Source organism: Ceratotherium simum, chromosome 12, assembly GCF_057802395.1.
Source record: "Ceratotherium simum simum isolate JZ-2026a chromosome 12, ASM5780239v1, whole genome shotgun sequence".
NCBI lineage: Eukaryota > Metazoa > Chordata > Mammalia > Perissodactyla > Rhinocerotidae > Ceratotherium > Ceratotherium simum.
The window spans coordinates 9678839-9750927 of NC_141911.1; the positions used below are offsets into that span (position 1 = coordinate 9678839).

At 45.0% G+C, this 72089-nt stretch overlaps 1 pseudogene; it reads right to left on the reverse strand.

The window, feature by feature from the left end:
- Window positions 1–22828: 22828 nt before the first annotated feature.
- LOC106802330 (uncharacterized) lies at window positions 22829–25210 on the reverse strand (annotated as a pseudogene).
- Between the last annotated feature and the right edge of the window lie 46879 nt (window positions 25211–72089).

The following is a 72089-nucleotide window of genomic DNA, read 5'->3' on the forward strand; positions in this document are numbered from 1 at the left end:
TGGGAGCTCTCAGCCAATAGCTGTGTGTGTAAGGATACTAGGACTTCTCTGACAGTTGACTTTGGCTCCAGCACTCCCTGATGGCCTTGCTGAAACTTCCTCAGACTTCATAACAGTGTAGGATGCTTCCATCCAACCTCCCTCCCTCCTTCCCTCTTGCCTTCACTTGGACTCAGACTTGCCTCATGGTCTTACATGGCTCTCCAGCCTTTTGGGCTCCCTCCCCATTTGCTCTCCCATGGGCATTTCTCCTAATAAAATCCTTGCATTCTTAATCTCTTCTTCGTGTTTGCTTCTCAAGGGACCTAGACTAACACACGTGGTATTGAGAGTGGTATGTGAAAACAGGAGAAAACAAGATGGGGATGTGGGACTGGATCGCCCACCACCCAATATATGAAGAGGAAGCCATCTTGGTTAGGAGGTGGGGCATGGATAGTCTCTGGCACAATGTGGTGGCTCAGTTGCTAGAGATTTCACTGATGGTGACCTGGAAAACGTCATGGTGGAGGGGAACACTGTGGCAGGTGTGATGATGCAGGAATTTGAAAAATATGGGGGGAACAATGCCTACCAAGACAATGGAGTTGACTGGTTACTGCAAAGTTGCACTGATGCCCTGCAAAAGGATAATGAGAAACCGAGGGCTATTAACAAGTAGATAATGGCTAAGTGCAAGAGCCAGAATGCCTTGGTAGTAGTTCACAAAGAGGCCCTTACCACCAAGAGTGGAAAGGCAGAGACACTTGAGCAGCAGGCTGACGACCTCATTGTGAGTCACAGAGCTCCAGAGATGTTTGAATGCTCAGCTAAGACAAGTCTGCTATGCAAAGTACAGGGCCATGGGAAAATTTGTGCTATGGACTGATTCGTGTTTCCCCCCAAATGCATATGTTGAAGACTTAATCCCCAGTATGGCTGCTTTTAGGAGGTAATTACGGTTAAATGAGATCATAAGGGTGGGACCCTCATCTGATAGGACTGGGAACTTATAAGAAGGGGAAGAGATCACTCTCTCCCTCTCTCTGCCATGTGAGGACACAGCAAGAAGGCAGCCATCTGCAAGCCAGGAAGAGAGCTCTTACCAGAAACCAAATTGGCTGGCACTTTGATCTTGGACTTCCCAGCCTCCAGAACTGTGAGAAAATAAATTTCTGTTGTTTAAGCCATGCAGTCTGGTACTTTTTTATGTCAGCCCAAGCAGACTAAGACAATCTGGGACCCTGAAACGTGGGACGGGGGCATCTGGATAAATGTTGAGGATGTTAACTCTATAACCACCCCTGGATGGTCTGGGCTTGCAGAGTTAGCCCACCCATCCCTGGCATGATCCAGCACTTTCATTGTGCTAGAATATGCTGCAGAAACCTCTCCCCTATAAGGCACCATGTGCTCCCCTAAGGAGCTGCCCTCATCTCCTCTCCTGGCTGCCAGGACCTTACTAGTTAAATCTCAGCATAGATTTAAATCTTGCTGGAGAAGTGCTTGGACAGATGAAGGAGAAAAGAGACTCTGCACCTAAAGAATTGTAAAAAATAGGCAGCATGTACTGGCAGGAGCAAGGTGGCCATGTCTGGGATTGGATTTTAGGGGTGTTTGATCAAAGGGGCTGAAATGTGAGGCTGGAGAAGCAAGAATGTATTGACTTGGGGGACTTGCATAGAACATGAGATTTAAAATCCTATTGAGAACCCCAGGGAATGGAAAAAACTGAGCTGCTTGCTGGGGTGACTCTTAGAAGCCTTGAAAAAACAATGGCCAACACCAAGCAAAGTGGAAAATGCCTAAGTTACTCTGGAAGATGGTAGCAGAAGGCATAAAGAGGAAGTTGGTATGCTAGAATGGATATATAACATAGGGCCAGAGGAAGATCCAGTAGAGGATTATGTTCCACAAGACAGCCAGAAGAAGATCCACTAGATTCTATGAGAGGGCCCAGAGGACACATCATTTACCAAGGGCATCAGGAATGAATGAAGAAGTCCAGTGGTGGCTCTGCTCTGCAGGCCAGGACAGGTAGGAGAGATGGTCACAGAGCTGAGCTCATTAACCTACATGAGGATGAAGGGCCCTGAGTCACAGAGGCCAGGTGGTGGCAGGTAACCCCCAGAAGCCAGGAGGCCACAACAGCTATAAAAACCAGCAAAATTGGAGAGACAACCAAGTGGGCTTGACCCTCAGGGCACTGTGGAAATGGTTAGTAGAGCAAGGCACCTCTAGAGGAAAAATAGACATGTATCAAAAAGGGTGCTGCTTAACATCTATAATTAAAAATAAGGCAAGAATGGAGATATAGTAGATGGAGGACAGCCACTCCCATAAAAATTCCAGATCCTTTTTTCAGTCTCAGACCAGGCCAACTTTTTTTTTTTTGCTGAGGAAGATTCGCCCTGAGCTAACATTTGTGCCAATCTTCCTCTATTTTGCATGTGGGTCGCCGCCACAGCATGGCTGCTGATGAGTGGTGTAGGTCCACACCTGGGAACTCAACCCAGGCCACTGAAGCAGAGTGCACCAAATTTAACCATTAGGCCATGGGACCGGCAGCCAGACCTGGGACAATTTTAAAATCAGAAACTCATTGACTGAAGAGGTGGTCCCCAAAAGGAGGGAACCTACAATATCAGGGCAAGTATCCGTTGTGATGATTCTTTATCCAAGTCCTTCTCCAAGAGACTTGATTTATTTGTGTGGTTGTACACTGGGGAAAGAGGAATAACCAGACATTTTGAGGACCGTTAGAGCCAGGATTGACATTGATACCTGTGACATTGATACCTAGAGATTCAAGTTGTCCTTACATATCCTGGGGCCGGCCTGGTGGCATAGTGGTTAAGTTTGCGTGTTCTGCTTTGGCGGCCCAGGGTCCGCTGGTTCAGATCCTGAGTGCAGACCTATTCACCACTCATCAAGCCATGCTAAAGCAGCATCCCACATAGAAGAGCTACAACTCTACAGCTGTGTACTGGGGCTTTGGGGGAGAAAAAAGAAAAAAGAGGAAGATTGGCAACAGATATTAGTGCAGGGCCAATCTTCCTCAAAAAAAAAAAAAGAAGAAGAAGACTTGCTCTCTGAAAGCACTAGTCTTTCAGTTACAAAAAAAAATAGAGTGAAAGCCTAGAAGGCCAGGTAATAAATGGAGCCCTGGCTAATGTCCAGCTCACGGTGGGTCCACTGGGTCTTCAGATTCACCCAGCGGTCATTTTTCCAGGACCAAAGCACACAACTGGAATTGATACGCTTGGCAGTTGGAATAGCCTCCACATCAGGTCCTGGTCTGTGTTGTACACAGCTGCCATAGTGGGGAAGGCCAAATGAAACCTCTGAAATGCTTGAGTTCCTCTGGACACGCCCCCTCCACCCCCAAACACACACACCCAGTCAAAGAGAGTAAATAAACAATATTCTATCCTGGTAGGAGGTGGGAGGAGGAGATGGTTAGTGTCACCATTAAAAATCTTAAGGATGTAGCATTTAATTTGCCACTCTAGTTCCTACAAAAGCTGGTGGGATCCTGGAGAATGACTGTAGACTACCACAGGCTTGTACCAACTAGCAACCTGGATCGCAGCTACCGTGGTGAATATGATATCATTGTTAGAGCAGGCTAACCAAGCTGTAGGTACACGGCACGTGGACGATGGTTTGGTGAATGCATTCTTTTTCATTCTAGTTAGAAACAAGGATCAGAAACAGTTGCATTCTTGTGGGGTGGACAAAAATATTCTTTTACAGTTTTGCCTCAGATCTAGATGAACTCTTCTGCCCTCTGTCATAATATAGTTCAAAGAGATTATACCACCTGGGTTACACCATTACATTGATGATATCCTGCTGTTTGGTCAGGATGAGCAAGAGGTGACTGGTATGCTGGAGGCCTGGGTAAGACACATGCATGACAGTGGCCGGTAAGAAAACCCTGTGAAGATTCAGGGATTGGCCACTTCAGTGAAGTTTTTAGGATCCAGTGGTCAGGGGCCTCCAAAATAAAAAACAAATTGCATATCTCGTATCCCCTACAACAATGAAGAAAGTCCAGCACCAGTGGGCCTCTTTGAGTTCCAGAAGCAACACATTCCACACCTAAGAATATTGCTCTGGCTCATATCCTGGGGGACACTGAAAGCATCCAGCTTCGAGTGGGACCAAGAGAAGGAAAAGGCGATTCAGCAAGTCCAGGTGGTGGCGTAATTGCCAGGCCACTTGGGCCATACAATGTGGCAGATTCATCCTACAGAGCTGGAGGTGTCAGTAGTGGGAAAAGACACACTATAGAGCTTACGGCATGCACCAGTGGGAGAGTCATAATGCAGGTCCTGGGGTTTTAGAGAAGGACCACGCCACCATACTGAGAGATTGATATGCCCTTTGAGAATCAGCTTTCAGCATATTACTGGGCCCTGGTGGAGATGGAACATTTGACCATGGGGGACCTAGTGACCCTACATTTGGAACTGTCTATTATGAGCTGGATCCTGTTAAACTTCAAAGCCATAAATAGAATAGCTGCAGTCCATCATAAAATAGAAACGGTACATTTCTAGATTGAGTCTGAACTGGACTAGAGAACGTGAGTAAGCTGCATGAGCAGGTAGCCCAAAACCTCATATCACCACCCATCACAGTTGCATGAGTGCCCCTCCTCTATGGCTGTACCTATGGTTGTAGACAGGATCCTATATGAGCAGCTGAAAGAATGGCAAAAACCTAAGCTTGGTTTACAAATGGGTTGGCTTGATTTGTGGGAGCAAACTAAAAATGGCCTGGAAACTCAGTGTAGAGAGAAAATCTTCCCAGTGGACAGAGCTGTACACGTGGCCATCTACTTGGTGTGGAAGGAAAAGTGGCTGCCGGTGAGAATATATGCAGATCCTGGGCAGTGGCTGAGGAGGTCAGAGGTAGAGGAATGCGGATGTACAAATGAAAGTGGCAAAAAATGTGACAAACTTTGTAGCACACCTTAATATCTACCCAGAAGCATCCACCATAGAAGAGGCTCTGAACAATCAATTAGACAAAACGACTTGGCCAGTGATTTCAGCTGTCATTGTTCACTCCAGAACTGGCACAACAGGCACACAAACAGAATGGCTGAGGTGGCAGAGATGGAGGCTATGTATGGGTGCAATAGCTTAGACTCTCACTTACCAAGGCCAGTCTAGCTACTGTTGCCTCTGAATGTCAGCAAAAGAGCCACCCTGGATATAGGACATCAGCCTGAAAGGGCCAGTGGTTCATCCTCACATGGGTAGATACTTATTCTGGTCTTGGATTTACCTTTCCTGCACACTGTGTCTCAGCCAGCACTACTATCTAGAGGCTTATGGAAGCCTGATCCATAGGCATGGATTCCCATACAACATAGCATCCAACTAAGGGACACCCCTGACAGCTAAGGAAGTTCAGAAGTGGGCCCATGACCATGGGATTCACTAATTGTATCATATACCATCCCATCCTGAGACACCTGGCCTTACAGAACCCTGGAGTGGCCTTCTACAGAAGCAACTGAAATACCCTGAAAGGATGAGGTACCATCCTTCAGTGTCCAAAGACCTATATATGCACCATGTCTCTAAAAGGAAGGATACATGAGTCTGGAAACTAAGAGGTAGAAGCAGAAGTGACTCCAGTCACTTACCATCAGTCTCAATGAACCACTGGGTGGATTTTGTGTCTCCTGTTCCTGCAACTCTGTTTGCAAGGTTGGAGGCCCTGGTCCCAAAAGAGGGCATACTCTTACCAGGAGACACAGGAAGGGTCCCATTGAAAGATAAGGCTGCCGCTACGACACTTTGGAGTCCTTGTGCACAGGGATCAGCAGATGAAAAGCAGAGGCACCATATGGACAGAAGTCATTGACCTTCATCAGCAAGAGGAGACAGGAGTGCTTTTACACAATGGGGACAGGGAGGAATACATGCAGAACCCAGGCAACCCACTGGGGTGCCTCCTGTCACTCCCTTGCCCCACTGTAACTATGAATAGACATGTGCAGCCACCTCAAACTGAGAAGGGTATGGTGATCAAGGATTTAGACCCTTCAGGAATGAAGGTCATACCATCAGCTAAGCCAACAACACCTGCCAAATTGAGAGCTAAGGGTGAGGGGGATTTAAATGAAGAGTGGAGGGGGGATGAGGATGCCCACTTATAGTTCCAAGATCAGCTGTAGTGCTGGGGGCTATGGCTTATCCCTCAGGAAAAAGGGCCTATGGAAACCTTGGAGGAGCTGCTTCCTGAACCTTCCTGTGTGGTGCAAGGGGCAGACTGTGGTGGAAATGAGAATATGTCTCATGGATCACCAGCAACAGGGAGCACAAATGACTCAGGGCCCCAGCTGCTGGGCTCTAGAAATCCATTGCTGCATTTGCCCTGAGGCCATACTTCCATACTTGCTGTGAGTCCATGCTGCTCTCTGTAAATGACCCAGGGCTGTAGGGATGCTAAGACAGGCCAGTTCCTAGGAGACCTCCACAATGGCCAACTTTGGCTCGAGGACTCCCCAACTGCCTTGCAGAACCTTCTTTCAAATGCCTATACAGTTTAGGATGCTCCACCAACCTCCCTTCCCTTTCTCCTTCCCTTGCTTAGGGTCAGACTTGCTTTGCTGTCTAACACAGCTCTCCCAGCCTTCTTCTTCTCCCCTCCCATTTTTTCCACAGACAGGTGCTTTCTTTAATAGAATCCTTACATGTTTAATCCCATCTTGGCATCTGCTCAGTGGTGTGCTGGTAAACTGGATCTCCAAAAACAAAAGCCTTCCTTTGTAGCACTGGCTGACTTCCACGGTGTGAATACTCCCACCATGGTGGACTTCTACCAATGGTTCTTGCAAAATTTCTAAATAGCTCTCATGAGCTGGTATAAGCCAGTCCAACACATTACTCCATCTGCCTCTGGGGGCTGAGGAGATCTGGACCAACAGAGGTGGAATGGACGTGGGGAGGATTGTGTTGTGCTTCAGGGGAGAACGACTCAAAATTTGGGGTGGGGGGATCTGCTGATTGTCAGCATTTGATTTCAGTAAGGAGGTATCTTCTCTGTGCTTGAAAACTCTCTGGTGTTTCTGATACTTTTTCAAACTGGAATCAATTATGAACTTATAGAAATCTGGCACGTGTCCCATCCCTAACGACACATCATCCACAATTCTAGTCATTTGTCTCTATTCCCTTTGATTCATTCATTCACTTGCTGTCTGCCGAGCCTTCCCAAAGCAAAACTATGACCATGTAAATATCTCTGCTCAAAAATCTCCAACAGCTTCCTTGTCCTAGAGAGGTTTCTCAATGTACGGAATGCCCTTTTGGTGTTAGGATGTTAATAGGTGTTGTGAGAATCCAAGGGTGGCATGAGCAAATGAGTTTGGGGAACAATAAGTTAAACAAAATGAATCAGGTTTCTTTTTGTCAGGACTAATCACTGATAAGCAAATGTACATTGGAAACTGTCCATAGGGCTATCAAGCCTCTCCCAAACTTATTCAACTATGGCTCCCTCCTCCCCCTTTTTCAGAGCATCTCACAGAGCTACCGTACTGTGGAACACACAATGAAAATGCTGGATATGCTGGCTTAGAGGATAAAATCCAAACTCCTTGGGCTAGCCTTTGAGGCCTTGCTGTCTAGGCTTCAACAGTTGTTTAACCTTGTTTCCTTCCTGAATCCTTTGCTTCAGGAAACTTAAACCACTCACTGTGCCTACCTATGGGTACTTCACTGCCTTTGGACATTTCATCTTCTTCCCTCTGTCTCTAATGTCCTTCTTCCTCTTCTTTACATATTGAAATTCATCTGTCCTTTCAGGCCCAGCTCAATGCCACCTCTTCAAGGAAGTCTCATCTGAAACTACATATTTTTTAAAAATTGTGGTAAAATACACATTATACAAAATTTACCATCATAGCCATTTTTAAGTGCACAGTTCAGTGGTATTAAGTACATTCGTATTATTGTGCAACCATCACCACCACCTATCCACAGAACTCCTCATCTTGCAAAACTAAAACTCTGTCCCCATTAAACAACTCCCCATTCATCCCTCCTCCCAGCCCCTGGCAACCATCATTCTATTTTCTGTCTCTATGAATTTGACTACTCTAAGTACCTCATGGGAGTGGAATCATCCAGGATTTGTCCTTCTGTGACTGGCTTATTTCACTTAGCATAACATCCTCAAGGTTTATGCGTGTTGTAGCATGTGTCAGAATTTTGTTCCTTTTTAAGGCTGAGTAATATTCCTCTGTATGTATATACTATATTTTGTTTATCCATCCATCTGTTGATGGACACTTGGGTTGCTTTTACCTTTTGGCTATTGCAAATAATGCTGCTATGAACATGAGTGTATAAATATCTGTTTGAGTCCTTGCTTTCAATTCTTTTGGATTTATACCCAGAAGTGGAATTGCTGGAGCATATGGCAATTCTATTTTTAATTTTTTGAGGAACTGCCATACTGTTTTCCACAGTGGCTACACCATTTTACATTCTTGAAACTACATGACCTTTTAACAGCCCTCTACGTTAGTTATCACTTTCCATTATGTTTTTAGCCATTTATGCAAGTCTTCTCTTTCCTGTATTATAAGTTCCTAAAAGATAAGATCCAAGTCCAATTTTTCTTTGTTTCCTCCTGGACGTCTAGATTAGCGCCTTAATGTGCCCACTGATGTTCTGCTCCTTAATGGTGTGCCTCACTGTTTGTTGAAGGACTGAATTTCTGTCCACACTGACATCCTACTAATGGTATTCACGAATAGTCACACGCACACACACTCACATCATAATCTTTCCACTCTTCATCATGGTGAATAAAGCCTCTATCAAAGAATATCCAGGAAAATCAAGATGTCTATTTGCACCAAGAATATTGTCCTGATGCACCAAAGTGCCCGAAAACGCTGAGTGGAGATGGTGCTTTTCCACAGTGTTGGCTACCTGTTGTATCAGAACAAATCCACCCTGCAGACAGATTCACAAGAATATGCTATGGACTGAATGTTTGCGTCCCCCTAAATCCATATGTTGAAACTCTAATCCCCACTGTGATGACATTTCGAGGTGGGGCCTTTGGGAGGTAATTGGGTTTGGATGAGGTCATGGGGGTGGAGCCCCCATGATGGGATTGGTGTTCTTATAAGGGGATGAAGAGACCAGAGCTTTCTCTCTGCCATATGAAGACACAGGGAGAAGGCAGCCACTGCAAACCAAGAAGAGGGCCTCACCAGGGGCCGACTTGACTGACACCTTGATCTTTGACTTACCAGCCTCCAGAACCGTGAGAAATAAACATCTGTTGTTCAAGCCACCTAATCTGTGGTATTTGTTATAGCAGCCCGAACTGACTAAGATAGGACACAAAACTGGAAAACTCCAGGTAGCTCCTGACCTGGTCCCTCCGAAGTTAGTTTGGTAGCTGCCTCCCCGCTTCCAGTCTCACCTGGAACATAGCTTCTCTGTTGAATGAAGATGTGGGAAATCGCCATCCTTCCTACCTGAGAAGGAAATAGGGTGAATGGGGAATTGTTCTTCAGCATTCTCAATTCCAACTACTTTGGGAAGAAGATATCCGCCCAGCAGGCCCGTCTTTCTGTTTTCTTCTTCATTTTCCTCTCCCATTGCTACTGTCCCTCCTTCCTCAGGTTAACATTTAACTTGGAAAAAAAAAAATCAGCTATTTAGAATTTTGAGCAAATGTTAATCACCAACAGCAGTCTTAGTAATCTGCTTTTAACATTTCTCCTGAGGTGGGCAAGGCTAATTTAGCTTGTCAGTGGAGGTTTGTCTGCTATTAACCTCTTCACCTCTTTGTCTTTACCGAGTCTAGTTGCTTTTGCAAGGTTTAATTGGATCAGGGTTAGGGTCTCAGAGACTTTCAGATCTGGAACCTTTATTAGATGAGACAATGGAAAACAAGAGGTATTGGGGGGACAGTAATTCAATGCCTGGCTCACAGGAGAGAATTAAATCCAGAATTAGCAAGACTTGGGGGCAAGGCCTCTCCATAGAGATTTCCCTCAGGTCCCAAATTGCTCTATATCTAGGAACCCCTGGGAGAGGAGAGCATAGGCACCTCTGGTGCTTTTTCCTCTTTTGTCTTCTTCAGGGAGGAGACAAGAAATATTGGTGGTTTGCTAGGGAGAGAGACAGCACAGTAAGACAGCAGCAGTGTGGCGTTGTGAAAGGCACCACATGTCATACAGCTGGTTAAAAAATGTAACAATTTGTGGTTTCCACAACCAGCTTCTGTCATAAACTAAACTTGGACCCTGAAACATGCTGGGACCTTGGCACCAGGGTTAGGAGAAATGGTCAGCATTTCAAACCACAGAACTCCAGAGGACATGATGGCTCTAGTGTCGAGGTCTTCTGAGGAGGGAGGATGTGGGAGGAAGGTGCCAATCTAGCGGGTCTGGAAATAAGATATTCTACCAGGACCTCCATCACACAGTGTGTGCACAGCACAACTCCAGGGGCACCATTCACAGGACATTGGTGGTCGTAGCAGATACCTGTGGTATTCCCTGGCTGGTTCCTTTTTTTTTTTTGTGAGGAAGATCGGCCCTGAGCCAACATCTGTCAATCCTCCTCTTTTTGCTGAGGAAGATTGGCCCTAGGCCAACATCCATGCCCATGTTCCTCTACTTTATATGGGACGCCGCCACAGCATGGCTCGACAAGCAGTGTGTGGGTGTGCGCCCAGGATCCGAACCAGCGAACCCCGGGCTGCCGCAGCGGAGCGCGTGCACCCAACCACTTGAGCCACCCGGCTGGCCCTGGTTCCTTTTTCTAGGCAGCTGGCCCTCCCTCCCAATACAGTTACCATGAGAGTTCCAAGCATACACCTAACTCACACTTGACCAATCAGGGTTTTCCATCCCTTTCATCAAGTTAATTGGCCCAAGGGTGCACACCTGACCTAAGCTGGGCTATAAAATGTAAAGCCTGGGAAACCCCAATGGTTACGTTTCTTGCTGTGTGGACCTGGGATGCCGAGGTCAGTTTACAGAAAGAGACAACTGAATATATGCAGAGAGGAGCAGAGATAGGAGACTCAGAGAAAGATAAATTTGAGTCCATATTTCCAGGTGTCTTTGAGTTATCACTAGATGCTTGTACAAGGTCCCATGAGACAATAAATTCCTCTTCATGTTTAAGTTGGTTTAGTCAGGTTTCTGTCACTTGAAATCATCAGAGTTCTGAATACTATGCTAGAGTGCGGAGTCAGGGATGTGAACGTACTGCTGTTTTAAGTCCTCCACGAGATTTGGAATAGGAGCCCTCCAGAGGTCAAGCCTAGCTCTCAGGAATTGGAGGCAGGCAGACATAAGAAGTGTTTCAGAGACCCAACCAAGGAGGAAGGTTTGAGGATTTAAGCACAAACAGCCAGGAGACACATGCTGGTTAGTGGGCATGCAGGTCACCAGGGCAACTAGTGGTACTGGACTTAGGATGGTAAGACTTTATTCAGTGGGTAAGGGACTGCTGACTCCACTTCATTTGTCAGAACTGCTTCAGATTTGCCAAAGTCACAATCATTACAACATCAACAACAATAAAAACTGAACAACCTGATTAAAAAATGGGCAAAGGACTTGAATAGACATTTCTCCAAAGAAGACATACAAATGGCCAATAAGTACAAGAAAAGATGATCAATATTGCTAATCTTTAGGGAAATGCAAATCAAAACCACAAGGAGATACCATCTCACATCCAATAGGATGGCTACTATTAAAAAAAAAAAAACAAAACCGAAAATAATAAGCATTGGTGAGGATGTGGAGAAACTGAAACCCTTGTGCACTGTTGGTGGGACTGTAAAATGGTGCAGCCACTATGGAAAACAGCATGGTGCTTCCTGAGAAAATTAAAAATAGAATTACTATATGCTATGGACTGAATTGTGTCTCCTCCTCCCCCCAACCTTATATGTTGAAGCCCTAACCCCCAAAGTGATGATATTTGGAGAAGGCAAATGGTATTTGGCAAATAGTATTTGAAGGTGCTTGCATTTAAATGAGGGTGGAGCCATCATGATTGCCTTTGTAAGAAAAGACCAGAGCCCTCTCTCTCTCTCTCTTTGCCATGTGAGGACACATCAAGAAGGCAGCCAGCCATCTGCAAGTCAGGAAAAGAGCTCTCACCAGATCCCAACCATGCTGGCACCCTGATCTTGGACTTCCAGCCTCCAGATCTGTGAGAAAATAAATTTCTGTTATTTAAGCCAGCCGGTCTGTGGTATTTTGTTATGGCAGCCTGAGCTGACTAAGACACTATATGATCCAGCAATTCCCACATGCAATCTGGCCCCAAACTTTCTTCCCGACATATTGTCATTATACCTATGCTTAGTCCTGCAAGCCTTCCTCACCCCTGGGACGGTGCTCATGCTATCTTACCATTTAGGATGCTCCCCACACCCCCAAATTCCACCTGCCTCTTGAAGTTCCCCTAACCCTCTCATGGGAAAAGGCATCTCTTTCGTTGGCACTCTCTTAGCATTCTCACCATCTCCCTTGTATGACAGTAATCATATTTGGCTTTGTCATAACTATTTATGTATTTGTTTTATTTTTTCTGCTGGACTGGAAGATTATTGAAGGCAGGGAGGGAGTGAGTCTTATGTATCCACAAACTCCTCCTAGCTGACATCAGTGTTTGACACACAGCAAGATTTCAATAAAAACTGCTTGAAAATGAATATGGGAAGGTGAGAAGATTTGTAATTAACAGTATGAGAAATTAGCACAGAATTAAATTTAGGAGCATGTCCCACACTCATGTCTAGTTTCTCCCATATGCAACTTGGTCTGTGAATAGGAACAAATGTCAGTCACTACTGTGACCATGTTAGTCCTGTCATTTCTGCTGCACAGATGTACCTTGGGCTCATCTCACAGGCTCTACAAGAGGAAATGACCAGCTTGGCCTCTGATTTGGAGTCTGAGGGAAGAGAACGAGCTGTTCCCTGTGTCTGGGGTGCAAGGAAGCCCTGAGAGTAATGGCTAGTGAGCATTTATTGAGCACTTACTATATGCCAGGTATTATGCTGAGATCTGCACTGCCTGAGGTGGTAGCCACGAGCCACATGTGGCTACTGAGCACTTGAAATGTGGCTACTGCAACTGAAGAACGGAATCTTTAATTTAATTTAAGCTTAAGAACACATACTGTATTCGGTTATTAGAAAATATTTGAGAACAGTTGGAACTAACCTGGTATATGAATTTACTTCTTCAACTATAAATTTTATGAACTCTAAACATTAAGCAAGTGTTTTTGATGAAAATTTAGCATCTGAATTGAGATGCATGGTAAGTGTAAGATATACATCAGATTTTGAAGATTTAGTATCAATAAAGAATGTTAAACATCTCAATAATTTTTATACTGATTACATGTTGAAGTTATATTTGGGGTTATATGTATTGGATTAAATAAAACATATGATTACGGGCTGGCCCCGTGGCTTAGTGGTTAAGTGCACGCGCTCCGCTACTGGCGGCCCAGGTTCAGATCCCGGGCGCGGCCCGACGCACCGCTTCTCCGGCCATGCTGAGGCCGCGTCCCACATACAGCAACTAGAAGGATGTGTAACTATGACATACAACTATCTACTGGGGCTTTGGGGAAAAAAATGAGGAGGATTGGCAATAGATGTTAGCTCAGAGCCAGTCTTCCTCAGCAAAAAGAGGAGGATTAGCATGGATGTTAGCTCAGGGCTGATCTTCCTCACAAAAAAACAAAAAACAAAAAACAATATGATTAAACTTAATGTTACATGTTTCTTTTTACTTTTTAAAATGTGGCTACTAGAGAATTTAAAATTTCATATGTGCTTGCATTATATTTCTATTGAACAGTGCTTTGTGCCATGCTAAACGTTTTAACATGCATTATCTAATTTAATCCTGACAACAGCTCTATGAAGTAGATACCATTATTATCATCACCTTTTTACAGAGGATGCTCAGAGAGGTTTAGCAACTTACCCAAAGTCACATAGCCTAGTGATAGAGTCAAGAATCAATGCCAGAGCTTGCAGTCATACACACTATGCTCTGCTTTCTCTGGGGGCTGGGGGCCAGGCCCGAGCATAGAGAGCCTTCAGCCTGGGTGCCAGAATCACAAAGGGCCTCATATATAGACTTTTTGGTAATATTTTTGGAGGATATTATACATACAGCATAATTATAGTAACAGAATTGAAAGCAGGTATTAATCATGCAATTTTTTTTATTTTTTTTATTTTCCCCCCAAAGCCCCAGTAGATAGTTGTATGTCATAGTTGCACATCCTTCTAGTTGCTGTATGTGGGACGCAGCCCCAGCATGGTTGGAGAAGCGGTGCGTCAGTGCGCGCCCGGGATCCGAACCCAGCCCGCCAGCAGCGGAGCGCGTGCACTTAACTGCTAAGCCACGGGGCCGGCCCTTAATCATGCAATTTTAAATTCTTAACTATAAGCATATAACATACGCCACAATTTGGGTAACACTGCTTTGGCATTTCTTAATTTTGTAATATCCTGGAAGCCTCAAAAAATGGAAGAGACCAAGTCCCTCTAGGCTTCTGAGAGGCCCTGGTATCACATTAAATAATTTTCCTAGCTGCCGCAAATGCTGTTGGATAGTTTTTAGTCAACAGTCTGATGAGTGATTCAGGAATTGGATAGGACAAGTTTAACACAATAGGGGTACAGTGCCGGCTGGCAGCAAGATCACACTCTTAACCTCTCATGCTGTGCTGTTGCTGTTGATTAATCGTCCACATGAAGGCGGCATGATGCTGAGGTAGAAGGGGAAGAGTGGGAAGAGCGGGGAGAGACTGTTGACATTTTCCAAGTCCAAGTTCTCCAAGAGGCTGGCAGCAAGCTGGGAAGGCAGTTCCTGTATGTGCCGGCCTCCTGCTCACTAAACAAGTCCCCACCCATTCTGGTCCTCACCCTGCAAGAACGTGCTCTGGGTCCCGGCTTTGCCATTGTTCACAGCATGGATGCACAGTGGGCATGGGACACAGTCAGGGTGTCAAGGAGATGAGGGAGCTTGGGTTAGACAAGGGAAGGGCTGACTAGGGAGAGGAGAGTGAACAAAACTGACGCCAGAACATGCCCACCTCAAGCTCTGCCCAATGCCCGGTTTTGCCTGGAACTTCTTTGGGTTGACTTTGGGTTACTGGAGTGAAGTGGGCTTACCATGTAATCCAACAATTAATTGTGATTCACAGAAAATCAGAATTCACAGTTATGCAAAATGACATGACAGGCCGGCTTTAAACATGGTGGCCTTAACCTAGACTGATATTCATTTATTACGCAAAAATCACAGGTGTCTCTGTTAAAGGCTCAGGGCACTCCTACCTGCCTTCAGTTGGGACTAGTAGATCGTCAGCACTCGAGGGCGGGACAAATGAGGATTCATTTGAGGTTCTTGAAATGTGTTTTCTTATTAACTATGTCATATCCGTGTGTTTGGAGGACTTGTGTATCTGGAATGAAGGAGTGATGATGCTATTCTCACACAAAAAGTGGGGAGGTTGATGCTATTCTGCCTTCCCACTTTTGGATGCCTTTACAAGAAACTCCTACAATGAGATTCCACTTGTTATGTGAGTGCCTCTTCTAAAATGTAAATATCCCTGGGAAAGTTAAGACACTAAGCAATTCACATATTAGTGTGAAATGGTTTAACTTCACTGCTTTTCCCCTAACACCGCCTGACCATTGAGAAGATGGATGTTTTCAAGAGGCTGGAGGGAGGAGAGTAGAAGGAAACAGAAATTGGTATTTATTTATTTATTATTTAGGGCATACCTCAGTAGGGAAGACCTTGGTGAGATGTGAATTGGGGGTGGTGAAGGAAGAGATTTGAGTATGAGGGTAATTAGAAAGCAAAAGAAGTGCTCTACAAGGAAGATAGAAAGGTTCTAAAGAAGAGTTTTTTATGTCTGCGACTGGGTCTGTATGTAGTCTGTCTACCACGCACGAACTATTTGAAAATCAGACTCCATGCATCTGGACGAGTTAAGCAGGGCTGAGGCTAGAGTACAAACCGGAAACATTTTTAAGCTCCTTCCTTCCCTGTGAGGCCACTCTATCCATCTTCTGCTCAAGAGGCCTTAATGCATAATTGTAGCTTTTCTGCAGGAAAAGCAGGACAGCTGCCGCTAATTTAATTACATCCAATTTGGGTGGTATTTATTGAACCTTATGTGTAAGCCACCTTCTTAACAATGTCCCAGCCCTACACAACACTCACCCCCACTTCCCCCCTTCGAGAAACCTGACCATAGGATTCCCAGGCTGATGAAAGCCTCCAGACTCCTCCGACTTCATCAGAAGGGGCCAGGCCTCCAGGTGGCCATGGGAGGCCTCAGCCAAGCCAGCTGCTCTGACATTTTGTTTTCTCTTCATTTGATTCTGATGCTGACACTGTGCAGGTTGCTATAGAACTGCTAGAGATAAATGTGAGAGCACGTTAGAGCAGTTAAAGCATTATTTCAAAATGGGGGAGGAAGGGAAAACAAAGAAGGATGTCCCTGCTGTCATTATGATTTTTACCTTTATTTTTCTGTTTTCAGAGCACCAGTAACGGGAAGTGCTTGCTTCCGTATATCAATGAACTCAGAGCACACAAATAAAGCGAGGCAGAAGAACACGTTTTTTAAAGGCGGTTGCCCCCAATTGCGTCAGCTCCACACGCTAAGGAAGTAAAGCAGGAGCGTTTCCAGGGCATCTGTGGGAGACGAGACAAAAGCGTCCCTCCTGGTCTCTGAAGACGGTGCCTTTCCCAAACTGCTCTCTCAAGTTTCCCTCCTGGAAATGTGAAATGACGTTGTCCGAGCACTCGCTTTGAATGGTGGCGTTATATATGTGGTAGCTTGCAGACTGGCCCTGGTCGGGTTCCTGGGGAGATGAACAGGAGAGTGAGAAGGGAGGGAAAGTTCAGAGGCTGAGGCATGGTGATTTCTTCTGATGGAAAAACGTACTCCAAAATGGCTCCAGAAGAAGAAAGCCCAGAAGCGGTGAAGAGAGAGTGGAAAAACTTAAATTTTCTTTTCTTTCTTTTTTTTTTTTTAAAAAGTGGGAATTATTTACTTACTTCCACTGCAGAGAAGAAATTTCCCTCAAAAGAGGAAAACAGCCTGAAAGTACCCCCCGCTCCACCAATTGCGCTGAGCGCTGGGACAAACAGACAAAATGATTGATGTGCCCAGTAAATCATCTTCGGGTGGGGGTAGGGTCGGAATAGAGGCGAAGAGCAGAGCAGAAGCCGAGCATAGTGTTAACCGATTCCAGCAGAGGCAGTAAGCAGCGAGGGGCCTGGGCTATGGGATACATAATTGGCTAACGAATAATAAAGCCAAAATTGGATATTAACAGCAATTAGTTTCTGTAGAGGCACTGGGGAAAAGAGCTGCAGAAAACCCCATTGGGCCTTAAGCCTAAGCAATCTGAAATTAAACCAGTGCCTCAATTAAATGGGAATAAACATTGCCGCATCAATCTGTGTAAGTGTGGGAGGGGGCTGAAGGGAAGCCCCCCGTGAAGTCCAGGTGCACCTTTCTGTGTGTCAGAAGCTGTCGGCGGCACGACCTTTGTCAGGTGCGTTCTGGTCCTGAACTGTGGCCTCTGGAGGCTTAACCGGCCCCCTTTCCTCGGGCACGTGACTTTGAGACCACAGCTCTGAAGGTTATTTCAGAGCACTGGCCTGTTAGTCCAAAGGAGCCTTACATCACTAACTCTGCACTCTGGTGGGCCCAGCAGATGTGGAAAAGGAAAGAATTTAGTTCTTTTTAAAGCAGAGACCGTGTCCAGTCGACGGGAACGGCCGTACCTCTTTCTGCCTGGGACAGGGGCTGGGGTTTGGAGGTGCAGGAAGACAGAAAGAGCAAGTCTGCTCCTCTCCTTCACACCGACTTCTACACGGCTCCATCCCCTCTGGCGTAGCAGCTGGGACCAGCGCTGACTAAGGCTGAAGGAGAAATGTGTCGTTTTCCTTCCGGGGTGCGGATTTTGGGTTCTTAAGATAGTGTTATAGGGGCGGAGAAGGAGGTGTTTGGGGGTGGCAAGGACGTGTCGCCGGGGGTGGTCGATTGCCGGATCTTGAGGGAAGGTGCCTGCACCCTGGCCGGATCACCGTGGGTATGGAGGATAGACGGCTGGGCGGGTGTAAAGGGGAGTCCGGGAGAATGCACCGAGGCGAGTAATACCGCCCCCCTCCCCCCCACAAAGTGCTTTCACCCTTGCACTCTGATGGTGGGAAGCCAAGGGAGTGGCTAAGAAGTGACTTTTGGGTCGAGGTCCTTTCCCAACCTCCTCTCTCGCCGTGCAGCTCCTGGGCCGCGTCCCCCGCTCCTCTTTCTCGCACATTCTAAGGCTTTCCCGGGTGCGAGATTAGGTCGTGGCGGCCGCAGGTCCTGGAGTGGACGAGAAGGAGGCCCAGAGGAGGAAGAGGGGAGAGGGACGGATGGCCGGGGCGTCTGGCCCCCACCCCACGCAAAGGCAGGCCGGGTGCGCATCGGGGAGGGCGCGGCGTCCGGGCGAGGCCTGCGGCTCGGGAAGCTCTGGGGCGCTGGGTGGGGAGGACTCTTGGTCCTGCCAAGGCCTTTGGTTTGGCACGGCCCATTCTTTGAAGCTAAGATGTGCCCCCTTCCGAAGGGAAGATGTACTTCCCCTGACCCGCCCTGCATTCCTGCCCCAGACTTGGCAGTCAACTCTAAGGTTGACGGTCGTGTGTCCCTCTGGCGCTAGACTGAAATTGGAGGAACGGAGGTGCACGGAAAAGGGGAAAAGGTGACTCTCCGGGGACTGTCCCAGCTGTTGGCGACCCCGTGCCGAGGGGGCCCTGCCCTTTCCGCATCTACCTGCACCTCGGATCAGTCCGAAGCTTTGGGAAATGCAGGATGACCAGGGTTTTGGGGCCCCAACTTTCTTCATTCGCGTAAGAAAAAAAATCAAAGTCGGGAAAACAGGAGCAAAAAAGAAAAGAAAAAGGAAACCAGCGCTTGTTCATTTCCATCTCGCTCAATTTAGATGTCTCAGGGGCATAAAGAGAAAAAGAGAAAAGAGAAAACCTCGTGCACCTGGTCACTGGGAGGGCCTGGGCGTGGGGCCGCGGGTGGCGAGGACGAGCCCCGGGTACCCGTCTCCGGGGCAGGACCCGCACACTCGCCGCTCTCCGCGAAGAATCACCTTAAAAACCTTACCCCAAGTAGCAAACCGAACTTCAGCGAAAATATTGCCTCCTAGGTCCTAGGACTCAATATATGTATATGTTTAAGAAATAAATAGATTGGATTTTGATGTAAAATGAACCTCCCCCCACTTTCATTTTGAGAGGGAAAGCCGCTAGTGATCCTGGAGATTTATTTTTTGGACTTATGCAGCCATGACCCAGGTCTTCATTTTTTGGGTAACATTTCCATTTTAAGACAACAGGGAGAAGGATAAGAAAATGAAAAGGTGAACCTATTGAGAGTTGCTACACTTCATTTCTGACCTGGAACATTCCTTGCTCTCAATAAGGCCTGCTTTTTTTCCAGGCCATCTAAATTCGGTGCTGATCTCTCCAGGCCACCGCACACCTGCACAGGGTGGCACAGAGTGGGACACACAGACTCCAATGAAGCCCATTTGAAGTCCTTTCTCTTGTACTATGTCTGTATTGGAGATGCAATTAAGTATTAAATATTTTTTTTAAGAACTGAAGTCCAATTGAATAAGACTTGGCAAAAACACCCAAATGAAAGAACTGTAGGTGGGACTTGGAAGAAAACAAGATCTTTATTAGGTATCATAATTCTCATAATTGTTATTATTGACATACTCATCACCATGAATCAGCCAGGCAAGCCTCAAACACACATACCACCAGCACAACCCTCAGCCCATGTTGACTCATGGAGCTCTAAAACCACCCACAGAGGAGATGTGGAAGGGAGGCTCCATCTGTCCTAGGGAGAATGCTTTGCAGCTGCCCCCAGAGGACTCCATTCTAAGGTTGGAACAAGGGGTGGGGGTATTATGTAAGTTCAGAAGAGGGAAAGAGAAAATTATTTCCCTGTGGCGACAGTAGAGATGGATGGATGTTTTTCATGTGTGTGGTTGAATGCTTTCCTATAAATATTAGCCATGGATGTGGTTATGTGAGAAAATGTCTGTATATGTGTGTGTAAATGGGCATACACCTGCTGAGAAACTACCCCTCCCCCTACATATTTATTTCTCTGGCTCAGGGTCCTCATGTGTCTACAAAACTGTCCCTCCTCCCCACCCCTTTGGTGACAGAAGTGATAGAGAATTTACCTTTGTCTTTGTTAAAGAATCAATTTCTTTTCCACTTAAACAGAGATCTGGGCCTGGGCTGTCTCTGGCAGGGGAAAAAAGAATATTACCAATTTTTCCTTTGATACATTTCTAAATCCATCTTCAAGTATCTGGTACAGTACCGTAACCTTGAGAAAACACATTAGCTCCCATCACCATGAGGACCTTAATGATGGTGGTGTGTGTGAATCGAAGGGGGCCTGACTATATTCAGTCAGCCAACTGCCTTGAACGCGTCCTACACATTTAAAATCATATATTTTCCCTTCATTTAAGCCATAGGATGTAATCAGAGGGGCTCAAATAGACAGACTGCGGAGAAGATGATGTTGCGAGTTAAAGAAATGCCTTGAAAGAGCAGAAATCTTCAGGTTTCTTACATAAATATCGCTGGGCTAAACAGGCCCCGAATATAGAGGAATGGATGAAGCTAGGACTAACCTTCACTCTGATACTTCTGTTAGGTGAACACAAAAGGGGCCTTGAAATTACACAGGAGGCAGAAGGGTGCATTCATCTCTCCCTTTTTCGGTCATTAAAGCCCCACATAAAAACACATTTTGTAATGAGACCTGGTGAACACAGGAAAATCCCCACACCGATACGCACAGACCCAGCAAACCAGAACACTCCCACACACAGTAAAGCTTTCTGGAACAAGAGTTTACATAAGTAATAAAATAAAAATACGCCCCTCCCATCATAGATTATTGGCAGCAGGACCTGGCGGGCCTTGTCCATGGTGCCTGCGGTTTGAGCTCTCCGGGAGAAGCGCGTTGGGTTTCCACCTAAAAGGGGCATTAGTTGGGAAGGCATTTGAGGATTGTACTGTGGGCAGGCACATCAGCAAGGAGTGCAGCCACGTCTGATGGAATTACGGGGAAGCAATTATGGAGATGAGGCTCACTGATGTGGACAACTGTGGGGCAAACAGTTGGCCACCAGAGGCTGAAACCATGCCCCAAAGAACTGTCAGAGCAGCCTTCCCAGGGAGGCAGGGGGAAAGGCAAGGAGATTTACACCCCAAGGAGGCATCCTTGGGAGGGAGGTCTATTTTGAAGGCAGTGGCTGCGGGTGCCTTTTAGGACAACCCTGACTAAGGCACAGGGGCGAGAGAAGATGCTCTCTCTTCTGTCCTCCAGCAAGGCTTGCCTTCTGGGACTTGGGGGACAGCACCACACCTGCAGATGGCATGATGTGAACTGCAGCCTTCTCTCTGCAGGGGTGAGCAGGTTGTGGCACATTTCTGCAGACCCAGAGAAGGTTCTGGGAGTGTCTAGATGAGGTACAGCACACTTAACCTCGCCTTACTCCAGACACTCCCTTAGGAGGGCAAAGGAAGAACCTAAGATACAATAATTATAGAATGATTGGCACACAGTAGGTACTCAATAAATATTTGGGAGGAAATGAGGCTAGGGATCCATGGTGTCCTTGCACACTAGTTTATTTAGTGGGCCAGAACGAGGCTTTGGGGAGGAGAGAGCTCCTGAGTCAGCCTCAACTGAGACTTTCTTAGGCCTTGGTTAGTGTGTCAGGAATCAAACTCTAATCCTGAGCATCCCTTATGGCCTTGGCCTTGCAAAGAGAGGCCTCTGCCAAGGGTAGGGAAAGGATGCAGCAGGCTTCCTGGGTAGGAAGATCCAGCTCTTGGCCTCCTTTCTCTGTAGGCACCTGCCCCTCCTCCATTTTCTCCACCTGGAAATTAACAGGTTTATGTCTTGCCACCGTCCACTGCAGCTTGGGGGTTAACACAGAGCTGGAGATGGGCTGGGGCTGTCACTGTGCAGAGCAAGAGGGGTCTCTAGGACCAGCTGCTGCTCTAGGTCTAGTGCTGGGGAGGAAGGCCCGACTGGGGAAGCAGATACTTCAGGATGAGAGTGGGTTAACCCTTTCCATTCCCTGACGTTCTCTTTCAAAAGTCTCTCCTCAGACCAACACTTGCAGCCATTCTGTTTTTCCTTCTGTTCAGATTTTAAAAGGAATGCATCCCCTCCTTCCGCACATGTAGGTTATTGCGCCTATCCCTTCCTCTGCATCTCCTGGATCTCTGCCTGAAACTGCAATTACAGCGCAAAGAGGAAGTGAGAGGCTCCTGAGAGCCCTGGCCATGCTTTCAGCCCCGATGGAGCTCATGAACGGTCCAGAAGTTTGTTTCTTCTTCCCTCCATATCCCAACGACTTCCTTAAGCTTGTCAGGTGCCCAAAGCGCTACAGTAAAGGGTGACAAACACCTCCCTCTTCCCTCTCAACTGGCGACACCCCTCCCCCCAAGCCTCAAGCAAACACAATATATCTGCAGTCCAAGCCCTGGCACAGTCTGCCAGTCTTTGGATGCCAGATTATTTTTTTAAAGGGCAAACTAAAAGCTAAGCTCAGAACAAAAACACAGCCACGGAGGAAGGTGTCGACCCGCATACAATGCACCCCGAGCCCAGAGAAAAATCTGCACACAGAAGCCTTCCGCAATGCGCTCACAGGCAACCCTCCCCTCCCACCTCATCTGTGCTCGCACAGATCTACGTTTCTGTGGTAGAATCAGCCTCTGTTTCGCTCGCAGAGTCTCTTTGCATCTCTAATCGCCTGTCTGTCGCAAGCCCCACACCTCCCCACTCCAAGGGCTCCGGTTCGGGGCAGCCCAGCCGGCGGGAGCCCGCGACCCCTCCCGCCCGAAGCCGGAGCGCTGAGCTCTGCGTAGGGCGCCTCGGTTCTGCGGCTCCTTCCTCGGCGGGCCCTCGCGGACCGACGGTGCTCAGCCAGCCCCATTCTTGGCATTCACCGCGTGCCTTAATTGTATGGACATTTAAATCAAGGTCCGCTGTGAACACGGAGAGAGAGGCCTTTCTCCTGAGGAAGGAAAGGAGGAAGGAAGGAAAGGAGGAAGGAAGGAAGGGGGTGGGAAGAAGACGGAATGAGAAAACAAGGAAAAATAAGTAAAAAGCGGCGCGTGTGCGTGCGTCCCGACAGCGGGGAGAGGGATGGGGGTGGGGAGTGCAGGAAGAAAAGGACCACAGCATCCTCCCTACCGCAGCTCCCCAATCACACAGACAATGAGATAACAGCGACGTCTTCCAAAGGCTCTTTGTTCTCCCCCATCCTTTCGGATCCAGGCTTTTTCCTGCAAAGCGGAGGGGGTGGAGTGGTGGAGGGTGTGGGTGGAAGTGGGAGACGGAGAGATGCCTCCCCCGTGTTAATTACCCCGACTCCCCTCGCCCCTTCCCCGCGCCTCGCCTCCCCTGCAGCTCCAGACAATGAAAAAACAACACCAACCCCACCTCGCCCCAGCGCAGCAAACCCTACCCACCCATCTCGCCCTCAGCTTTGCCCAGGAAACTGAGGGGGCCAGGAGGGGGAAGACGAGGGCTGGAAACGAGGAGGGCAGCAGGGGCTTGCCAGCGGCTGCCAGGGCAGGGCGCGCCGCCGCCGCCTTTACCTCGGTCTCGGAGTCCAGGCGTAGCCTGGCCGGGCGTGCCGCGGGGGCTGCTGCCGCGGTCCGGGGCCGGGATCTGGGCAATCAGCCTTCCGGAACTCGCCTGCTGCAGTCCTCTCGCTCAGGTCCCAAGTGGTGGAGGGGAAAAAGGAAAAGGAAAAAAAAAAGGGGGGGGGGAGAACTCATAAGAGCGAGGCCCATCTGGCCCCTCATCAGCTTTGTCAAGTCTTGCATACGCTAAAATGCTAATGACCTAGATAGCTCATGCAAAATGCAGCAGGGAGGGAGGGAGCGAGCGAGCGAGGGAGGTGGGAGGGAGGAAGAGAAGGAGTGAAGGGGAGGAGAGCGAGGGAGGAGGAGACGGAGGGGAGGGGAGGGAGAGAAGGAGGGAGGGGGAGAGAGAGAGAGAGAGAGAATATATATGTCTTCGAAACACCCCTACCACTCTCCCCACCCCACCCTACCCCACCCCAAACTGTCAACTGTCTCTACCAGGTAAAGAGTGGGCGTAGATTTAAAAGGTCACTCGTGTCTAATGCGGCTGGATCCCCGGGTCAAAAAAAGGGAGAGGGCAAGAGGATGAGAGTCCCCAGAGCCAAAGGGATAATAAGACATATTTTAAGCCCTCTCCCTCTATGCCTCCCTCCACCTCTCCACTGTTTACACACAAATCCAGACGCCTCCTTCTGTGTGTACACGGACATATCAGTTTTCTTAAAATCAATTTCTCAGAGCGCCTATCCATAGACACCCGTATTTCATCCCCAGCAAAACTCATCCTGTGAACCAGAAGAGGGGATTTAAAAAAAAAACCTTCTTTTCGCAATCCTCCTCCAGCTGGTCCGTCCCCACTCACCTCTCCCTCGCCCCACTATTCCCTCAGTCCTCCGGGCAACATCTCCAGCTTCTGCTCTCTTCTCAGCCTTCTGCTCCCCGGTCTCCTCTCCAACACCCGGATCTCGAGAAAGTGAGGCAGGGGAGCAGGAAAGCCAAGTTAAGTCTACCCGATCTCCCACATTCAGCTCCCTTTCCCAGAAAAACACCAAACAAACCCAACCTTTCCCCAACAATGACACTGTTTAGGCAAACCAAAAGGATAAAAAAAATTCGGCCCGAATACCCTCAGAGGTTTGCGCGCCGGGCTGGCGCCCGTTGGCACCGGAGATCACTCGTGTTTCCGAGCCGGCGCTCCCGCGCGTCCCTCCTCGCCGAGCCCAAAGTGCTTTGTCCGGGGGTCCACTCAAGGTCTTCCTCTTTATGTTCTTCTTTTTAAGAGACTGGTCGCAGTCCGCAGCGTTTCAGCCAGCCCAACGAAAAACAGTGGATCTACTGGAATAAAAGGGATCAAGATAATATACATGCAGATGAATGAGGGAGGGCTGCGGAGACGCATAGGAAGCCGGCATCCAGGGAGCGGCCGCCAGGGCCCGAATTGCTTCCTTCGCTGGGGACGGCGCGGGCGGCGAGAAGGCGCTGGTGGTCGCTCCACCTGGCAGGAGGAAATGATAACCATGATAAGGAGCATCATGATGATGATCATGAGCGTGATAAAAAATTCAGAATCTCCCTTTGGTGAACCGGAGCATGCGTGAAGGAGGGTCTGCACTACTGGCGGCGGCGGCTGGGGGGAAGGAGAGGAGCGCAGGAGGCAAAGGTTGTGGCGGCAGCACCCTCAGATGAATAATAATAACGCGCAGCGCAAGTTGCGGTTCAGCCTGGAAATCCAGCCCTCCGCGTGAACTCGCGTCGAGTGCGGATTGCAGGGGATGGGGAAGAAGGGGGGGAGGGGAGGGAGGGGGAGGAGGGTAGAGAGGAAGGCAAAGAGGGACAGAGAGAATTTGGAGCCTTTTAATTTATCCTTACCAAGCCCTAATCTCATTCGCCGTCCTCTTCGGGTGAGGTCGATCTCCTTTTTAAAAATTATTATTCTTTTAACGGATTATTCAGCTAAAAGAAGCCACATCTGCTGACTGTACCGAAAACAAGAGGATTAGGAGCCGGTCCACAGAGCCCGGCCCGCAGCCCCCCACCCCCTCTCTGCACCAGCACACGTCATTCTCACTGCCCCCGGGTACCTCCCTCTCCTTGCTCCGGAAAAGCTGTGCCAAGGAAAATGCGGATTTGGGGAAAGTGAGAAGTGGGAACGCTCGGAAGAGCGGGAAAGCCAAGGCTGGAGGTGGCAATTCGCACCCCCACACTCACACGCGCTTCCGTTTATCCATTTCTATCCTGGGAGAAGGGGGCGCTTTCTCTGTGCCCACACGCGCGGCATCTGCAGTGGGCCGTGCCCTCTGCTCCCTTAACGTGACCCTGGCTGTACCAGTAGGGGCAGACTCCCCTCGGCGGCCCGAGGCGTCAAACCCACATCTGGGTCCACCGCCCCCCTCCCCTTTCTCGGCCCCAGCGGCCGCGGCACCGCGGTTTGTCCACTCCTCTCTCCCGCTTCTGCAGATTGAGTGGGGGGCTCAGGGCACTTGCACGCCCTCTGCTTCTCGTCCTCAGGACGAGAACCCTGCCGGACTAGGCCTTCTGCGGGCCGGGGTGCGGACAAGGCCTGGGGTGGGGGTGGTTGGGGGCCTGCGGAGGATGCGGTTGACATCACTGCGAAGAGCGCGCGGCTGTCCGGCCGCTGCGGCGACCCGAGCGCCTTTGCACCTCCCCCTCTCCCCCACAGCCCCAAGCTGGCGTCTGGGCAGGACAGCGGCGGGGGGTGGGGAGAAGCGTTGGTGGCGGGGGTTGGGGGGGAGGTAGTCCCATCCCCCGCCTCCTGCAGTCAAGGTGAACGTGAAGGAGAGCGGGCGAGCGTGCCCGCGCCTCTGGATACGTGCGCGCGCCCCTCCCGGCTTCCCCTCTCCTGGCCCCCGGCGCCCTCCCGCCGCCCGCGCCCGCCGGGGCCAGATGGACGCCCGAGATGAGAGGCACAAAAGTGCCTTTCCACGTCCGGTCGCCACCCGTCCCGCGTACATTTAGACTCACTTCGGGGAGGCGCCTTTTGTTGTGTTGGCTGTGGCCGTGTTGTGTGTTTTTCTGGGAGCACGGGGTTAACTTGGCCTTAAGGAAGGACTCAGAATGAATCTGCCGCCAGAAAGACATCTCCCGCCCCGACCCCCAACAAACCCCGCCGCAATGAGAAATCTTCGGCCTTTCCGAAGAGTCCGCTCGGCAGCCGCCCGGGACTCAACCCAACCCCGGCCATTTCCGCACACGCAGGGCCCATCTGCTTCCCCCACTCCGGCTTGTCTTCTTTGATGACTTAAGAAAAAATCTAAGTGTTTGTTGGGCAGCGCTGGATTCAGAGCAACGAGAGATGGATAGGAATAACAAACCCCTGACAGCTAAAAGCAGCTTCTCAAATCAGATGACCCGTGCGCGGCAACCGAGAGCGGTCCTGCGAGGGTCGAGGCAGACGCGAGCCCACCGAGCGGGAACGGGTCCAGAGAATGGTGACCCTGGGCGCTACCCTGCTTGCTTCAAGGCCATTTAGGTTCTTGTCAATTATTGGGTGTTTGCCCCAATAAAAGGAGAATAGCAATCTCAAGACCTCTCAGCACTGGCTTTTTGCCTCCAACAATGTACCACGAGAAGCTTAAAAATAAGAAGTTTTTGTAAATTCTAAGAAGCGGAAAGCTGTGATTTAAATTGAAAGAGAGACAGACAGACGGAGAGATAGAGACAGAGAGAGGAGAAGAAGAAAATGTAAAGCATCCCTGCAATAGATTTTTAATTCCTGAAGACTATAGTTAGTTGGAAAGCCGTCATCTGGGGTGTCTTTCAGGAGGAAACTTCCCATCCTGATAACGTCCCCCTCAAACTAAAATACTTTTCTGGTGGAAAAACTATATTGGCGGTAGCTAGGCTCAAGGCTTCCACCATTTTGATAAGGGTTTTAGATTCAGGACTATTTGTTTTCCATTCACTAAGAAGTCCTTAAGCAGACAGTTCCTGAACCCCTTTACGTGGAGGGACGGGGCTGCGACTTGAGGTCCAGGTTGTCTTGACTGAAGGGCAGCAGGACACACCGCTGCGGTGCTGTCCTTGCTTTTCCTTAAAGGCCTGGTTTTGTTTAGCTTGAGGACGGTTTCAGTGCAGTCCTCCTGCGCTGTTGCTGCAATGCAGGATATTTGCTCTCTCATCTTGCGGCATGGGGGGAGGGGAGCAGAGACATGGTTTTGTAACAGGCTCTGCAGGCCTGAGTGGGAACGCCTTAAATGATGAGCCCCGGGTTAAAAAAGAAAAGAAAAGGAGGGGGAAAAAAAGGCAGCTGATGCTGAATTAATAGTTAGAGCATACCCCTGGGGCTTTCTCCAATGAGGGGTGCAGCAGTCCTTTCCCCTCCCCCAGTCACAGATTTCATATCGGTTTTTCACCAGTCGGATCAGATGCTGGGACATTTGTGATGGCTTCTTAAAACCTAAACCCTTGGGCTTAAGAGCTGTCTATACTCCTGATCAAACTCACCCCAAATACTAACACGTTAAGAAATTACATTGTAAAACCTCCCCAAATCCGATCGACTGGGCTCTTTGGGGCCCATATGGCTGGACAGCTGTGCTGCTCCACGTGAAAAGACACCATTGCCCCTCGGACGGTATAAAGCCGGGGTTCCCCAGAGAGCTCAGACATGACCTAAGTATTAGCTTAGCCTGGGGTGAAAACTGAGTTAAATCTCTCTCTTTTTGGAGGTTAAAATAAAGACAACAACAAAAATCAAAAGAGGGGCACTTTTGAATTCATTGTAAATTGCATGCCTCCGGCTGGTCCCACCAAAGGAAGGAAAGAAGACCCGAGAAATAAACTCTCCTCAGCTTACCACAAGCATGACGTTAGGCAAACTGAAGACACAGGAGATTGGAAAGAAATATATTATTTGCCAAGCGTACCATGTGTCGGTGACATTTGTGGTTCCCTGTTCAGAGAAGCAGGGTTCTGACCTCAGCCGATGCCTCAGTGTTAACCATAAACAACAGCCATCAGAGCGAAATTTCCATGGTGAGAAGATGAAACTGTGCTTTAAAAAGGAAAGCCCATTATGAAATGCAGCCGGATTTAATTTTTAATATGATGGCGGATCCTCTAACGCATTCTTTGCTGGTGTTTGCATTCAGGAGGAGTGATTCATTCTGTGGCAGAAATCAAAATAACACTGCAGTACTTTTACACCGGCTCCTCGTTTTTAAAGGTGTCCTGAAATAGAATATTCTATAACCTTCAAGTTTTGGTGGCTGGAGAAACTGAATACAAAACTCTGTTCCTACTGAAGTGTTCAGGCTAGATAAGAACCAGGCTTGTTTTTACCTTCTATGTGTGCATATGAACACTGCATACCCCCTACTCCTAGCTCTCTTCAGGCCTTAACAAATATTTTCAAATAAGGAAGAGGAAAAAAAAAAAACCCCTCAAATCAATCTAGAAAGTGAAATGGGGGAAAAATACTGGTTAGAGGGTTAAATTCACGAGCTTAGTCCCAAGTCAGTCAACATTGTTTTGGAGAATTATTTCAATAGTGAAACTACCTCCTTTGAAAGCTTTACATAGATTTAGCAGATACTGACGTGTTCCTTTAGTGTCAGTTCACATCTTTGGAAATAGCTACAAATAATTCTGCAGTTACTGTCGCTTTCAAAAAAATAAACAAAACAATTTTTTAGATATTATTTGAATGGCATAACTAATGATGGAACCCCTGAGATCATTTGGTTTCCTTCCTACTCATATAGAAGAGGAAAGCAAGGCCTGGAGAGAAGGAAAAATTGCTTCTAGATACCATGTGGATGGTTTGTAGCAAATTTAGTGCTTTAAGAACAAAACCAATTCATTTCTTGCCTGTATATTTTTCTCATATCATATTTGAACTTTAAGTTTTTTTTATGATTTTGGTAAGTAAAAGAAATAGCCAACTGTACCGTAGCAAGTACATTTAGTGTGTAGCTTGGATTTGATTTTGAAATTCAAATTTTTCCATTTAAATTTCTCTAGTTTTAGTGATATTTCAGAACATATTTGGGAAAACACACACTGCCAGCCTCTTGTGGCCCCGGAGGCATAGGGGAAGAGCCACCCGAAAGTTTCAGAGCCTTTGGCCAAGTGAATTAAGTGCCACAACACGCCTGGAAAGTAATCACATTAAAGCCACAGCCAGAGGTTTTGAGGAAGGACCCCCAAGACAGAGGTCTGGCAAACAGCATCCTTTCATAATCATTTTTGGGGAAGGATGAGGCACGTGGCTATAGTCTCTGACATATATCCAGTTTATCAGGTGACAGTTACCAAGTCAATTTGTTTTGTTTCTACATTATTTAATAAATTATTCATATTGTACAAAAAAAAATTAAACTGTGGCACGATGAAGGTGACTTGTATGACCTTGGGCAAGTAAGTCACTCTCCTTGTTTCACTTCTTCTTCAGCATGAGGTACTTGGAGCAGATGATTTCTAAAGTTCTTTTCAACACAAATAGTGTATGATTCTATTGTTTTAAACAAATCAACACGTTCCTGAGTCTGGAAGATATTGTCTCTCCTTTAAAATCTACCTGGCAGACACTGTTCAGGGCCTGAAAAGTTGAAGACAGAAAGCTTAGAGAAAAGTAGTGTGTGTGTATTTAAAGGGCGTTCATCTGAAGGTATAACCCTCTTTATTCTTGATTACTCTCTGGTCAGGAAAAGGTCCCTATATCAGGTGAAATCATTTTTCCAGCCCGCTTAGAATGCCTCACCACTACGTAACTGTCTGCCTCTTGTGCCTCCACATAAGCAGATCCAACCTGAGCCTTGTAGCGGATTTAAAAGCCCTCCCCTTTAGCTCCATCCTGACTAGATTGCGGGATGAAGACTAATGATGCATTTGCAATGCTTATCATGGGCATCTACTGCAGGGTTCTCCCTCCCCTCCTTGTTCAGAAACAAGTCCTCTTACCCTTATCATCTGATATTACCACAAGTAAATATTTCTGTTCAATTGCTACACAGGGCGTGAGGCTATTTCCTAATGAATTATCTGCTCCAGGGAGATGATCTATAACTCGTCAGTGCTTCAGGCAATTTTTAGCATGTGTCAGATTGTGTTTGCATTGGAGAACTTGGACTGTTTTTTTGGTGCAGGCAAACTATCCATTTTTCTTTTCGTCTTTATGCAGAGATATACAATTCAACATACCTTTACAAAGAGAAAAACCTTGTTTGTGTTTAAGAGTCTGAGCATGCAAACAAAGTGTTCATATGCATAAAGGATGAGACAACGGAGAGAATATGATGTTTGTATTCATACGCCAGATACTGTTTTAACGCAAACTGGACAAGGCTTTCTGTGAGTTTCATTTAGGGGCGGCTACCATGGACTATAAATTATGAAATCAGCACATTACACTCGAAAAAAATGGTCCTGACTAATAATGAGGTGCCGATTGGTGTGTTCATTAAATATACAGATTTGAAGCAGAATTAGTAGAAATTACTGAAATGGAAATCTTGTCAATCATAAATGAGACAGCTGACAAGTCAGAGGGAAAAACCTCAAATGTGATTCATATCTTGTGGGATTGTGTCTGAGGATGATTTAAATAAATTTGGACATTAGGTGGTGACAAGATGAAAATGAAAAATAGCGTGCAATTGGGCAAAAGACTGTAGTAGGCCTGAGGGAGTGTAAAAAAAAAAGGAAAGGGAAAAAAGGAAGAGCGAGGGGGTCGTTTGGAGGATAGTTTGTTTGTAATGAATGAATGAATAGATGAAATCTAGAATATTTATTTCCCAGTAGTCGACACTCAGGAGACTTTCAACTATTGTTCATAAAATAAAATCAGTGTCCCTTCTGTGTTGAGCAGCATCAAACAGATTATCTGCATATATAACTCTGCTGGGAGGCCAAAGAATCGTTAGCTAGACGTACAGTGTGGGGAATGTCAGCTTATTTTTAATCTTTAATTTCAAAATGCGGTAAACGGGCATTTTAAAACACTGTACGTAAAACAAAGGGGGCCCCTGCATGCCAGCCAGCTACGTGCCAGGCACAGTGCTGTTTAGGTGTTTTTCATATATTGTCTACAATCTCACAGCCTTGCTAACTCCATTTTACAGAAGAGGTGACTGCTTCCCCGAGTGGTTAAATGACTTTCTCAAGTGCATAAGCTGGAATTGGAATCCAGTTATCACTGGCCCCCAAAACTCTGCTTTTTCCATTCCATGCTGCAGGCTTACCAGAAGGAACAAGAATAACATTATATAACGTAAAGCTGATAGAAAAAATATTGTAAGCGTTCGTCCTGTCTCATCTACCAAGTTGAAGCAGGCAGTGTGAGACTGACAGCGACGAGAAACACCACTTAAGATGATTTTTCCTGCTTAACTCTGTTGTACACTATGCAAATATGATTGCAAAAGTGGAACATTATCAACACTTTAATGCTAGTTATCTTTCAAAGATGATACTTAGAGTAATCAACATAAACTTAGTATACTGTATCCTAAATAATAAAAATGTTGGCTTGCATCATTCTGACATCTTAGTACGACCTAGAAAGCCGATCTGGATGATATATAGTGATGATAACATTCCGCATTTAAACAGCATCTTAACAGTCACAGCGTTTCATTACCTGGGGTGGGGGAGGGGAGTGGAAAATAGAGGAGGACTTAGGGGCTCATTTGGGAACAGAGTGCCCAGGGGAATTCTCGGGATGGAGGACTGTAAATCAAGGGGAACATACTTCCATTTGGTTTTGGGTGATCTCCTGCTTCCTGCCTCCCCCAAGGCAGGGCTGATAAGCAGGACCCTTGCTTGGCTGAGATGTTCCCTGTTTTTGGTGCATGATCAGATACCCTAGCTGATATTAAACAATACGAAAGAAAACGGTGGACTGAAGCAGTTGATAGAAAAGGTAGGAGGGAGTAAAAGAGAAATAATGGGAATTTAGTTTTTACGGGATTTATTTCTTGGTTTAATTTATATTTTTAAATTATTGAGCTGCCTTAAGACAGGAAAAGATGGAATTTCATTCTAAATTCCTTACTGGTCATATGTCAACAACCACAATATTACCAAGAATTTTCTCATCTTATAAAGGAGCCAGTACATCAGCAAAATGCTGTGTGGTGTGGGCTACTCGTCTGGGAGCCGGGAGGCCTGGGTTCTAGATCTTGGTTTGCTACAAACAATGACCTTGGACACGTCACTTTTCCCTCTGAGCCTCATTGTCTCTTTCTGGTAAGTGGAGGGTGTAGGGATTCTTTCCATTTACCCAAAGCTCCAACCTCTCTTTGTTCTGTTCCCTGCTCCCTGCTCTTGAGGCTCGCTCCTCATGTTTGCAGGACAAGATCTCACCTCAGTAAACAGCATTTCATTATGTTTATTCTCTAAAGGGAGTCTTTAAAAGGCTACAACATCAATTAATAGCATTTCGGGAACCCCTAAGTTGGTGAGGGGTGGTTGGGGGAAGCAGAGGCTGCTTTCCTGGCACTTCTGAAATTGTGCTGGCTTTGCATGGGTCTTTGTCCTCTTCTGTGATAGAGGGTGGACTCTGTAGGAGAACAAGCATAGGTCTTGGAGCTGAGACAGACGTGAGACTGCATACGAGGTCCATCACCCACTTACTCAGTGACTTTGGGCTAGTTTTTCATGTGCAATATGGGGACGATGATAATGCCGACATCACAGGGCTATTGTTTACTGTGAGAACACCCAGTAAATGCCAGGATTGCACTTCTCTGTCTTTCTGCCTTCCTCTAAACATTGGCCCAGGGATGACCCCTGCTCCTGTCATCTCCTTGCCTGTCCCAGAAAAAGAGGGGGCAGGAAAGGGGAGGTGAAATGCAACGCCACGTGCTGTGTGGTCCATGGTTGACCCCAGTCTGAGCAGAAGCGGAGCCTGGGGAAGGATTATTTCATGACGTATCCCATAGTTGACCCACAATCTGACTGAACAAGCGTTATAAAAACAGCACATTATGAAATAGGGAGAAACACCGCTATGAACTCCTGAATTCTGGGGGAAAGGTGATGAATCCTGAGAGTCCTAGAAGCTTCCACAGAAACAGAGCTCCAGCAGGTGGGAAACATTGTCTCCCCCAACTGACAGGCAGTCTGGGCTCTAGTGTGTGTGCCGTGGTCAGAGATGGGAGAGGATCTTAGAGCTAGAAGATGAGGAAATTGAGGCCCAGAAGCGTGAAGCACCTTGCCCAAGGCCAATAGTTATTAAGTGACTAGAAATCAAAGATGAAAGGGCTGCACAACAGGAAATCAGAGGAGGGTCCTGATGAGAAGAGAATTCTCTGTTGGGGGAATTTGTAGAGGCCATTGACTTGCTTTCCCACTGGGCCTGAGCACAGTGCTGACAGGATCCCAAGCTTTTGGGGTTCGGTTTTAGAGGGAAAATAGTTATACCTACTTCAGAGAGTTGTGAGCATAAAGTGACACAATGCATAAAAGACACTTAGCACAGTGCCTTGTCATAGTAAGTGCTGAACAAATATTACCTAAAGACATTTTTTTACGTCAAAAAAAAAAAAAAAAGGCAGCCATGTTGCTCTCGGCAAAGAAAGACTGTTACTATAATTGGCTTTGTTCTTGATGACAGTTAGAGAAGTTCCCCAATGCCTTGTGGTAATGGTTTCACAGAGGATGCCGAGGGCAACCATGTTTTCCAAGGGTCTGAGTCACTTTCTTTTGGAGCCTTACAATTAAGGTCTGTTTTCAAGGAAGTGACAACCTACAGTATCTACTTTATCATCATTTCACTGCTTGTACAATCTATTAGCAGAAACAAGAGGAGATACTGAAGACTTTAGCTGTGGATGTGAAGTTCTTTGGGGATGTCTGGGAGAGATAAGATGAAATTTAGGATTTGTTTGATGGGATGGAACGGCACATACTGAGTGAGAGATAGGCCAATTTTTAACATCCTAAGGGAGACATTGTGAAAACATCCTTAGAAATCTTCTTAAATAACAGGGACCTAGACCCTTCATTTCTGGCAATAAGAAACCTGAAAATTTCCTGGAAATTAATACCTAAAATTTTTAGATAAGATATATGAATATTCCTTTAATTGCGTAATAGAGCTTGAAGGAAATAAACATAGCTGGACCAGAAATATTTAGCTATATGCTGTTTACAAGAGATGCACCAAAAATATGGAACAAAAAGGCTAAAAGGGAAAGGATGGGAAAAGGAATAACAGGTAAATACTAACCAAAAAGAAAACTGGTGTAGTTTATTATTGTCAGATAAAATACACTTGAAGACAAAAGACATTACTGATGATAAAGATGGTCTCCACATAATGAACAATGTAAAAAGAACAATTAGGTAGAAAAACAATTCTAAACTTGTATGCCCCTAGAAACATAGCTTCAAAATATAAAAGCAAATAATGAAGCAATTTTAGGGATAAAATGACAAATTGGAAGTGATAGTAAGAGATTTTAATGTACCTCTCTTGGTAATTGATAAAAACAGTTGAAAAGGATATAGAAGGTTCGAACAGCACACTATCAAGATTATTCTAATGGAGAGGCTGGGAAACTTCTTATCAATAATCAGAAAAATCACATTCTTTTTGAGCACACATGGGACATTTATAAAACTTGATCATGGACTGGTCCACAAATGAAGTCTCACCAAATACTATGATATGATGTCATACAGATTGTGTTATTTACTACAATATAATTTAGTGAGAAATTATTAGCAAAAAGTAAATTTAAAAAATCCACCTTCTTCTCCCCATACATTTGGGGAAAAGAAAGCATTTCTAAATAACTCAGTGGCCTAAGAAGAAAGCATATTGTAAATTATTAATTAATTAATTAAAATACTACACATCAAGACTTTGTGTCCTGCAGTCACAGAAATACTTGAAGGATAATTTATAGCTTTAAAATAGTTATATTAATAAAGAAGAAAGATCAAAGATTAATGATCTAAGTGTCCAATGGAAGAAGTTAAAAAAAGAAAAACAGAGTAAGCCTAAAGAAAAGAGAAGAAAAAAATAATAAGAGAAAAAAAGAGGGACATGTGGTGAGATTTAGACTCTAATACCATCTGGAATAGGTCTGTGGCTATTTTATGGATGAGGGGAAACAGCCCTCCACTGCAAAGACCTTTCTCTCTCAGCAGAATCTGGTCTCTTGCCTCTGAAGACCCTTCTCACGGAGTGTGTGTCATCTTCGCAGCAGACTAAAACAGCGTTTCGTTCATTTCTGTAGCCTTCACATCTAGCAGAGGTGCTCAGCACTTCTACTGAGTGACTTTTCTTCTTCTGTAGTTATTTGTGTATTTACCCCTTTTGCTAGATTGTAAACTCTTTGAGGCAGGAGCTCAATCTTTCTTGTCTCTGTTCCTCCACAACATGTAAGCCAGGACCTCGTGCAAAGGAGCTGCCTGATAGTTAGATGTGTTTGAAGTTGAATCGAATTTGTAGACAGAGCTTTAGCTAATAGGCTGGGAGAGAAATGGGAGAAGGAAGGTGGAAGTGATTTCTGACTCTTCCAGACTTGGGAATCTGATCATAATTCAGAATAGTCTACTGCTAACTTTCAGCACAGAGGAAGTTTCCTGATGTATGGACGTAATTTTGTGGCTTCTTAAGAAACTTTAAAAAAAAAAAAAAGAAAAAAATATTTCCTAAACCCTCCATTGGAGAGAACACATTCCTTTCTGGGGCCTGTCTGTGGTGGGGATGGAGGAGAAGTGGTTAGGGGTGGAAGGTATTGGAGTTGGATGCTACCTAGGCTTAAGTTCCCCACTATTTTTTTTATTATCATGGTAAAATATATATGACATAAAACTTACTATTTAACCATTTTAAATTGTACAATTCAGTGGCATTAAGTATATTCATTATGTTGTGCAACAATCACCATTATCCATTTCCAGAACTTTTTCATCATCCCAAACAGAAACTCTACCCCCACTACTATTTAATGGTACAATTTTGGTCAAGTTGCCACAGTTTCTTCATCCCTAATTCAAGCCTAATCATATTATCTACTGAATAGGATTATTGTCTGGATTGAATGACGTAATGCATGAAAACTGCTTAGCACAGTGCCTGGCACTGTGTTTTATTAAGTACTCAATAAGTGTTGTAATAGAGGAGAGTAAGGAGAAAGAAAATTCAAATCATTTAGAACCAGCAGGGAGACTCAAGAGAAGGCATACACAGTTCACGGAAAGCATGCTGGACAGCGTCTTGTGGGCTTGACTAGAACTCTGACTGTTGGCACATTAACCTTGCCAGGCTTGAAAGGTATTGGGCTGGAGGAGGTTATCTCTAAAGTTCCTTCCAGCACCAGCACTACATCTGGCATGCCATGGGAACTCAAGAAACCCCGAATACTTGAATGAATAAACACATACATAAACATTTCAGTGCTCAAAGAGAGGATAGAGATCATTTAGTCTTAGCTGTCAGTTTATCAAAGAGAAGACTGAGACATGGAGAAGTAAAGTGACTTATTCCAGATCACATCCTTAGGGATAGAGCTGTACTAAAAAGCCAAGGTTCCTAACCATATTGTGCAATCTTAACTTGAACCAGAACCCCCCAAAATAGGAGAAAAACCCGAGGAAAACCAAAGGCCCATGCAATATCTAATTTAGAGTCAAAGTTTGCAAATGTTCAATGTCATTTTCTCTGCTCTGACTACACATTTGATCCAGAATGTTGCAGATAATTGCTTTTCATTAAGGAGAAAACATTTCCTTCCATTTCAGGGAAAATGGTCATTCTGGTAAGGAGGGTCATAGAAAATAACTATCTTTTAAACCACGATTCTTGGAAGAACTAGGAATTTTTAAAAGACCCAAAATAGCCCACATATTTTAACCTCACCCAGCGTCAGTTTTACTTGTGAGTAGGGATAACAACACCTCACAAAGCTGTGGTGAGAGGTAAGTAAGCGCAGTAAAGAATGTGATGGAGGCTTGCACAGTGCCTGGCATACAGATGGCATTCAGCAAATATTTGTTCCAAGCAAAGGGGGATATTATTGATGAAGCATCCCCTCCAGCTCTATCAACAGCCCACTTGACCCTGCTGGGAAGATGTGCTGGTGCTGTGTAACTTTGTTCGCAGGGTGACCCAAAGAATAACCTCAGGGGAGGAGGTAGCCATTAGGACTCAGGCAATTTATAGCAAACAAGTGCTGCTGTTTTGCTGCTGCACCCCACGTTGCAGTTAGTCGGAAATGGCTTCCTATGTCTACTGGAAACATCGAGAAGTGTCTCAGCGACACTAATGCTGTGGCTGCAGGTTTCGGTCTATGCCCAAGGGTACAGGTCACTTGGCATAGAGGCAGGCATCTTGTACCCGTGGGAAGAATCCTGCACTGGGAATCAGAACACTGGGTTCTAGATCTGACCACTTATTAGCTTGTAATCTCAGGCAAAGAGCTTCACTTCTCTGAACCTCAGATCCTCTTCTGTGAAACAAGGGGCTTGGAATGCATGATTTCTCTGAACCCCTCCAGCTCGACAATACTACGTTCTATTTATTTCTTCCATACACAGCTTTACAATCTTGCTGCTCAGTGAAAATATGAGTGCCCATATGTGTGTACAATCACACACACAGACACAGACACACACACGCACACATCCTTTTACACCTAGAATCTTCACTTAGCACAAAAACCTAATGCCCCAGTGAATAGCCATTTTACTCACCACCTTTAGAGTGATATAGCCCAGCTGCTTCTGGACTAGAACCTCATCTTCCTGTGACTCGGTGCTTCTGCTGGCAAATGAGGTAGAAATGGTGCAATCTGATTTTCACCCCCTAGAGCCACTGCTGCCGCGGCTGCTGCAGCCGCCCGCCTTTTTGACCGTGGATGCTGCATCAGCACAGAAATGCTGAGCACAGCACATTTCTGAGCTTTGGGAGGCCGACTGGATCGTTGCAGAGAGAAATGGGTTTCCATTCTTCCAAGGGCTATTTCCACCCAGTGAGTTTTAGTGGTAGGAGGAAATTTACTTTTAAACATTGCAACCTCCAAAGGGATGAATTTGAGAAAACTTGGCTTTTGCCAAGATCAGGGCCCCCTTGTGAAGTCAGATCTAATCATTGGGGATTGTGATCTCGCTTTCTGAATCAGACATATACCCTAAGGCAATATTTGTGCTTGTTGACGGGGAACGGTGACAGGGTCTTTAAAGCATCCTAGTGCAAATGCCTGGCTTTTTTCCTAAAGGGTGAAGTTCCTATGGGCTTCCAGGGTTCAGGGCGACGTCATTCAGCCTGATTGAATGAGATTCTTTGAGGTGCTGGCTTTCCTGGTATAATCTGTTGGGAATAGAACAGGGGAGAGCCTGGGACTCGTTAGCTATAGAGGTAGTTCACTTTTTAATTTTCACAGACATCTCCTTGAATTGCTCACTCAGCTTTTCGGGTGCCAGTTTCATTGGTGGCCAGTCTTCGAGTCTACATAAATCCTATAGCTGATGTCTCCGGGCATTTTTTGCCACCCCGAGTTTCAGTTTTCTTATCTGTAAAAGAGTACCACTCCCAGGGTGACCATGAAATGAATTCTTTACATGACTTATGACAATGGTCTCCAAATCTTTTTGAGTATGTTCTCCATTAGTAATGATTTATTTGTGTATGCATCCCCAGACATATGTATATTTATATATTTGTAAATTATATAACACACATATCGTTAGTTAATATCTCAAATCATGATATACACTTAGGATAAGGTTCACTATTAATGGTAGTGGACGTTAAATGATATTTCGAACAATTGTGACAATTAAAAAAATTTTTGGCCAACTTCTTAGATCTGAATAAGCCATTGTTTTGTTCTTGTAATATGACTGAGTCTTTATTAGGAATGGAAGTGTCAGCTCTGCCTTTTCTTGTTGCTTGTGCTGTCAGTATTCACTTCCATTTGGGATTTCGTTGCAGGAATCTTTCTAAGCCAAGCATCCACTTTGTGTGTGTGGGGTAGCTTAATTAAAACTAGATCGTATAATCTGCAGCTCCATTTAACCCTTCTATATTGTGGAACTCTTACTCTTCCCTCGGGAACATGTTTCCTACAAGAGACACCTGGGCTTCTGTGTGTCAGAACACACAGCCGAAAAAAAGTTATCAATGTCAATCCATATATTAGATATCAATAAAGATTAATTTCTTTCTGATATTTAAGATAAAATAGAGGCTCTGATATTTTCTTTCCTGCACTTCAATAGATGGTTCTGCACGTCTCCTGGGGTACATGCTTGCACCCTATTTTGGAAACCCCTGAGTTAATGGATATGAATGTGTTTTGTAAGCTGCAACGAACTGACTACTCAAAAGCAATGGTGAGGATGTGTATTCAGAGAAGAAAGTCTTCATGGGCAGAACTATACTCACTGAAAGGCCTAAGAGCCTCTGAATACTTTTTCAATAAGGATCAATACCATTGGTGCTCACAGTAAGAACAGGCCTGGTCATTCCTCCTTTGTGATTGGAGTTCCAGGCAAGTTGGGCTGGTTACACGTAGACCTTTTGACTCCAGCTGTGTTTCCTGCATGACTGTTAGAAGCACTGGGAGCATGGATCCCAATTCCTCATTGTCTGGAATGGAGGCCTAAGGGAATGCTCTATAAGAAGGAAGACTGCTGCTGGTTTAGTGTGGCTGTAGGATTACAAATGGGAAGAAAGAAAAATGCTTTTGCATTTTGCCCTGCAACTTTATAAGGCTTTGTTGGGTTTCAGAGAACCAGAACTATCAGTACAGTTCTAGGATTTTGGACAGAATACTCAGAAATCCTTCCCTGGATCATGAAAAATTCAGTTCTTTCTTCAAAAGCAGTTAGGTTACAGGGTTCTGATATGAAATAAATGAGGTCAGGTCATATTGGGCATTGAGCCGGAAGAGATGCTGTTTATGACCAGCCAGACTTTGGAAGGGAAAGATGGAAAGTTCACAAATTATAACTTAAGCAAAACTTTCACCAGCAAGTCTCTGTAGTTCATCCTGCGATTACATACAAAGGCAGGGACAAAGACTCTCAGTCATTGTGCCCTCCAGATTTGATTGGGCATGGAGAAACTCTAGAACCTAGGCTTTCTCTAGAACAGAGTGATAGTCTCTGAAAGCCTCTTTGATAGTTTTCTGGTCATTTCAAGGGCAAGTGAGGAAGACTCCTATCCAGAGAGCAGTCTGGCTTGACCACTGTCTTGGAGGGGAAGATTGTCTCTGGGGTAAATTTGGCTTCAGGAAGAATAATAGAGTAGAAAAGGCTCAGGGAACGTGTGCTATCCAGCTCCAAAGGGAGAGATAAAACACAAGAGATAATTTTAAACATATATTCAGTGAAAAATAAATAGCAGTTTAGGGCCTTCTTTCTTAATATACTCTCTCTTAGTAGCAGAATTGTAGCTGGGCACGTGCTTCATGGCAAGACTACCATTCCCAGCTTCCATTGCTATTATGTATGGCCATGTGACTGAGTTCTTGTCAATGGAATCCAAGCCACTTCCAGTTCTGTTACTTAAAATATTGGTGTGTCTCCACCATGCTTTCTTTCTCCTTCCTGTGACATGAACCCAGACATTATGGTAACCAAGCTTTGGACATGTGAATAATGACAGTTCTCTAAGGTATGGCCAAGCAGTGATTGGATCCCTAAGTGAGTATGTATGGTAAGGCTGCTGCCCTTGTCCCCAAACTTGAACTACTGCAGTGGATGCTGTGGTGGGCTGTGTAGATCTCCCCCTTCAGGCCTGAAGCACTCATTCCCCCAGATTCTGGGAACACTGGCTGCTGATGGTTCACATCTGAATTCTTCTTCAGGAATTGCTCTTGGCCAAAGAGAGCTGTCCCACCTGAAGTTCCATGCCCTCCAGCAGGGGCAGCCCACATCCAACGAGTGGTCAATGCTGGATGGAAAGGCCTGGCCCCCAGGCCTCAATTTTGGACAACTCTACAGGGCATCCCAGTTACAAAGCTCCCTGTGGTACTGGCTGAAGCTTCTGTTGCAATTGCAACAACCGCTTGGCTGCTGTTCCAGAAAGCACACCCCAGTAAATCTCTGGCATGCAAGTCTCCTTATCAGTCAGCCTATTACCTGGGGAATCCAACCCAATATACCACTCACATCGTGACTGTTACATGAGTCGGGGGAAAAACCCTTATTTATTCTTTAAGTCTCTGTAGTGTTGGGTTTATTTGTTACAGCACCTCAGACTTTACCTTAATTCAGTTATTGAGTAGTGAGAAACAAACTGACCTGTGAATTAGAAGACCTGAATCCTAGTTCTGCTTTTTCAGGAATTTGTTTTTTGACTTTGAACTTCACCTCTCTTGGCCCTAATCTTATCTGTAAAATGAAGGTGTTGGATTAGATCACTTTAAAGGTCTCTTCCAACTTTACTAATCTGTGGCTATCTTCTTTCTAAAAAGTATCTCTTCTTGAAGCTATAGTGATATCCAGTGGCATTTGTATTAGTTGAAAATTTCCACTCAAGCAAAAGATTTGGAATGTGACCCTATGTTATGACCTCTCTTTTGCTTCTCCTCATCCCATCTCCTTTCCCTTCTGCCTGCACCACCTGTCCTCTATTCCTTTCTGATTCATCTCATCCACTAGCCAGAGAGTAGGTCCAGAAAACCTCAGTCATTTCTTTGAGCTCAGCTGCTGCTGTATGCTTCCAGCTGAAATTCCATCTGGAGCTAATGTTTGAGGCCAACTCCTCCTGTGAGAGCTGTCTTTTTTCCATTGCACCTCTCTGCCCTGCACCCCAGGGGTGGCTTGGGCAGAACTGGCCACTGAGGACAAACACTGTAGTTTTTCTTCCCCTAGTCAGAGCTCTTTTGGAATCAGAATGCTCTTGATAACTCTCTCTGGAAACATGATGCTGTGCTAGGCACTGTAACCAGCAAGAAGGACCCAGCCCTGCCTTCATGGCACTTAGACACTAGCTTAGGCATTGTCGCTCAAACAGTCAGAAAATGGTTAGCTTTTTATGTAATAGTATTTTGCAGTTTAGGAAGTATATTTTCATATTAATTATCTCAGTTTATGTCTAAAATAACTCAGTAAGTCTGGTATTATTATTCTTCTCATTTTACAGGTGGAGAAAGAGAAGTTAAATGACTTTCCTAGATAATATAATTGGCATATTTGGACTGGAACCCACATCTTCTAACCACAAAACCTGCACTTTTTTTTCTTTCCCTTTTTATTAACTTAATAAACTCCTTTTCTAGATCCATGTCTCGATCCTCCAGGCAGGTCTCTGTGCTCCCTTGAAACTTGGCTCTTGTGTTGGTATACAAATGGTTAGTTTGCAATATGCCACTCATCCCCCCAACTAGATTGAGAATGCTTTGAGAATAGAGCCTGTGTCTTGGTCATCTTTATGTTTCACTTGAATGATTAAATATTTTTGGCTTATAATAAGTTATTGTGTTCTTTCTATAATACCATAACCTTTCACATTGTGTAATGATAATAATAATGAGGACTGGTTATAAGCAGACCCAATAGGAAGCTGCCTATAAATGCAACCCTAAAAGCTTGGAGAAATCTCTTCCTTCCTTATTGCCTCCCAAGCCTTTCTTAAATGACGGTGTAACCTTTCGTTTCATGGCATGTAAAATTTCAAATGAAGTCCCACACTGGCTTAAATTCACTCTGGTTCATAAACGACTTCTCCCAGACTCTCCTCCAAGACTGGGCTTGGGAAACAGGTTGTGGAAGAGCTGCATTTGAGACAGAGGAAGGAAGAACCACAGGAAGAGAAAAAGTGTGTTCTTAGGATATTAGTGGCAAATGATCTGACCTGGCAGTTTGGCTGGTACAGGTCGCAAAGCTTCAAAAATCCCTTTCCTGTACCTTCAAGAAGCGGACGTGGGTGCTGGGAGTAAAATAAATGTGCGGATAGTAGCACTCTGTCCTACTTCTGAAAGACACAACTCCAGGGTCAAGGGCCGTGTGGCACCAAGCTAAATCAGAAGTGGAGCTTGGTGCAGCATGGAATCATCCTTGCTGCCTCTGTGTTCCGGGCACCAGGCTGTGCTACTTCAGCACCGAAGACAGCGCCCTGAGGGCCCCCTGGGAAACTGAGCTGGGATTCTGTGGCTGTTTACATCGGGGATTTCTGCATGTTTGATTCAGTGTCCTTGGCAAACTGTGCTGAAGACTGGAACCTGGGGTCTTATGGAAGGCTCAGCATCCAGGGATCTAACTCATATTCCTTTGGATTTTACTGCAGGCTAGTAATAATTTTCCTTTTAAGTCTATCCTTTGGGCTTTAAGGCTCCCTTTTCTTTTTCCAGCAGCTTGATGCATTTATCTAATCCTTTCTGCCCCATTCCATCAGAAAGAAGATGAAATCCTGTGGTATCTCTTCCCTCCTCCCCATAACTAATCTCATTCCTTTTGGTCTAAGTATGCTCTTTCATTCCTTGGACCTCTGGCTCTCTGTTTTCCATGCAACAGTTGGCTAACCTGCCCTGGATTTCAGGGAAAACATGAATGGACACTACTTGGCAGAGAATTAGATGCCCATTTCTTATTTATTTTATTTAATTTTTGTGAGGAAGATCAGCCCTGAGCTAACAACCGACCCCAATCCTCCTCCTTTTGCCGAGGAAGATTGGCCCTGGGCTAACATCCATGCCCATCTTCCTCTACTTTTTATATGGGATGCTGCCACAGCATGGCTTGACAAGCGGTGCGTTGGTGCGTGCCCAGGATCTGAACCTGCAAACCCTGGGCCGCCGAAGCAGAGCGGGCTCACTGAACTGCTGCACCACCGGGCCAGCCCCAAGATGCCCATTTCTTTTCCACTACCCCAGGCAGTACATGGACCTTTTGGCTGGGACCTTTTGCAGACATGGTGCCTTAGCTCAATGGGCACATTCCCATTAGTAGGAATTTCAGGCTCAATTTCAGGCCAAGGTGGAAGATAGTCTCTAAGAATCTCCAGGGTCTCAGAGACGCCACAAATTATGCAATAAAAGACACACTGATATTTTACCTCCATGAAAGGCCACTCTGAATATAGTTCTAATTCTTCACCAACCATTAAGATTAGAACAGTCACTTAACTTCTTTGAGCCTCAGTTTCCTCAACTGTAAAGGGGGATAGCAATAAATACCAATCTTACATAAAAATTAATGGAATCATTTATGAGAAATTGTTTTGTTACTTGCAGAGTGCTACCGAATAATTAGTAATAAGAGTCCCTACAAAACCTTAGATGGGAAGATATTGGCCTTTCTGGTTTCCTAATTATTGTAGGCTATGAAAGTGTCAAACCATGCCCATCAGAGAGGTGCAGATAACGATGCCAGGACAATTCAAAGGGAAACTTGTCACCCTGATTTTAGTTGGCTGTTGCCTGTGAACTTGGCTTTGGTCCCTTCTGTATCTGAAAAAAAATTTTTTTCCGTTAACTTTATAAGACAGGGACACTCACACTGACACCCTTGATTTATCAGACAGTCACAGAACTGCTGGAAACAGCTGGTGACACATCCCCTCCTCCACCCTCATTTCCCACTGGCAGTTCGACATCTCAGACCCTTGCAGAAGCCTGTGGTTTTTAGTAGTCATTGCCCACATGTGCCTATCCATCCCCCACCTACCTTCATGTCACTTCCACTCATTGCTGCCATAATTTTGGGTGACTTGGCCTTCCTTTAGAGTTCCTAAGAAAGACTGCTCTGTATTGTGTCTAATGGGGGTAAGCCCTATCATTCTTAAGTTTGTGGACAATGCAATTCCTGCTTATATGCTCAAATGGGCTTTTAGCCCTTGACAATCATCCCATTATGTCCTAGGACAGTTTATGTAATGATCATGCTTGGTTGTCTACACAGCCTCCATTTCCTTTCCTCTTCTTTGCTAACAGAACTCCAACCGTGTTCATGTAGCCTCCATTCCCCATGTAGCCATGTGCCTGTGGAAAGCTGACCTCACGCCCAGTTCCAGAGTAGGCCTGAATGGAGAAAGGGTATTCCTCTCCCTTGTGCCAGTGGTTAGTGGTGCAAGCTCTCTGGAAAAGGCTTCCTTACACCTAAGAGACAGTGAAGTGTCTGGATGAGATGCTGAGAATTGTTGCTGCCAAGTTGCTACTAGCCTAGTATTAAAGCTAACACCACAGAGGACAGGGCAGAGAGATGAAAAGAACCTGGGTCCTTGGTGACATTGCCAAGCCACTGAGTCAATCAGTTCTTCTGGCCTTCCTGTTATGTGAGATAATCAAGTTCTTTATTGATTGAGCAGGGGTTTCTGTTACTTGCTGCTAAAAGCATTCTAATACACTCAGTTGCTGGTGAAGAGATGAGTCTAGGTCATTTGTCAAAGATACGGTGCACACTTGACCTGCTATTGAGTCCCACAAACAGTGCCCCAAATTAATCTACTGAGCTTCTTAAACCAACAGAATTTTCACTCACTCTTGCCATTCTTAGCCATGTGTGTCACATGAAGTAAGGTGGATGGTTCTATTTCCTCTAAGTGCCATGCTTCATTTGCTAACTTAATTGCTTGATGTGTGTAGTTTTCTTTGTTTTAGTAGGAAGGATGTTCCTTAGTTACATAGAACAAGGAGCCTACCAGGGAAAGAAATATTTGTCAAGTAGGAAGATGCTTTTGCTCCTTGGAAGCCAGTTTTAGGACCCAGATTCTGTATATAATAGGTTTCTGGGGGCCATATTTATTAATCTTCCTCAAAGGAACATATTGAGAGGGTATCATGTCTACCCTTCTGTGAAAGACTCTCTAACTGATGATCTGTCAGCTGAAACAATAATTTCTTCCTCTCAGCTCTGGTGTATTGTCTGACTCATAGAGATGGTAGAAAGTGGAGGAAGCCACTTTTAAAGACCAATTCTTCATAATCGTAGATTGATGATTGATAGGCTACTAGATGGAAATTAAAAAAGAAAGGACAGATGGGGGAACTGAGGAACAAAAGAAGCTGTAAGGAGATTAATTTCATACTCCCAACAGATTCAACAATAAAATCCAGTCGAGAAATCAATCATATTGAGCGCCTCCCAAGTGCAGGTTTTGTTGGAAGAGGTGCTGGGATACTATCTCTGTCCCTGGGGTTTCATAGCCTAGTCGACAGATAATATAAACAAGCAAAAAGTTACTTTTAACTGTAAAACTAGCTGAATAGAAGATATGAACAATTGTACTGACAACAATAGAAAAGTTGTCACAAAAAGATGTCATTAATTTTTCATATTTTCAAATGAACTGTATAGATAATAATCTGGAGAAGAAAGGAAACTTGGGGCTACATCAGACTAAGAAACTATGGAGAGGATTTCACTACCATTACTGTCATCATTACTATTACTACTGCTACTATGACAATAACAGATTCTATTAACTGAGCATCTACTGTACACCAGTGCTAGTACTTTACTAAAGTCACTCAGTCTTCACAACAGCATTTTAAGGTATTACCCTCATTTTGTAACAGTGAAACTGAGAATTAGATGCCTAGGAATTTTTTTAACAGCTGTATTGAAATATAATTCACATACCGTGTAATTCACCCATTTAGTGTGCATAATTCAATGGTTTTTAGTATAGTCACAATTATGCAACCATCATCACAATCAATTTTCAAACATCTTAATCACCCTGAAAAGAGCCTCCAAATCCGTTAGCTCCAAGTCTCCCCAAATCCCCAAGACTTTGGTTAAGGATTTTAACTCAGGCCTGTTGGACACTGAAGGATTTGTGAAAGTTTACAACATCTGAATTATTAGAACATTACTGGGCTCCCCATGCCCGATTAACTTTGAGACGGATTCTGACAAGATAGGTAAGTAGAAGGTTTAGTTTAAATATGAGGATGAATTCCTAGATGAAATCTTACTAAATAGTGTCTATTGTGGTCAATTTTCAAATGTACTGATTTGAATAGGAAGTTCTAGAAATGCACTTCTAAGCCATTTCTCTTTTCTCTGTTTTTGTGCTGCCCAAGGCTGGGACTGTTGGAAATTTCAAATAAAATCTCCTTTGTGGTTTGGGCTGAGAGCTGAGAGCGCTGATTCACAGATGACTAAACAAACAATGCTTTACATCCTTGGCCTCACCTTCAAATTGGGAAATGCTTGACAAAAGCCAGGGCTCTGTCTCTTCTCCTTTCATCATGGAATGGTTTAGCCAAGCTGGAAATGGGTATACACTCCTGCTACAGAACTCCCAGCAGGTCCCTCTGTGTTGAGAAGAGGTCAACAAGACTTAAACCATACGGTATAAATGCAAAAACTTGGTGAATTTCAGATGTGAAATCCAAAACTGAATGTTAAAAAAGATTTGAAATGCAAGCACTACAATATCGAAGCATGAAGGAAGGACCTGGAATCTTCTGATACCTTATTTTAAGTAAACTAGAACAGGGAATCGGAGAGTGCTGGACTTTGAATGGGCCTGTCCAGACTGTTCTCAGCCCTGAGACTGAGAGAATATCAAATACCTTGCCTAAAATCACACAGCTATTCAGTGGAGGAAGAACTGCACTTTAAACCCAAATCTGCCTGTTTCCAAAGGGCATTTTCTTCTTACTATACCAACACACTAAGAGCAAGTAGAGTCATATAGGAAAACCAAAGACCCAAGAGAGTGCATGATAAAAACAGACTCGGAGCGTCTTAGAGGGGGAGTGGAAATTGCTTCTCCCTGGCAGCAGGAAAGGTGGTCCCAATACTTAGAGGCTATTTTGAAGAAGGGTAGCTGAAACTCCTTCCCTTCAGTTCACTTCATCTCTCTGGGCTTCTGTTTGCTCCTCTGGAAGACACCGGGTGGGTGTCAGGTGGGGGAACAGGGCTTGGAACAGTAATGTCTCTCTCACCTGTAATAGTCTAGAAATCGTGCAGCTTATTTATTTCTTATTTTTTAAACTTGATGGGGCAAACCATGACCCTCACATAAATTCCCACTTACATGTAACAGTGCCAGGAGTGCGACATCTTTATCCTTCATGCTGGGCAGGAGAGGAATGAAGAGGAACAAGTTCAGACACATGGGTGGGGGCCACGAGCTTCCCTCTAGTCTCACCCTGCAGAGAATTGTCCCGGTCTCTTCTCCGGTCTCCTGCTAAGATCCTGTGGAGAAGAATGAGATCGTGTCTGAAAAGTGAATTGAACATCTTGGAGCAAGAAGCTAAATAACTCCAAGGCCTACAAGTGTCATTATCTGTCTCCCATTTCTAATCTTGATTCAAGGACCAGATTGAGTTTATCGTTTAAAAGAACTGGTCAGCTCTCGAATCAAAAAGCTGAGTCCTCTTATTTTTCTCTTCTGGGTTTTCGAATGGTGTTGAAAGACCCTAATGCCATGACAACGGGAGCTATGGAAAACCTAACCTGGAAATATGGGATGGAAAGGACCCCGTGGAGACGGCAGCCTCTGAGGGACAAGAGAGTCATCTTCCTGAAGGCAGACAGGAAGCTGGTCCTTTGCTTCTTCCTGATGTTGCCTGCTGTAGCTAGGATTCTAGGGAGGTGGCATGACAGGAAGCAAAAACATTGGCTCTGGCATCATGCAGTGCCCAGTCTGAATGCCAGCTCTGATACTGACCAGCTGTATGACACTTGGCAGGCTAACTAACCTCTCTGAGCCTATGTCACAGGATTGTTGTGTGGATTATACCAGAGGATGAATAATTGGAAGTGCTTGGCGCATATTAGATGCTCAACAAATAGAAGTCATTGTGGCCTATTTTAAGCATTGGGTTTCTTATCTCTTGATCCAAGTTCTCCACTGGCAGCTTTATCAATTTGGAAGAGGATTCATGAGAACAAACTCCTATATGTCAGGCTTACTTAGATCTGGGAGGATCCAGGGAAAACTTCTCTGAAATTTTCATTGCATATGTGGCTCTTCCCTGCTCAAGATGTAATGATAATGGAGGAAAGAGAAAATTTGCAGGCAGAGAGCCAGGAATGGGAAAACCTGGATTCCTATAGCCCAGACTCTGGCCAGTCATCTCCTCTCACTAGCTTTGGGCTTCTGCTCTGTCACGTGGGTTTCAAGAGGTTGCAAGCTCTTTTGAAAAAACACGTATTAGAGTTTGCACAAGGTTACCCTCCTCTGCAAAATATCTTTTTACTCAGCTCCCTGAGGACTGAAACCCTACTGCCAGAGCCTCTTCCCCTGGAGTAATCCAAATAGGGGTTTCGCCTGCTGGGCCAAATGCAATCAGTGAATGACTCACTGAACACATCCTGGCTCTGGGAAGGTTGGGAAAGGACAGACCTGTGCAGGGGTGAGGAGGGATAAGAATATAGCAAGCCAAAGCTTCAAGGCCCCAGTGCACCCTCTACCTTCGACATTTTGCCAAGAGCTGGGCCGTTGGCCACCTACCGACAAAGCCCCCATATATAAATAGAGTATATAAATAGAGAGGATCGAGGGACTCAGGAGCTCACTGTCTACCCTTGGGACGGTCACTCTCCCTCACTGGGTCCCAAAGTCCGTGTCTGTAACGAGAGGTTTGGATCCCTTCAACTCTGATTATGTGCTTGTGTGGGAGGATGTTGCCCTGGGTTCTGAGTGCCGGAAGGTAGCAGCCAGGGGCTCTGCGATGGGCTCTCAGTTCCAGCCTCTCTGCTGCTAGAAGCCTGCTCAGAGGGAAGGCACAGCTGGACTGAGGTTGTTTTTGCCTCTCCTGCAAGCGGTCGGTGGGAGAGAGGGCTGACTGAAGAGAGGTGGTGGTGCATTGAAGGAAACTCCTCTCCCTTTCATGTTTAGAATGATTTTATTTTTTTCAATAAATATTTATTGGGCCCCTACGGTATATTAGGTATTTGTTCACACCAATATACAAAACACACAAAAATCCATGTCTTTGTAAAGCATATGCTCTAGTGCAGAGAGAGAGTAAAATTAAATGTAGAAAATCATCTCTTAACAGTGTCTCATTGGTGATAATCAGGGTTGTGACTGTGGGGTTTTGATGAGGTGGTTGTAATTAAAATAGGTGACTTTTGAACGAAGATTGGAAGGACATTGGCTGGCCAAGGGGCAAATATTATTTAGAATATAACTATGTATTAATACTCACGAAATGCCCTTTAATGATGCTATTCATTAGTGCTACTTGTTTGTTAATAATTAATAAATGAGCCATCATCTGTTCATTCTTTTTTTTCTTTCATAAAGGCTTATGCACGCTTTGTGTCTCCTCAGTTGTCCAACTTTTCTTTGTCTCCCTCTCCTTACGTATGTTCCTGTTTCTTTCCTTATTTCTTCCACGGTCACCTGGGATTTTTCCATCCCGGTTCTTCCTCCTACATCAGCACCCCGCCCCCCCCCCCCCCCCCCCCCCAGGTGTGCTCCAGCTCGCGCCAGCCTGTCAGTTTCAGTCCCCTGCGGGCAAGCGGAGCGGAGGAGGCAGGCGGAGGGAGACGAAGAGGCAGGGGAAAGGCCCGAGCAGTCAGAGCGCGTTGCGGTGCACCCTCCCCGGCCTCGGCGGAAGTTCCGTTCAGCTCTCATTTCCAAAGTGGTTGGGGCGCTGGGGACAACGCTGGGCGCGGAGGCAGGAGGCAGGAGGCGTGTCCCCTTTCTGATGAAGCGAGTCCCCTGGAGGAAAGGCACCCAACTGCAAGCCTCTGCTTTCTCAAATTGTGAATAATGCTAATGATAATATCAATCATCATACTAGCTCAGGGTTCTTGTGAAAGTTGAATAAAAAAAGTATGTGACAGTGCTGGGGTGAAGTGCCATACTAAAACTCGACATATTATTCCGGCTGCAGGGCAGGAGGCCCCGTGCCGGGTTCTGAGGGGGCTAGCAGGCCTGCCCATGGCCCGCAGGAGTGTGTGTTTCCCTAGAGCGAGCTGTGCCCTTCATGTTACAGAATGCAGCCTGTGGTAATGCCCAACACACGGCTCTCTTCTGGTCTGAGGATTAGTAACCCCCCCTTCTTTGTATCTGGCGGGAGGACTATCCGTGTAACTGTGGTTGGGGTATGCTAACGTTCCAGCTAAGACTGGACTGAGAAGGTGCCATGCAAGGATATGTGCACGTGTGGGATGGGGCTTGGGGTTCACGTGAGGAAACTGGTGACCTCAGTGCCAGGTAGCGCTGAGGATGCCGAGCAGGGTGGAATGAAGGCAAGAGGGCTGAGGGTGTGGTTAAGATGCTGTGGGAGAAACGCTCTCCCTGCCCGAAGGACCACTCCTCGATGATGATCAGCACAGACATCGCTGCTCCTTCAGACTTCTTGGTGAATGGGGTGTATTTTTACATGCTGTTGAGGCGAAAAATTTTATGCAGGCATGTTTGTCATTTGTTTTTGTTTCTGAATTACCTACTTGTGCTCTGTACCCATTTTCCATTGCTTTCTTTGTATTATTTATTGATTTGTTGGGGCACTTAATATATAATGAATAATACTCCTTTATTGGCTTGCTGCCAGTAGTTTTTTCAGTTTGCATTTTAAGTTTGTTTATGGTATTTTTTTACACTTTTTGGAGGATGGTTGGTGTATAATAAAAATGCACATATTTAAAGTGTTCAATTTTATGAGTTTTGAAATATGTATACATTAGCGAAACTATCATCACAATCAAAATAACATGCATTTTTATAACCCAACAAGAGTGCTTGAGGCCCTTGGTAATGTCTCCTTTCTCTGTTCTCATCCCCAGTCAACCACTTGATCCCCTGTCTGCCACTATAAACTAGCTTACGTTTTCTGGAATTTTATATAAATAGAATTACATAGTATGTACTTTTTTTTGATCTGGCTTCTTTTACTCAGCATAAAGATTTCAAGATTCATCCATGTCGTTGCTTGTATCAATAATGTGTTCTTTGTTGCTGAGTAGAAGTCCATTGTGCGGATATACCACAATTTGTGTGTTCACTCACCTGTTAATGGACATTTGGGTTGTTTCCTGTTTGTGGCTATTAAAAATTGAGCTGCTGTGAAGATTTGCGGACAAGTCTTTGCATGTGAAGTAGGATTTTGACAGCTAGAGGTGAAAACATATTTCAGACAGAAGGAGTACATAGCCACAGAGAGGTAAAGACAGAACATGGACAAGGAGTTGTGTTGTAGCGGTCTGGGGTAGCTGGAATACAGGATAGTCACTCGGAGGGCAAGGGGAGAAGAGAGAGCAGGTTGGAGTCAGATCTCAAAAGGCTTTGGCGTTTATTCTTTTGGCTTTGTTTTATTCCATGCACAATGGGAAGTCGTGGCAATTTTTTTTAAGGCAGGAAAGGCACAATTAGAATTCCAACCCTGTTCAGATTAACATCCCCTCAATCCATATTTTGCTGAATGGTTAAGCTAAATGGTCAGTTTACTTTTAACTTTAGCATTGAGAAACATTTACTTAAGCTGAAGCTAGGAGCTAGCCAGTGGCAGAGTCCCAAGGTTTTTTTGGGGAAAGAAAGGTCGTTTGTCTCATATTTTCCCCACTTGTGTAATAAAATAATTGTAATGAACTATCCCTGTCCAGATAGCCCTTTGGAGTGGAATGTATGTATTCCAAAAGGGTTTGTAAAATGTAAAAATAGATTTCTGGTAAATAAATTCTATTTTCTCATTAACTTCCATTAAAAAATTGGAGACATGTTACTGTAAAAAAATGTCGCCTTACAAAAATCATCCTTATAAGGTGAATTAGTTAGGGTCCCAACAGGAAAAAGGCAGCACACTCAAAATGAGATAAGTTGAAGGGATCTCTTAAAGAACTCTTTACAAAGGTATGGGGCACTAGGGCAGCCACAGGAGATAGTGCAATAATCAGAAGTGACAAGTGGAGAGTGTTACTGGGACCTGAATGGAGAGTTGAGTAGAGTCAGCCTCTGTTGAGGGACACATTGAGCTAGAGATAACCAGAAAAATAAATACCTTGATCACATTCTCGTCTTTGCCAATGGCTAAACCCAACTAGAAGCCAGAAACATGGGAGACTTTGGACATGGTTCATACGAGTAGAAAGTAGGAAGGAGAAGGGTAAGAATATGTTTGGGAGGTGTGTGAAGTTAACTTCTGTCACATTTGCCTTGCCCCGCCCCCCCATCCTGATCCATCCTTCACTCTGCTTTGTCCTTCAGGGTCACCATTGCTCTCTGGCTTCTGGTTAGATTTGGCCAACAGGAGGCACCACCAGGAAGAACAGCAGGGTGTTTATTCCCCTGGCTCCCTCCTTACTGCATTGTTATAGGCTGGCTGTATCCCTGTACCACAGGCCACAGCTCCCGTTAGGGAGCACCTCCCTATATTCCTACCTTCCCCAGGGTCAGCAACCAATACTTTCCCTTGTCGCATTGGGTCCAGGAATGGTAATGGGTCCCTGATGTTGCTAGCCCTGGGGTCTGCACGATCCCTAGTTAGTTTCTTCTAATCCTGCCAACTCCTTATCAATAGTCTTCTATCGTTTCTCCTCTTTTACCTGGCTTGAGTTGCCATCCATTTCCTGCCAGGATTTTGATTGACGAAAAGTCAAATACAAGTAAAATTCCCCTTGGCTCTCCTGATGTGCCAAGTGAGTCACTGAACTTGCATGAACTAACTTGGCACTTGGAACAGTTGGCCCATTCCATGACCTGTGCTGGCTGCTGGAGGCCCCAAGTCTCTCTGAAGTTTGTACGGGAGCCTCAGGGACTCTGTCCCACTTCTGCCTCCTGCACCTGACCTTCCATCTTACCTGATCACTGATGGGAGCCCTTCACCTCAGGCCTGCTTCCCCCATGCCCACCCCTGGGCTGTCTTGCAGAGGAATGGGGGACCTCAGTTCCCCTTTGCTTCGTGCTTGTACCTCCTCCAGTCTATTACAGCTCGTGTTGTGCAGAACCAAGAACTTTCCTTGCAAGATAGGGGAAGCCAGGCCATATCTTAGAGTAAGATTGTTACTACAGGTTTCTCCTGCCAGTGTATCAGCTGTTAGGAACATAGCTGCATTATGGCTATGTTGACTAAAGACCATAGAATAGGAATAGAGGGTCAGTGACTTTATACCTGTCCTAATTTATTTTTTGACGGGTGGCTCCATCTCTAATTCCCGGTCCACTTTTCTTAATTGGGCTGCTGAAATGTTCCTTGCTGTAGAATTTTTATTCTCTTCAGAGTCTAACAGCTTGCTCCCCACCCCACCCCACCCTGCCCCCCCCATCCAGGTCTCCCTGCCATTCCTTGTCTGGGCTAGATGTTTTCCTAGGCTTCTGGTAGAGTTGCACAACAGAAAAATTTCTCTTGTGATCCTTGGTTTTCTTCAATTGATGGTGGGGTCAGGAAAGGCCAGATGTCACTTTAATATTAGTGAGCTCATAGTCCTTATGGGGCCAGGTACCTGGTTACCTACAAAATACAAACAACAGTAACAAAAATGTTAAAGATACTTGAACATGAAAATGAGTGTAAAGCAGGAGTAAGTTTATTTATTCAATGAATATTTATTGAATACATACTATGTGCCAGGCATTGTTCTAGGTACCAGAGAATGGATTGTGCCCGTGAACTATTTCCAGCCTAATGGTACTAGTATTAGGCTGGTATCGATAGGTATAATTAGATATTAATGACTTATTAATGCATTAGTAAATCCACTAGCCAATTAAATAATTAATTAAATTAGAGACTGTTTAGCACGCACAGTGGGGATTTATTGGGTTTGATAAGGTTAACCCTGAGGAACGTTGGTCCATTGATGCAGTTTATTTAGACCCCTGTCACACGTTGCGCCTGCAATGTAGCATGTTATCAGGCAAGGTGTATCGTGTCCTGTGGTTAAGAAGACAGGCTTTGCAACTGGTCTTCAAAGCCTGACTCTGCTAGTCACTCTCTGTGTGATTATGGGCAAGTGAAGTAACCACTCTCTGCCTTATTTCTATTGCTTGTCAAATGGGAGTGGCTGGAGTATTCACCTCCCAGGTAGATGCTTCCTAAGTGGTAACTGTTTATGTGCATAACCTTTACGGCCTGTAGGCTCCCTCCTTGAATTATAGTTATTTTTGTACACTTTGCATCTCCTCTATCAGATTGCATGTACCTTGTCTTATAACAGAATACCATTGACAAGGTGGCTTATAAAGAACAGATATTTATTTTTCACAGTTCTGGAGGCTGAGAAGTCCAAGATCAAGGCACCATCAGATTCCGTGTCTGGTGAGAGCCCACTTCCTGGTTCATAGACGGCCATCTTTTTGCTGTGTCCTCACATGGTGGAAGGAGAGAGGGAGCTCTTTGGGATCCCCCCCTTTTTTTTGTGAGGAAGACTGGCTCTGAGCTAACATCCATTGCCAAACCCCCTCTTTTGGCTGAGGAAGATGATCCCTGAGCTAACATCTGTGCCCATCTTCCCCTATTTCACATGTGGGACTCTGCCGCAGCATGACCTGGCAAGTGGGGATGCGCAGGTCCCTGCTGAGATCCGAACACACAAACCCCGGACGGCAGAAGTGGAGTGCGTGAACTTAACCACTACGCCACCTGACCGGGCCCCTGGGGTCCCTTTTATAAGGGCACTAATCCCATTCATGAGGCTCCACCTTCACGACCTAATTGCCTCTCAAAGGCCTCACCTCCCAATACCATCACATTGCGGGGCAGGGTTTCAACATATGAATTTTGGGGGGACACAAACATTCACTCTGTAACATACCTCTAGGGAATCTCTGTATGTCTTATGGTGCTTAGCATAGGTGCTTGATTGGTGATGACTGATAAATGTAGAATAGTCACTGCTTACCGAATGCTTACTGCATGTTAGGTGGCACTGTCCTACCCTTGACATAGGAACAGCCCTACGAAGTAGGAGCTACTATTATTCCAATTTTACAGTCGAGAGAATGGAGGAACAGAAGATGTCAAGTAAATCGACTAAGATTATAGATATAGTAACAAGCGGAGTCAGAATTTGAATCCAGGCATCTGGCTCTAAAGCCCACATGCTAACTGCTGCACTAAACTCTCTCTCAGGGATGTGTTTAGTGGGGTCCTGCATTGGTGCAATAACAGGAGGGACATAGGGATGGATAAAGATGGCCACACTGACCTCACATTCTCCACCTTGGGGAGAGGTACAACTTCCTCAAGTCACTAAGGTGTTCATTCATTCGGTTTCAGGGGATGTTCTGTGCCTGGCACCTGCATTTGAAGAAGTTACTACTGACTCCTTAGAGTAAATTTGCTTGTTCTTTTTCCTCCAGTCACGCTGATTTACCCAGGCTCTCTTAGTCTTCCTTATGCTTTTGCAAAATTCAGGACTTAAATTATGCTGTGAGCAGAGTGAATCAAACTAACTGAATCTTGTAAGGTCTTGTTGACTCCTGCTCCAATCCCGGGAGGCCCACCCACTCACAAGGTAGTGGTCTAGAACTCTGAGAAAGAATGCTGACCCAGAGCCCAGATATTTGGCCTTCGTTGTGGCTCTGCTTTTCACTAGCTAAGGGCCATACATGAGAAATTCAGCCTCTCTGAGCTTCACTATCTATTTGTATAATGGAAAGGCCTTTCCCAGCTTGACATTTCTGATTTCATGTAATATCTGCCCTACCTGCCTGACTGTATTCCCCAAACACTGATTTGAGGGCTGACTATGTGCTAAGCACAGCTAAGTATGAGTGAGATATGGTTTTTGCCCTTAAGGAACTCCTGGTCTGGTGAACCTGGAGAATTGATATGCTGGGAATCAGGCATCTGAATAAGCTGAGGTACCAGTTAAGAATGCAGACTCCTAGGCCCACCTCCAACGTGTTGAATTAGAGTCTCTGGTTCGTATGCACAATAAGGTGGATAACTCTTACTGTGCTGTATTTGGATGATGGTGGTGATGGACCACAGATGGAATGCCCAGCAAGAGGTGACTGCCCCACAGAGGATGGCATTCATCCCTGTACCACCTTCGTGTTCTTTGCCATAATTGTGTGAGCCTGCTCTGTGATTTACTTAACAGCTTTCTTTAAATTCATTCATTTAAAAGATGTGAAATATATTTATTTAAAATGAAAACTTTATGTAATAAATGTAGATGGTAAGCAAATGCCGCTTGCCGTAATAGAAGGCAACTGTAGAGGGAACACAGTGGAAAAAGAAAGGTTATGTGACACCAGCTAGATGTTGCTACAGGCTGTAGCCCACATTTCCAGTTAAAGTGGGAAAATAGCAAGTGCTAGAGAGATGGGAGCTTGTGCTCTGAAAGGGGAAGCCTAGTTAGCAAAACAGAGGTCAATTGGATGTCATTGATGCTAAACGCTTGAATGTTGAACAAGAAGAGAGATTTTCAAATTTATTGTCTTGACCTTTTTTCAGAAAACATCTTACATAAAGACCAGTGTGTAAAACAGATTAAAAGCAACAGCAACAGCAACAACAACAAAACAAAAAACAAAAGAGCTGCTCTGAAAAAAGCCAGGATAGGGGGCCCATTCCCTACTGTGTTAGACCCCAAATCATGCAGACTGCGCTGTGAGAGGCGCTGGCTTTGGGGATCCAGGGGTCCTGGGGGCCTAGTAAGTAAGCAGAGCTTGAGGACTTGGGCACAGTGACAGGATCCTGCAGCCTATGTGCCGGCAGAGACTGTAGGAGAAGCGTAAGGGGTAGGCAAGGGAGAGAGATCACAAAGTGTTGACCACATTTGGCGGGCAGTGGGGGTAGGGGGTGGGGACAGGGTGGATTATGAGATTTCTAACCTAGGAGTGAGGCAATTTTATTTTATTTTACTAGTTTCTTTAGACCTAGGGAGGCAACAGGGCAGAGTTCTCTTGGTCTAGAGCAAATAGCTGGGTTTACCTTTTGGTTCTGGAGGGACAAGGAAATCCAGGCACGGTGGTTAAGAAAGTGGAATCCGTAGTTCAGTGTGTGTAAAGGAAAGGGTTCCTGCAATGTCGGGTTACTGTGGCCTGGCTCCTGTCCCCGTCACTCTGGTGAATCAGGAAATCATCTGAACCCAAAAAGAAACATCATGTGATCATTCTAAACACTTTTTGGTAGTCTTTTATGACACCTAATTGGAAGCCTTTTTGACTCTGGGAAAAAGTCTAGGATGAATCAGTGTGCTCAATTTTAGAGGAAAACTGGAGTTAAATTAAGTATTAATTCTTAACATAAGAAGTTTAGTCAACATGGTAGCCAACTGTAGGGGACACTGTGACATTCCACCTAGATCCCCTTTTTGGGGCCAATGCGCCCATCCCTAGCCACTGGAAATACTGACTACTAAGGGCTGAGAGTTGCGTCCCTTGCTGAGATTTGTTCTTGGCAGCAGGGAACTGCCTCATCCAAGGTCACATTCCCCTCAGGGGGTGGCCTGCCCAATGACTGGCTGATACAGGAATACAAAGGCTGGGCCCCCTTGGCTTCACTTTGGGAAGACCCCGAAGGGCCATCCTAGCTACAGAGCCCTCTGTAGGATTGATTCAGATCTCAGTTGCAATCTCATCTGAGTCAGCTCCCATCTTCCTGTATTCTTGGTGACATCATGATATGAAAGCAGACAATGGAATTAAATAATATTGTGTCCAAGAAAGTGGAATTTTCCTGAAGAATAAGGTTATCTCCATGAAACAAAACTGCTCAGAGCTGCAGAAGCTCTCTTCTAAGCCTCCTGTATAGGGTGGCTTATCCCTGTATTCAGGGGACAAATAATGAAGTCTGAGTCAATACAGGTAACACCTGAATGTGTATACATATATACACACACACAACTCAAATATAAAAGTAGCATCCTGATGAGTAGGTGTTCATCTGTGCGTACATCTGTTCCAGACCCAGTTTACACTCTTCCCTGATTTGCTCAGCCTCACCTACCCTCCAGTTCTTGGCTGTCTGGTCACTGAAGAACCCCAGCTGCTTCCTCTGTCACCTCGTCTCGTAACACTGCCATCTGTCTCAGCCTCCCCTGAGTGAGGGCAGACTTTGGCAAGGCCTCCATAACGTCTGCTGTGGTGGTAGCCACAACAGCTCCGGTGCCCAGGGGTGACCTGACGCACCTACAGAGCCTCTGGCTCCTTCACGTCTGGTTTCAGGGGAAGCACCAGGCCATGGGCATAGGACTAGGTTTCCCCAGTGGCTGCTAGAGGAGCTGGATAACATAAGCTGGAAGTGTAGGGGGGTTTTTACATCTTGTTGGATGAAGTTTGACCAAGGAGAGACAGGAGGCAGGAAGGAACCAATAAATAAATGACTCCCTTTTTCTCCCTCTCATGGACTGTTCCAGGTGCTATGGTCCATATGGTCTTTCTGGAGACTTCTGGTGCGACTAAGCAACTGGCTGTGTTGTTTTGTGAAGGTGTAGCCAGCTCGGTAACATATCACCTTGTATTTGTCTCTATCCTTCCCTGCCTCACTTCCCTTTTCCCCCTCACCATGGCAGTCCTGGGGTTATATCTCTAGTATTGTGTTGGCACATAAGATTTGCTTCAGACTGCGTTCTCAGGAACCTGGGGTAAGGAGCGTCTGAGAGCTTTGTGTACATTTAAATGAATATTTTATATTTAAGTACTGTGTTCAGCATCCAAATGTGAATGAAATACCAACAGGTGCATAATAACTGAACTGAATATGTGTGTAACAATTGAACGTGTGTGTTAACATGTGAACAAATGTGGGAAACAGCTAAACAGGTATTCAGAGCTTGTGGGGTAATACATGTCAAAAGTGGTGTAGTACTTATCTATTGCTGCATTACAAGTCACCCCAGAATGTAGCAGCTGAAGACAGCAAACGTTGATCATCTGACAGTTTCTAAGTGGGTCAGGAATCTGGGAGCAGCTTAGTCAGCAATTCTGGCTCAAGGTCCCTCACGAGGCTGCAGCACCTCACAAGGTGTCAGCTGGGGCTCAAGGTTCAAGTAAGGGAGAGTCTGCTTTCATACTTGCTCTTGTGGCTGCTGGCAGGCCTCAGGTCCTCACCACGCGTGCCTCCTCACAGGGCTGCCTCTTGATGTGGCAGCTGGCTTCTTCTAAAGAGAGCAAGAGAGAGCCCCCAAGGAAGCCATAGTCTTTTTACAACTGAATCTTGGAAGTGACATACCATCACTTCTGCCGTATTTTATTTATTAAAAGTGAGTCACTAAATCCAGCCCACACTCAAGGGGAGGGGATTACACAAAAGTGTGAATACTAGAGGGTGGGGATGATTAGGTGTGTTTTATTTTTTAATTTTTTGTGAGGAAGATCAGCCTTGAGCTAACATCTGCCAATCCTCCTCTTTTTCTTTTTTTGCTGAGGAAGACTGGCCCTGAGCTCACATCCATGCCCATCTTCCTCCACTTCATATGGGACGCCACCACAGCATGGCTTGCCAAGTGGCGCGTTGGTGTGTGCCCGGGATCCGAACCAGCGAACCCTGGGCCGCCGCAGCGGAGTGTGCGCACTTAACCGCTTGTGCCACCGGGCCAACCCTGATTAGAGGTGTTTTAGAGGCTACCTACCACAATGGGTATACTATTCCAGTTGTAACTTATACCAACTGTCTCATCACAATCCTGGAGAAACATGCTCATGTCTTATCCCAGAATCCCCTTGGATATATTTCAGAAATTATTCTGATTGAGCTGAATAATTTCTGCTGTTTTTGTTTCCAGTTGTTTGGGATCTGAAAATCCCAAGTCTCCTAACTGTGTTGGTGAGGGTATTTTGGTCAAGGCTGGGAGAAGTGTGGCATTCATGTGGGAGCAATGTGGACGGACTCTCTTGGAATGCCATGAAGATGTCACCCTCAAGCATCCTGAGAGTGAAACTATGGGCCTGAGATGTGAGTACTGAACTTTCTAAGTTATACAACCAATCTCGCCTTTGTGTTTAGGAGACAGAAAATTTAATGTAGTACCTCTCAGTGAGACCTGCTTCTGAGTATTGCCTAAGGTACTGTGAGGGAGGCACAGATGAATTAAGACAGAGTCTCTGTCCTCAAGGAATTTATTTATATGAGCCTAGAGCTCAGAGGCAGAGGTGAAGGCTACAAGCATAAATTTGGGAAACATCAAGCTATAGGAATATTATAGGGGAGTGAATGTAGATAGAGCCCAAAGGGGCTGAAGACAGAGCCCTGGGCCCTCCAATATTTAGTGATTGGGAAGAGGGGGAAGGGCAGCAAAAAAGACGGGAGAGTCTCATCTTATTTGTCTCTAAGCAACATTTGACCCAGCTTGGTCAGTGATTTTGGCTTGGTTAATTCCTGCTTATGAGACTACCTCTGGGTCCTTCTGCAGCCAACTCCAGGTCCCTAGACCCCCAGTTCTGAATAAACACAACCCTAGAGTGCTCTCAGCAGCAGTTTAAAAAAAGAAAACTTTATTTTTTAGAGTAGTTTTAGGTTCACAGCAAAATTGAGTGGAAGACACAGAGATTTCCCATAGACCCCCTGCCCTCACACACGCACAGCCTCCCCCACTATCCACATCCCCAACAGAGGGGTACATTGTTACAATGGGCGAACCTACATTGACAGGTCATTATCACCCAAAGTCCAGTGAGTTACATTAGGGTTCATTAGGGTTCACTCTTGATGTTGTACTTTCTATGGGTTTGGAAAAATGTATAATGCCATGTCTCCACCATTATAGTACCATACAGAGTAGTTTCATTGCCCTAAAAAATTCTCTGGTAAGCAGCAGTTTTAAAAGCCTCTTTTTAAAAGCGAAATGGAGGGGGTTGGAGAAGTAGAGGGCACCACCCTGCTTGTGGCTTCAAAGATAAAGCCAGATGTGGTCCTCAGTCTCACAAAGAACACTTTTTGAGTGCCCACTGTGTCCCAGCTGCCACTATCTGCCCCTGGCCTCTGGGCCCACCAGCTGTGGCTTCAATCCCGCTCTCTCTTCCTTCATTTTTCTGTTCCATTTATTGCATCTGAGAAAGTTTATCTGGTGTTCAAGTCAAGCTATCCATGTTTAAATGTTTTCTAAAACACATGTTATCTATGAGTGCTGTGTTGGAGTAGAGAGGTCCACCAAAATTTGAACTTACTGCGTCACCTTGACTGCAAGTTTCTGCAAGGTCTTTTTTTGGAGCCAGATCTCCTTTCTTTTGGGTATGAATGATCCCCAACTCTCAGATCCCAAGAGTTGAGTCTGCTGACAGGCACAAGAAGGCTGAATTTTATTTGGGTTATATCAGGAGGAGGTGATCCTTATGAGTGAGAGAATATTGATTCTTGCTTGCGAAGTAAGAAAAATAATATCTTGTTCTGCACTGAGTTTCAATGAAATAATATATGTGGAAGTGCCTTATAAACTGTAAAGTGCTTTGAAATATGGTTATTAAAGAAGGGTCATCATTGGGGAGGAGGCTCTTTCTATAGATTTGGTTCAGAGAAACTTAGTGTACTCACTCTAATTTATTCAAGCAAAGTGCAGTATGCAGAACCCTGGGTTTAAAAACTGCACATTCACTCCTCATTCATCTCTCCCCTCAGGCTCTAGTGCTGCAACCAGATACGGACCTGAGGCCATGCCAAAATGAAGGGAAAACATCTGGCCAATTTAATCAATCCAATAAAAGCATCCTTTCAAACTGGTCCGAAGATTTGGAGCTCAGACCTCTAGGTAAATGACTGGCTGAATTTTCTGATTCAATTGATAAGATGTTTTGGGGTTGTATAGACACTACTTAAGAGATCAAGGGTCAAGCAACAAATGGAGAGTCTAATTGGGCTTAAAACTTGGAGTCCTTGCGTTGAGCCATGCTGAGCTCACCAGCCGGTTCTCGAGAGGGGCCTCTGAGTCTAGGGTGGAAGGGGAATCAGAGAGATGGGCGCTAGAAGGAGCTTATCCAGTTTCATTTTTCTGGGCATTAGTCAGTGAACTCCTTTCTGTCAGTCCCTGTCCTTGGACTTTTCCCAGCTCCATTTTAAATGTCACAAGTGATGGATCACTTCCTACAGGATGCCCCTTCCTTAATGCACTGACCTCTGGGGAACTGTTCTTTCCTGCTCTTCTCCCTAGATGCCACCATTTGGGTCAAGGCCACCCTGGGGGCTCTGAGTTTATCAAGACCAACCTCTTCTCTTTCCTAGAATCACTTTATGGACTGAGACCACAGACAGGCTCAGAGGCCCCACACAGCAGGAAGGACACTCAGGAAACAGAAGCCGGGATGATTAGGAGAAAACTAAGAAAAGGTGGGGGGAAATTAAAAGATGGCTCTATAGCACGTTATCTCAAGGAGAGAATGCATTCAAAATGCTTAGAACAGTACCTGGTACGCAGTAAGCACTCAAGACATGCTAGGTGTTATTATTATCATCATTCTCATCTGAATTTCTCATGGCAGTTTATTTCTTCTCACTTTGTAATAGTGACCTCTGAAAGCTAATGAGATAATGGATGCAAGGTTCCTAGAATTGGGCTTGACACAAAGTTAGGGCTCAACAAAAATTTTCTTCTATGTACATCTCTTTTTCTAGGCTTCTCTGTATCTCCCCCAGTGCCTAGCATAAAGTTGATGCTGGATTCAATCTCTTGACTGAATAAAGAAGCTTCGTTCTATTTGACATACCAGCAAACAGGCTGTTCAGAAATGGTTCTTAGTTAAGAACACTTTTTGTCTAGGAAGGGGAACCATGGCCACTTCTATCACTACATGGAAGGGTAGCAGGGGGCTGGAAGTCTGCAAAGACAAGGGCTGCCATTTTCTCCTCAGTGGGAACTCCAGGGTGGATGTAGTCTTCCCGGATTTCTCCGTCAATGTTTTTATTTTTTATTATTTTTTATTTTTTTAATTTTTTGTTTATTGAAGTAACATTGGTTTATAACATTGTATAATTTCAGGTGTACATCATTATACTTCTATTTCTCCATAGATTACATCATGTTCACCACCCAAATACTAATTACAACCCATCACCGCACACATGAGCCAAATTATCCCTTTCGCCCTCCTCCCTACCCCCTTCCCCTCTGGTAACCACCAATCCAATCTCTGTCTCTATGTGTTTGTTTATTGTTGTTATTATCTACTACTTAATGAAGGAAATCATACGGTATTTGACCTTCTCCCTCTGACTTATTTCACTTTGCATAATACCCTCAGTGTCCATCCATGTTGTCACAAATGGCTGGATTTCATCATTTCTTATGGCTGAGAAGTATTCCATTGTGTATATATACCACAGCTTCTTTATCCATTTGTCCCTTGATGGGCACTTAGGTTGCTTCCAAGTCTTGGCTATTGTGAATAACGCTGCAATGAACACAGGGGTGTATGTATCTTTATGCATTGGTGTTTTCAAGTTCTTTGGATAAATACCCAGCAGTGGAATAGCTGGATCATATGGTAGTTCTATCCTTGATTTTTTGAGGAATCTCCATACTGTTTTCCATAGTGGCTGCACCAGTTTGCACTCCCACCAGCAGTGTATGAGAGTTCCCTTCTCTCCACATCCTCTCCAACACATGTTGTTTCCTGTCTTGTTAATTATAGCCATTCTGACGGGCGTGAGGTGATATTTCATTGTAGTTTTGATTTGCATTTCCCTGATAGTTAATGATTTTGAACATCTTTTCATGTGCCTGTTGGCCATCTGTATATCTTCTTTGGAGAAATGTCTGTTCAGGTCTTTTGCCCATTTTTTAATTGGGTTGTTAGTTTTTTTGTTGTTGATATGCATGAGTTCTTTATATATTTTGGAGATTAAGCCCTTATCAGATGTATGGTTTGCAAATATCTTCTCCCAATTGTTAGGTTGTCTTTTCGTTTTGTTGATGGTTTCCTTTGCTGTGCAGACGCTTTTTAGTTTGATATAGTCCCATTTGTTTATTTTTTCTGTTGTTTCTCTTGCCCGGTCAGACATGGTGCTTGAAAATATGTTGCTAAGACCGATGTCGAAGAGCATACTGCCTATGTTTTCTTCTAGAAGTTTCAGAGTTTCAGGTCTTACATTCAAGTCTTTAATCCATTTTGAGTTAATTTTTGTGTATGGTGTAAGGTAAGGGTCTCCTTTCATTTTTTTTGCATGTGGCTATCCAGTTTTCCCAACACCATTTGTTGAAGAGACTTTCTTTTCCCCATTGTATGTTCTTGGCTCCTTTGTCAAAGATTAGCTGTCCATAGATGTGTGGGTTTATTTCTGGGCTTTCGATTCTATTCCATTGATCTGTGTGTCTGTTTTTGTGCCAGTACCATGCTGTTTTGGTTACTATAGCTTTGTAGTATATTTTGAAGTCAGGGAGTGTGATACCTCCAGCTTTGTTCTTTTTTCTCAGGATTCCTTTAGCTATTCGGGGTCTTTTGTTGTTCCATATAAATTTAAGGATTCTTTGCTCTATTTCTGTGAAAAATGTTGTTGGAACTTTGATAGGGATTGCATTGAATCTATAGATAGCTTTAGGAAGTATGGACATCTTAACGATGTTAATTCTTCCAATCCAAGAGCACGGAATATCTTTCCATTTCTTTGTGTCTTCTTCAATTTCTTTCAGCAATGTTTTATAGTTTTCCGTGTACAGCTCTTTCACCTCTTTGGTTAAGTTTATTCCTAGGTATTTTATTCTTTTTGTTGCAATTGTAAATGGGATTGTATTCTTAATTTCTCTTTCTGCTACTTCGTTGTTAGTGTATAGAAATGCAACTGATTTTTCTATGTTGATTTTGTATCCTGCAACTTTACCATATTCGTTTATTACTTCTAAAAGTATTTTGGTGGATTCTTTAGGGTTTTCTATATATAATATCATGTCGTCTGCAAATAGTGACAGTTTCACTTCTTCCTTTCCAATTTGGATCCCTTTTATTTCTTTCTCTTGCCTGATTGCTCTGGCTAGGACTTCCAGTACTATGTTAAATAGTAGTGGTGATAGTGGGCATCCTTGTCTGGTTCCTGTTCTTAGAGGGATAGCTTTCAGTTTTTCACCATTGAGGATGATATTAGCTGTGGGTTTGTCATATATGGCCTTTATTATGTTGAGGTGCTTTCCTTCTATACCCATTTTATTCAGAGTTTTTATCATAAATGGATGCTGTATCTTGTCAAATGCTTTCTCTGCATCTATTGAGATGATCATGTGATTTTTATTCTTCATTTTATTAATGTGGTGTATCACGTTGATTGATTTGTGAATGTTAAACCATCCCTGCATACCTGGAATAAATCCCACTTGATCATGGTGTATAATCTTTTTAACGTATTGTTGTATGCGATTTGCTAGTATTTTGTTGAGGATTTTTGCGTCGATGTTCATCAGTGATATTGGCCTGTAATTTTCTTTTTTTCTGTTGTCCTTGTCTGGTTTTGGTATCAGGGTAATGTCAGCTTCGTAGAATGAGTTAGGGAGCTTCCCCCCCTCCTCAATTTTTTGGAAGCGTTTGAGAAGGATAGGTATTAAGTCTTCTTTGAATGTTTGGTAGAATTCACCAGGGAAGCCGTCTGGTCCTGGACTTTTATTTTTGGGGAGGTTTTTGATTACTGTTTCGATCTCCTTACTGGTGATTGGTCTATTCAAATTCTCTATTTCTTCTTGATCCAGTTTTGGAAGGTTGTATGATTCTAAGAATTTATCCATTTCTTCCAGATTGTTGAATTGGTTGGCATATAGCTTTTCAGAGTATTGTCTTATAATCTTTTGTATTTCTGAGGTGTCTGTTGTAATTTCTCCTCTTTCATTTCTGATTTTACTTATTTGTGCCTTCTCTCTTTTTTTCTTGGTGGTTTGTCAATTTTGTTTATCTTTTCAAAGAACCAGCTCTTGGTTTTATTAACTTTTTCTATTGTTTTTTTTGGTCTCTATTTCATTTATTTCTGCTCTGATTTTTATTATTTCCCTTCTTCTACTGATTTTGGGCTTTGTTTATTCTTCTTTTTCCAGTTCCTTTAGGTGCATTGTTAGATTGTCTATTTGAGATTTTTCTTATTTGTTGAGATAGGCCTGTATTGCTATAAACTTCCCTCTTAGAACCACTTTTGCTGTATCCCATAAATTCTGGCATGTTGTATTTTCATTTTCGTCTCCAGGTATTTTTTGATTTCTTCTTTGATTTCTTCATTGACCCAGTCATTGTTCAGTAGCATTTTGTTTAATCTCCACGTATTTGTGGCTTTTCTGATTTTCTTCCTATAGTTGATTTCTAGTTTCATACTGTTGTGGTCAGAAAAGATGCTTGGTATTATTTCAATCTTCTTAAATTTATGGAGACTTGTTTTGTGGCCTAATATGTGATCAATCCTGGAGAATGTTCCATGCGCATTTGAAAAGAACGTGTATTCTTCGGTTTTTGGATGGAATGCTCTGTATATATCTACTAGGTCCATCTGTTCTAGTGTGTCGTTTAAGGCCAATGTTTCCTTATTGATCTTCTGTTTGGATGATCTATCCATTGGTGTAAGTGGAGTGTTAAAGTCCCCTACTATTATAGTGTTACTGTCTATTTCTGTTTTTATGTCTGTTAATAATTGCTTTATATATTTAGGTGCACCTACATTGGGTGCGTAGATATTTACAAGTGTTATATCCTGTTGTTGGATTGTTCCCTTGATCATTACATAATGCTCTTCTTTGTCTCTTTTTACAGTTTTTGTTTTAAAGTCTATTTTGTCTGATATGAGTGCTGCTACCCCAGCTTTCTTTTCATTGCCATTTGCGTGGAGTATCTTTTTCCATCCCTTCACTTTCAGTTTGTGAGTGTCTTTAGGTCTGAAGTGTGTCTCTTGTATGCAGCATACATATGGGTCCTGTTTTTTTATCCAATCAGCCACCCTATTCCTTTTAATTGGAGCATTAGTCCATCGACGTTTAGAGTAGCTATTGATAAGTATGTACTTACTGCCATTTTTTAACTTTTTTTCCCTCAGTGTTTTAGTAGTCCTTCTCTGTTCCTTTCTTCTTCTATGCAGAATTGATGGTCTCTTTAGTTTGACCTCTGTCTGAAAGCTCTACTCTTTAACTCCCCTCCTCCCTCCTTTTATGTTTTTGATATCATATCTAACCTCTTTTTTGTGCATTTGTATCCATTACGTTCTTATCCTGGAAATAAATAATTTTTCCTATTTGTGGTCTTCTCTTTTCCCCTTAAATCAGTTCCTTTAACATTTCTTGTAGCACTGGTTTCTCAGTGACAAACTCCTTTAATTTTTGCTTGTCTGGGAAATTTTTGATCTCTCCTTCCATTTTGAATGATAACCTTGCTGGGTAGAGTATTCTTGGCTGTAAGTTTTTTCCTTTTAGCTCTTTAAATATATCGTGCCACTCTCTTCTAGCCTGTAAGGTTTCTGCTGAGAAGTAAGCTGATAGCCTTATGGGGTTTCCTTTGTATGTAACTTGACTTTCTCTTGCAGCTTTTAGGATTCTCTCTTTATCTTTAATTCTGGACATTTTGATTATGATATTTCTTGGTGTGGGCCTCTTTGGGTTTATCTTGTTTGGGGCTCTCTGTGCTTCCTGTACCTGGATGTGTGTTTCCTTCCTTAGGCTAGGGAAGTTTTCATCTATTATTTCTTGAAATAGATTCTCTGCCCCTTTGTCTCACTCTTCTCCTTCCAGGACACCTATAACACAGATGTTAGTGCGCTTGATGTTGTCCCTGAGGTCCTGTAGACTGTCCTCACTCTTTTTAATTCTTTTCTCTTTTATCTGTTCAGCTTGGGTAATTTCTTCTGGTCTTTCGTCCAGCTCACAGATCCGTTCTTCTGTATCCTCTACTCTGCTTTTGAGTCCCTCTAGTGAATTTTTCATTTCCAGTATTGTATTCTTCATTTCTGATTGGTTCTTTTTTATATCTTCCATGTCTTTGTTGACATTCTCACTGAGTTCATCTATTCTTCTCCCCAGATCAGTGAGCATCCTTAACACTCTTAGTTTGAACTCTCTGTTGGGTAGGTTGCTCATTTCTGTTTCACTTAGTTCCTTTTCTGGGGTTTTGTCCTGTTCCCTTACTTGGAATGTATTCCTTTGCCTCCTCATTTTGCCTCTTTCCCTGTGCTTGTGTCTACGTATTAGGTAGGTCAGCTACGTCTCCTGCTCTTGGATAGGTGACCTTATGTAAGTGATGGCTTAGGAGGCCTGCAGTGTGCTTCCTTCAGTACTCAATGTTCCAGGGGTGACCCCTATGTGGGCTACGTGTGTCCTTCTGTTGTGGCCTGTTTGCTCTCCCTGTAGGCGCCCAGAGAGGCCGAGTTATGCTCCTGGCCAGCTGTTGTAATGCTCAGCTGCTTGTAGTTGTTGTGGGCCCTTCAGTCTCTTTATCAGGTGTGGGGAGCCCCAGCACAGTTGGCTGCAAGTTCTAATACCACATTTGTGTTGCAGTATTTCTTTTAAGTGAGTGGGCCCCCAGCGTGGCAGGTTGTTAGGCTCAGGGCCTTAAAATTGCTATAAGCCTCCAGCCTTTAGGTCTCTTGTCAGCTCTCTGAGGATTGCAGCTGGGTGGGGCTGGCCTCAGGCACAGGAGCACCCAGTTGTTTCAGGCTTTGGAAGGGGGGGCAAACCCCCTATGTGGGTCTTTGAGAAGCACAAGTCTTCTGCAGCTGACAAGCCCTGCCGCCCACAGTTCCACACACACAGTCAACACAGTCCTGCCCCCTGTGTGCACCCTGACCTCCCGAAGCGGACCCAGTCTCTCCACGGCCGGAGCGCTACACACTCCGCCACCACCTCACACTCTCCACCTGCTCCTTGTGCACGCACTGCCCTGCTAAAGTCAGCTCAGTGGCCAGGCTGCAGAGAATCCAGCCACCAATCTATGCAGGCCCACAAGTTGCCTGAGGGCTTGTTGTTGGGTGGGGCCAGTCTCTAGGGTGGGCTGCCTGCCCTGGCTGAGCTGGATTAAATCGGTGCTCTAGCGGGTGGGGCAGACCCTGGGCTAGCAGGCCTCAGGGAGAACTCCAATGGCGTCTGTGTCAGCACGCCCACACCAGGCCACAACAATGGCTGCTGCCAATGTCCCAGTCCCTGGAGAGGTCTCACCTCTCACCGAGATGCACTCAGTGCCCACTAGGTGAGTCTCTTTTCACCACAGCACTGTGCACCTTTCTTTCTGGTGATTTTAGGATGCTTTCTGAAATGGGTGAGTTTGTGCTTGGGCCCTTTAAGAGCCAGTTTTAATGTCTTTGTGAACCAGCTTTTCTGGGGGTTCTCCCCAATGTTTTAGTAGCAGGCAAAGTCAGATATTATGCCACTCCTCTCGATTGTGCTGGGTCCACAAAATGCCCCCAGCGGGGGTGCTCCCCGGCTCAGAACCCCGCGCCTCCAGGGGGGCTGCGTACCTGTGAGCTGCTCCCGGGCGGCCGTGAAGCTGGCGGCTTGTGGAGGCAGCATTTTTCTCTCCAGAAGGGAGTTTCTGCCTCTTCCACCTCAATTAGGATTGTCTGTTGTTGCAGGAGTTCCTCTTATCCAGTTTTCAGTTCTATCTCAGGGGTAATTTTTCCACGAGTAGTTGTAAATTGGCTGTGTCCGCGGGAGGAGGTGAGTTGAGTCTGCTTACGCCGCCATCTTGACTTCGTAAGTCTCCGTCAATGTTGATAGCTGCTCTCTGCATTATATTTTCACCCACCCACCTACCTCCAGTCTTAATTGGCTACCCCCAAAATATTGGCCTTGCTAGTGGCTAAGCAAGATTCTGACACCTCTTTCAAAAAGTTGCCTTTTCAGACCTGCTTCCTGCCTCTCCAGGGCCTGAGCTGTAAGAAACCCTTAAGCTCATGCAGTTGAAAAGACTTACCCAGTTAACCAATCAATGGAGAAGCACAGCTGCAATCAGAACCCAGGGCTCCAGACTCTCTGTCCAGTGCTCTTTCCATTTTACCTAATCTAGCTTCCTACTTCCCTACAAAAAATGTAACCCATGTGAGGTTCCATTTCCTTGTGTTCTTAGCTGACTGTCTATTAAAAAGAGAATGAGTTAAATTCATTTCTAATAAACTATGACCAAGAATAACATCTCCTAGAGACAAGGCCACTTTTCAAGGCTGCCCCAGTGTGGTATCTCAGGTCCTACAACAGGTTGGATGGGGAAGTGTCTTTTGAGGAGAAGGATTCTTCCTGAGGGGGCGAGAAGAAGCTGTGGGACAGCTGGGAAGTTGGCCAGTAATTAGTAGTGGGTGGATGGGCTCCAGGATTGAGAGCCTGGCTCATTTGTCTACAGGTTGCGGGGCAAGAGTGTGTCGAAGTTTTTGCCTCATCATAGTTTATACTGAATAGCCTTCTCCCCTCAGCTGATCTGAAGTGGTTTGATTGATTTATTTAAAGTACAGGTCCAGAACTGGCCCACTTGAGTGTGTTTTTTGATCATTCCCTGGGTCCCATCTCTGGATGGTAGCACATAGCACATTAGGATAGAACAGGAAGAGCTTTGGAATCAGATAGCCCTGGGTTCCCATACTGGCTCTCCTGACCTACCAGCTGGCTTAGCTTAGTAGGGATAATAATATCTATCTTGCAGGGTTGTTGTGAGATTAAATGTAATGTATGTACACACTAGGTGTTCCAT